General features: G+C 44.9%; 1 protein-coding gene across 1 annotated transcript; it reads left to right on the top strand.

The window, feature by feature from the left end:
- Window positions 1-12,216: 12,216 nt before the first annotated feature.
- Window positions 12,217-56,705, top strand: LOC309552803 (uncharacterized protein; the record flags this gene model as incomplete). The annotated part of the gene is made up of 5 exons (XM_082253716.1): window positions 12,217-12,258; window positions 14,057-14,092; window positions 23,640-23,819; window positions 46,067-46,159; window positions 56,485-56,705. The coding sequence occupies exons 1-5, from the start codon at window positions 12,228-12,230 to the stop codon at window positions 56,703-56,705; spliced, it is 561 nt and encodes a 186-aa protein (XP_082109842.1). The 5' UTR covers window positions 12,217-12,227.
- Between the last annotated feature and the right edge of the window lie 14,729 nt (window positions 56,706-71,434).

The following is a 71,434-nucleotide window of genomic DNA, read 5'->3' as shown; positions in this document are numbered from 1 at the left end:
ACTGAATGTGTTGCCACACATTGGACGATAGCTTTCCACTGAAAGGAGACCATTGTACCATTTACACAGATCTTAGCAAGAATTAAAGAGATCAAAATAATCGAAAATATCCATTACTCAATAAATAACACAAAGAGACGTTTTGATCTTAAATGGGAACCATGGTTTAGCTTTAAAAATATGCACAAACTCTTAATTAGGCCATTCTCCTATTTTCTTTACCTTACTTCCTGACTCTCTTCTCTGCCTGTACCCCTAAAACTTGTCTCCCCCTCCCTCTGCTTAGAAAGACGTCATTACCCCCCCCCCCCTTCCTTCCCTCTGACCCCCATCTCTTCTAATTACTACACCCATCATTTACCACCCCCCTTACACCCCCCCCCCTATAATCCCAAACCATAAAACCAAATCACATCAAGCGAGAGCTTTTCCACTGATGGCTTAATGATTGAATGCGAAATTCAAAACCTTGCTTACACGCGCTCCACTTTTACTATTAGAAAAGCTGGACGCTAATGCAGTTAATGTACTACTATCAGATGCTATCCAACCCTTGGATAACAACAGTCACTTACTAACATAAGAATCGTCTGCCCTAATTTAGTGCTATATACATGGTCGATCAAATATTTGTTTATTAGCTTTGCAATAAACAACTGTAGCACCGCCCCCTTGAGGACTGCTGGATTATTCACCTTGGGATCCCTCTGGGTTACCGTTAGCAACTGCAGCATGCACACTTAACTCTTTACTCCTTGGCTCAGTCAATAAACCGTCTAGGGCTTGTAGTTGTTTTTGTGGTTTTTATTTAATTTAGGGATGGGAGAAGGGAAGAGTGGGATACTCCAAATTGAACTATTCACAATGGATGAGGGCTCCCTTTTCACTCGATATAGACTGACACCCGTCCTCTAACTATCCTACACCGGGGTGGCCCTCTCTCGGGTCAGGCCCTTAGACACGATCCCCTTTACTCACGATTCTGTTTTTCGAGGGTCTCCAGTGTCTCAACCCCTTCCAGTCAGCTCTTCTGGAAACCTCCTTTCCTACTGGCCCCAGGCCGACTGCCTGTGACCACCATCCACCAATGCTGAGGAGGAGACAGTCATCACCCTCCCTCTGGGACTCTGCTCACCAGCCAAAGACCCCGTGCTTCTGACTTTTGTAACAAATCCCAGAATGCACCGAGACCACGAGTCTGTGCCAATCACTGAAGCTGTATCAAAGCCTGTGTACCCATTGGTCAGGTTTCCGCCACTATTCAATGTGCCTCCCCATTGGACCAGCACAGAACACTCCTCAGACCAAATAAATCTCACACTGAGCACTATGAGCAGACCTAACTCGCAGATCCTGCTCTCTGTTGTGCAGAAAGCAATATAGAATTTGCCTGCTGCTAATCTGGTAGGGAGGCAGAGCCAAAACTATACTCCCCCTCTAGCACCTATCTAGGAGGGTGCTACACTCACCCCTCACCAAACGAGCCATGTCCTCACTAGCTCAGGGCAGCAGCCCCTGCAAAAAATATTTTTTCCGAAAATTTCCTACGGAGTATCCCACCTGTAGAGGGGGAAAAGGGAAATAACAAATGTACAAGGCCAAGGGGCATACCCCATATGTGGCACATAGATTTAATAAATTACGTGAAAAAAAAATATCTGCTTTACAGATATTCACAAGGCTATATACACAGCAGGTGCATTTGAATCAATGCAACCCCCGCCTAACAAAAATCTGCTTGAACAGGTAAAGAACATCATCCTATCTAACTAACTAAATACAGTATGTACATTACATAAATTGATGGAGGGCATAGCCAGATCCGGAAATCCAAAGCAAGCCTGCAAAGGAATTTTGGTTAAACATATTAGTGCGTGGCTATCTACACAAGTGAGACTGTCCTCTCCTCAGAGGCGACTTTCTCACCACATCAACTTCAACTGCACATTCACGTAGAGATCCGCTACCCCTTTGGCATACTTCACTCACTCTCACTGTTACTCCTGGAACAGGTAACAATTAAACCCTGCCAAGATAACTATCTACCTAATCTCTGTGAACCATTTCTTTGATGACTAGATTATAGGCACAATCCCTTCTCAGCACTGGGCACTGACTCTCCTCCTATGACAGTCAGACTCACAAGTTCAGAGTGAAGACATGAGGAGTCCACCCAACTGGTGCTCACAGTGTCCTCTACTGCAGCACCGAGGAAACCGTCTTCTTCTGTGACAGGCTATTTGCTGAAGCCTGAGCAAACCTGTGAGTGTGAGTGTTCTAATTCTCTTCAAAGGGGACCCTCTCTCTGGTCAACCCCTTCTCTGAAGAGACACCAAGTCAATATCTGCTCTTCTGAGGTAGCAACTTGCAGAAAGCTTCTCCAACTTGCCCACTGGCCCAACAGGATCTTCGCAAAGTGTCCTTTGAACAAAGTATCTTTGTGAAGAAATCCTCTTCTTCTGTTACTCTTCTCCATTGGCCTGATGGCCCAAGTTTCCTTGTAGAATCTCCCCTTTAACTTTGAGGTAATGAATGACCCTGGCCCGTTGGCTTGAAGGATCTCAAAAGAGAGTTCAATAAGAACAACTTCTGATAGCCACTGAAGCATAGAACTGAGCAACTATTAAAGTCTTTGAGCAAAGAGTTTCTTTTGTAGTTAGAGGGTCGGCTCTCCTTGATGATACTACCCAGTGGTAGCAGTTTTTCTGATTTCCCGATCCCTATTGCAAGAACAGAAGGGAAAGGGGTATTGGGAATAGGGCTTTGGCCCTAACAACAACAACTTGAGCTTGTACTTGAACTTGTGCTTGAACTTCGGGGCTCTTCAGCCCCCTCTTCTTCTTCAAAAGATACTCAGGCTAGCCAGCCTTAACACTGTAATTGTACTCCTGTAGGGGTGGGATCCCTCATCCTTAGTAGTAGTGGTCAGGGTGAGGGATCCGAATGGACTTCCCCTCGGGATTTCGAACACGGACAGACCAGGACTGGCCAGATCCGTTTGAGCGGCGGACCTCCACTCGGTCCAGTTAGATGGACCGTGCCAAGTTCCAATTTGCCTTCACCGAACAATAGGTGTCCCATAACTCAGGCCTTTCTTTGTTCCGATACGGCTTGGGGATGTAGAGGAACTCCCAAATCGCATCACAGCACCACTCCTCTCTTCTGGCCTCAATTTCCAGCATAATCTCCTGGGGAGCATAGGGGTAGTCATATCCATACTCCAAGGCCACATTCCTCTGGATAAGGCATTGACATCTTGAGAATCTGCGCAGGGTCTGTCTGTTTCCTCTCCCAGGTGGGGAATATAGGGTCTCTTCTCTCCTGATGAGTTTAGTGTAGGCCTCCTTTTGATCTCGAGGCTGGGTGTAGCATAGGCCTCCCAGAACCCCAAATTCTTAGCACAATGCATACCACCAAATCCCTGGTCTTTTCATAAGACAACCTAGGACTGGCTGAGCTACTCCTCTAATCCGTTCCCCAGTCCCACTCTGTCTCTTCCTCAGACCTCCAGACCTCCCTTCCTCCAAGGATACGAAACGATGCTGAAAGCTGGGGGACCCTATGTGAATGGCTCCGGCCTCCCCTTTACTCGACACACTTGGGGTCTTCCTCTCAGGAGCCCATTGACTCCCCTCTGCCTTAATAGAAATCAGTTCTGCCTGTGCAGGTGCAACTGGCCCTCTTCCTGGCCGCGACTAGGCCGAAATCACCTGGGTGCACTTCACCTCCGAGGTGTGAGTCTCCCTGGTCTGGTCTGGCGTAGAGCAGTGTAGGTCTGCACTACCGGCCCCGGCTCTAGCAACACTCGCAGCCCCCCCCCTCTGCCTACAGGGATCCTAATGGGCACCAGCACTTCCTGAGTAAAGCCATCTCCCATATCACACACAGCTTCCTGGGCTGACTTTCACTCGGCACTACCTGCACAAGTAGATCAACGCAGTGTCCACATGGACTCCAGGCCTGCAGCCGCAAGGATACATTCAGACATCGGGAACATACCAGGCCGAAATGCTACTTGACCTTCCTGCTGCACAACTTGAGTCCTCCCTTGGGCACCATCCGCACTCCGGTGTCCCAAAGGATTATACTGATTTCTTAGTTACTCTGCCAACACCTGGGATAGCCCCTGCACTCCAGCTCACTCTGGCACCCGCTATCTTGCTCCTTCACACACGTCTCCATCTCAGCTACACCTGAAGGCAGAAGTAGTGTCTCGGCTCCCTTCCCACTTTCGGATTGGCAGTCTGTGGGCGACGACTCCGCCCACAACTCCAGATTAGCTGATTCTCCGGCGGTGGCTCCTACTGTTAGGCAGTTCTCTTCAGTGTGCGCTTTCCTGCGTGGTACAGTAACCTCTTCACTGCTGTTTCAACTCTGCTCAGCCAGCATGAAGATCTCTGTACAGCAGATCGTGTTCTCCAATCCACATGCTTCCACCATTACGGTCTGTACCTGGGCCTCAGTTGCACTTCCATCCTGCCAAGCCAACTGACCTCCCTTGCTGTTTGTGAAAATTGTCCCGCTGTCAGACAAATTGCACGGTCGACATTTTGCTCCACAGCACATGTACAGACATGACTTCCCATACTGTTTTGGAAAATTGTCCCGCTGTCAAACATTGCACGGCCAACATTTTTCTTTGCAGTATATGCACAGATATCACTCTCCATTCTATTTAGGAAAATTGTCCCGCTGTCAGACATTGCACGGCCAACATTTTTCTTCATAGTGCATGTACAAACATTACCCCCGACATACTGCTTCCTGTGTCCCGGGTCACTACTTTCTTCCTCCACACTTGCACCGATTACTGTAAAGCAAACACAGTCTTTTTGTACAATGCAGTACACTTCCTCTTCATCAACTCTCCTGCACTTCACTTGTAAGGACACGCTGTTTTTCTGACAAAAGTCCATCCGTTGCCACTGGCAACCATCATTGCAAACTTGACTCTTCATCCCACTCTCCCTAGTCCCTGTAGAGCAGACATCACTCTCTTTGCTGACACTCCAGTACATTTATTGAAAAAGCATGACGTTACTTTGCAAGATTTTCCGGCCATTGCTGTTAGCAGCCATTGCGGTAACCCAGATGTGAATCCCAGATGAGCCCCCAAATGTAGCACTGCCACCTTGAGAACTGCTGGATTATTCACCTTGGCATCCCCCTGGGTTACCATTACGCAACTGCAGCATGCACATGTAGCACTACTCCCATGGGAGCGGCTGAGCGTGGGTTCCCCTGGGTTACCGGTAGCAACAACAGTACCTTCAGAAATGTTTCAAAGTGTGAGGGGCTCAGACAAGAACCAGTCCAGTCTCTTTGGTTTTTAGGGTTTATTTGAGAACTTGGATGGGAGAAGGGAAAAGTGGGATACTCCAATAACTGAACTATGCACAATTAGGCAGGGACACTGGAAGATCCTGCTTGGCGCTATCTAGCGCTTCTCTGAAGCTGGTTAATGCTGACTGATGCTGGCCTCAGCAAGGCCAGTTACTGGAACTTCACCTCTGACTGTACGAAAGTTCCTTTATGCCCCCAAAGATATCCTTCCTGAGGTAGCTGACTTGAAAGCAAACTATAATGCTGAACACTTCAGGGCCCTTCCTGGTGCCCCCTTTTACTCCCCAAGCTTCAGGGTTTAACAACATGGCACCTCCTTTACTGTGCACTCCTTGTTAGCTGGCTCCTGGATCCCCTTTGACCTCTCTGGAGTGGTCCCCTTTTCTAGGCAGACCCCTGGGCAGATCTCGAGTACTTACGACACTGTTTTTCACTTTTTACACTGCTCCCCTGCAGCCCAGCTCAACCTCCAGTCCCTAGGCCGACTGCCTGGACCACCTTCACACTTTACAGAAGGAGAGACAGCATTTAACTCCTCCTGGGACTGATGCTCCCGCCAAAAGACACTCTGTTACATGCTCCTTACAGATTTATTCCCAATCCCAGGGTGCATTGCAGGCAAACCCCGCCCACTGGGACAGTCATAAACCCTGGTGTGCTATTGGCTTGGTTTCCTCCACTGTCCAACAAGATCCCTCATTGGATACAATGGGGAGACTCCCCAGACTCAAAAGACCACACCTGGAAGCACGTGACAGATTAGCTAACCGATCATGCCCTCCTGATAAGCAGACAGGGCCACATATATGCTTTGTCCTAGCACCTACCTAGGAGGGTGCTACACACATTTAACTCTTTACTCCTTGGCTCAGTTAAAAAACAGTCTAAGGGTTGTAGTTGTTTTTGTGGTTTTTTATTTAATTTAGGGATGGGAGAAGGGAAGAGTGGGATACTCCAAATTGAACTCTTCACAATGGATGAGGACTCCTGTCTTAAGATGCAGCCAGGCTGCAGATCCACCTTGCCACTAGATGAATCAGGATTACGTTTCTGTAAGATCACTTGTAAGGAAGACTATCTTAAAAATACCTGCCTAGTATCCCCTTTTCATTCGACACAGACTGACACCCGTCCTCTGACTATCCTACACCGGGGTGGCTCCCTATCAGGTCAGGCCCCTAGACACAATCCCCTTTACTCATGATACTGTTTTTCAAGGGTTTCCAGTGTCTTAACCCCTTCCAGTCAGCTCTTCTGGACCTCTGGGTTCAGCTTCTTTCCTACTGGTCCCCAGGCTGACTGCCTGTGACCACGTGCCACCAATGCAGAGGAGTAGACAGCAGTCACCCTCCCTCCGGGACTCTGCTCACCAGCCAAAGACCCCGCAGCACTCATGTTCCTGGCTTTTATACAACACCCCAGATTGCACCAAGACCGCTGGTCTGTGCCAATCACTGAAGCTGTATCAAAGCCTGTATATACCCATCGGTCAGGTTTCTTCCATTGTCCAATGTGCCTCCCGATTGGACCAGTGCGGAACACTCCCCAGACCAGACCAAACAAACACTGAGCACCATGAGCAGACCTAACTCACAGGGTGCTACACAACATAGAGGTGCCACTGTATATCATAGTACTGTTTGTGGTTATAATATTCCATTGTGTTCCTTATTTCTATTGCTGCTGCACCCACGTAAAACAGGTATGTTCAACGTTCTTTGCTTTTTCAAAAGTCAATAAATTTTTTAAATGAAAAAAAAAAAAAACATGCACAATGCATAGTTTACATATATATATGTCTAAAACTAAAGTACCCTAGTTTTGTTCTTTTTTTTTACTTTTCATTTTTCTGTTTTTTTCTGTTTTTTTTTAATTCTTATTTTTGTTCTTTTATTAACAGTTAAATTCCAAAACAAACAATGTTAGACGTGGACTATGAGGTAACAGTTTTTGTATACATGATGACTTTATATGGTTTTTGTATTGATATTGAATTTCATTCTCTATATTCTTCAAAGTCATGCATATCAATATTTCTTATGGCAATTGCTTCATATGTTTCATGTAAAACAACAATTTTTTTTTTTTTTTAATAAAAAGTTTGCAAAAAAAAAAGAAGAAGAAAAATTGTCAGTGTGACCTACATGTCTGAATTCCTATCCTTCAGTATAACAGGTTGCCAAATTCAGACAGCATTATGTCTGGGGGAAAAAAGAGCAACTTCCTCTTTAAAGCTGAAACTCCGGAAAAATGTCAAAACTACTCCCACGCACTGCTAGGGCTAAATGCTTGATTTTGTCTAAGGTACCATTAAAATCCACTTTTTTTTATCTTATCTTTCGCTTCCCCCGGCAGCTGACGCTCTCCTCTTTCCTCCAAGGTTGTGGGCAAGCCTTCAATGTCCCCATTTAACCACTTTACCACTAGAGCATTTTGCTGTCTTACGTCTGGGCCACTTTTTGCGATTCGGCGCTGTGCAACTTTAACTGCCAACGAAATTTACGTCCTTTTTTTCCCACAAACAGAGCTTTCTTTTGGTGGTATTTGATCACCTATGCGATTTTTACTTTTTGCGCTATAAACAAAAAAAGAGCGTTTATTTTGAAAAAATAACAATATTTTTAACATTTTTTTATATGAAATTCCCCCCAAAAAATATGTAAAAATCAAATTTTTTTAAAATTTTTGGCCAATTTGTTTTCTGCTACCTATGTTTGGTAAAAAAAAATCACAATAAGCGTATTTTGATTGGTTTGCGCAAAAGTTATTGCGTTTACTAACAAAGGGAAAGATTTCTGTCATTTTTGGTGTTTTTTTTTTTAACGCGTAATGACGGCGATCTGCGATTTTTTTTGCAGGACTGCGACATTGCGGCGGACAGATCGGACCCTTGACTGACATTTTTGACACTTTTGGGGGTACCAGTGACATTACTGCAGTAATCAGTGCTATATATATGCACTGTTACTGTAAAAATGACACTGGCAGGGAAGGGGTTAATTTTATTGGAGAGGGAGGGGTTAATGTATGCCTGGTGCTTACTGACGTGTGTGGGGGGAGGTGACTGAGTGACACAAGGACAGATCCAGGGTTCAGCTATGCTGAACCCTGCAATCTGACCCTGCCTGTCACTTAGGAGATCCGCCTGCTTGTGTTTACACAGGCGGGCGGATCTCCACACTAGATCCCCGACGATCGGGGAAGAGCAGCGGCGATCGCCGCTGCTCCTCCCCTGGCCCGACTCCCGCTGTGACTGAAAACAGCGGGAGCGAGCCTCCGGCGGCGCGCGCGCGCCGCTGAGAAGGGGGAGTGTCTGATGACGTAGGTCTACGTTGTCAGACCTACAAGAGCCACTTTGCCGCAGTAGTACTACGGTAAAGTGGTTAAACTGCAGGACTGTTGGTCCTGCATGGTACATGATGGCTTTGACTGGATTACATTGGTGTGCTACACAAGGGTGTACCCGCAATTTTCATGCAATTTACCCTGTATTAGCCACGGTCCCATAGACTTCTATCAGGTAGTGCATTTTTGTTTGCGTTTAAGTCTATGGGACCGCGGCTAGAATTGTGGGTAAATTGCATGAAAATCACGAGTACATTTGTGCTGCAGGCAAAATGCAGCGCGCCAGTGTGAAACCGACCTTCAGAGTGCGACTGACAGACAGAGCCAAAGAGAAGTGGCTTTGGGGGACCAGTCCCATGGACAGGAGAAATTTATGAAACAAGAGGGATAAGGTAAGTAAAATGCTATTTGATGGTACTCTCGGCAAAAATTAGCTTTTAACCCTTGCAGTGGTTCTGAAGTGTAGTTCTGAAATTTCCCTTGAGCCCAGCCCAGTTTTAAGCATATCTAAACCCCAAAGCAAAAAAGTAATATAGTGTTGCGGTTTATTAATCTTGCTGGTCAATGTACCCAAACAATGGCTTCATCTGATTGCATGCAATTGCTTTTCAGGTGAATTTTTCATATGGCCCCTTTGATCTTTCAGTTGAAGGATGTCGGGTGGAAAGCGGCTGACATAACCACCTACGTAGTGAATTTCACATAGTGTAAGGCCAGATCTAGAATTTGTATAAGGTTTTTATTGCTGTTTGTGTCCCCACTGTGGATGTTTACCCTCTCTTACTGTCCTAATGATCATGGTACAAAAGAGGATTGGAAACCCAACTTATGGCACTTTTCCACTGCAAGTACCGGCTCGGCTCCACTCGGCCCTGCTTGGTTCTGCTTGGTTTTCCACTGCATGGTACCGCATGGTACGGTGTTGGAACGGTTCGGTACGGTTTGCTTTTCCACTAAAGTAAAGTGGGTGGGATAACAACGATTCTCTGACCAATCAGTGGCTAGTAGTGACAAACAGTCAAGGCTGCATGCAAAGGATTGTGGGATATGGTACCTCTTGGAACCACAACTGAGGTGGTACTGTTTAGGCGAGCCCTACCGTTCGGTTCCATGCAGTGGAAAAATGCCGCCGTACCGTACCGAACCGTTCCAACACCGTACCATGCAGTACCATGCAGTGGAAAAGCGCAAAAGCGAGCCGAGCCGTTCGGTTCCATGCAGTGTAAAAGCGCCAATAGTTGTTACTGAAACAGGAGGTGAGGGGAAATCTGTTTTGGTGAAAACTGTCTAAAATAGGATATCCCCTTGCTTTGCAGTGATCTTCTATTGCTGCATTTCTGGGACAGGAAGTAAAGGTAAATCTCCCTGATGGGAGACACACAGCAAAGAAATGCAAAGAAACCTAACAACAGAGGTCCTAATGATTCTGTACTATAGCCCAGGCCTATTCAACTCAACGACCATGCCCCCAAGCCGGCTCAAGCAAACGAACGCTGTGGTGTTTGCTTCTCTATTGCTATCTGGAGAGACTGTTTTTATGCCTGACGTTCTCATGTTACATGTAAGTGCACTACCTTTTAAATAAATTATTTTTTTTAAACAATATTACGCTATGTGCTATTATTACTTCCTCATGTATATGGACCCCATGTGCCCTATATTCCCTCCTGTGAGTTGACCTGAGCAGCCGAGTCAGATGATCTTTATCCGGTGGTCTACAACTGTTTACAAGCGCTTTTTGGCTTTTTCATTCATTTGGATAGCCAACAGCCTCTGGTAAGCGGCCATTCCCCGTTTTTGTGTTATCCCACTGGTGGCTTCCTCTCGTCTGTCGTGGAGGGACTAAAACTCTCACAAGTTATGCACAATTTTTTCTACATTTTTTCATATATGAACTTTTTTTGGACTTGGTACTTATTTAGAATTATGGTTTCACTGATTTAGATTTCAATTTGACACATTATTGTAAGCGCTACACTTTTTTTTTTTTTTTTTATACTATCCAACTCATGGCCAGGGGGACCTTCTTTTGTGACCCTTGAGTTGCAGTGTATAATATACAGTGGTGGCAGGGTGCTGAGTATACAGTGCTCACCTTCCCTGCACTTTGCTTACAGCAACCACAAGGCAGGTCTCACATGTTGCACGCTCCTGGAGGACTATTTCAGAGCAGATGCTGCACAAAGCAGAAGACAGGGATGGGCAGGGGTCACTGTATATTGTAGGCCAGGCAGCCACAGGTTTTTGTTGCCATGGCTTCTGCATATAAGCTGGGTGCTCTGGAGTGTGGCTACCTGTTGCCCTTTCTCATCAGGTTGACCAGCAGCAATTTGATGGCCCTTGGGTAAGTACGTTCTGTGGCAACACATGTCTGTGAGAAGGTTGAGGTACAGGGTGGAATTGAAGGGTACTTAACAAGGGAAATGGGTCACTTACCTGGTGGCACCCCGGTACACTGCCAGTGCTGCTAAAATGGTAGAGGTTAGGTGGCCACCAGGTACAACATCAATGCAAAAAGTGTGGTGGAGGATAGGTAGGTTAGAGCCTGGTTCACTTCTATCACCAGAATGGTGGAGGCTAGGTGACAGTCAGGTACAATGTCAGTGCAACCAGAGTGGTGGAGGATAGGTAGGTGACAGCCTGGTTAAATTCTATCACCAGAATGGTGGAGGCTAGGTGGCAGTCAGGTACAATGTCAGTGCAACCACAGTGGTGGAGGATAGGTAGGTGACAGCCTGGTTAACTTCTATCACCTGAGTGGTGGAGGCTAAGTGGCAGTCAGGTACAATGTCAGTGCAACCAGAGTGGTGGAGGATAGGTAGGTGGCAGCAGAACGGCCGAGTGCAAATAGGTGGCAGTCACTGGCAGTACCAGTGACTGAAATGGTGGGTATGTGGCAGACGGGTGGAGGAGGTTATTATTGCTGCCACTGTCAGTGATACCTATAAAGGAAGTGGGTAAATATTATTATTATTGCCACTGAAACCAGCACTAAGGGTTATTTTACTGACAAGAAAGAAGGATTTCCTAATTATAAATGCCTGGTTTTATTATGATTCGTAAAGTTGTTGCTTAATGTTTTTGAGTTGGAGAATGTAAAAAAAAAAAAAAAAAAAGGTTGATTTAGATGCAGCCCTCCTTGACATGTGGATATGTATCTGACCCTTATACTCTTTATAAATTGGAAACCACTGCTCTACCCAAAAGCTAAAGAAAAAACAATTGTTGGCTTTACATATAGTTTTATTTTCCTCTTGAATAATTGTATTACTTTAAACCCATTACCAATGTATTCATCTAAAAATACAAGGTATTTTTTATCCTTGTGTTTTTTAGAACCTAAGCCTATTTACAATCGTATGGCTTTTTTTTTATAAAGGAAATATAAAATTATCACCATGCAATATTTTTTATTTCCTTCTTTGAAAATGTGAGTGAGGAACTGTGATGTAATTAGTGTGTGGTCATCATTTTGGGTGCAGAGATAACTTCTCTATTTAATATCTTCAGTTCAGTGCTTATCTATATATCATAACACAATGACTATCTCAAGAGGACAACTGCTCTGGGGTGAGTGTCTGGACAAGGGCCTGTGTGTACAATGCTATGGTGGACAGGGGGCTGAGTGTGCATTGCTATGATGGATCGGGGGCTAAGTGTACATTTGTATGGTTGACTGGAGACTGAATGTGCATTTCTATGGTGGACCGGGGACTGGGTGTGCATTGCTATGGTGGACTAGGGACTGAGTGTGCCTTGCTATGGAGGGCTAGGGACTGAGTGTGTATTGCTATGGTGGAGTGGGGACTGAGTGTGCATTGCTATGGTGGACTAGGGACTGAGTGTGCCTTGCTATGGAGGGCTAGGGACTGAGTGTGTATTGCTATGGTGGAGTGGGGACTGAGTGTGCCTTGCTATGGTGGACTAGGGACTGAGTGTGCCTTGCTATGGAAGGCTAGGGACTGAGTGTGTATTGCTATGGTAGAGTGGGGACTGAGTGTGTATTGCTATGGTGGACTGGAGACTGAATGTACATTGCTATGGTGGACTGGAGACTGAGTGTACATTGCTATGTTGGGCTAGGGACTGAGTGTGCATTGATATGGTGGACTAGGGACTGAGTGTGCATTGCTATGGTGGACTTGGGGACTGAATGAACATTGCTATGGTGGACTAGGGACTGAGTGTGCATTGCTATGGTGGACTGAGAACTGAGTGTGCATTGCTATGGTGGACTGGGGGCTGAGTGTGCATTGCTATGGTGGAGTGGGGACTGAGTGTGCATTACTATGGTGGACTCAGGGCTGAGTGTGCTTTACTATAGGGGACGGGGTCTGAGTGTGCATTACTATCGTGGACTAAGGACTAAGTGTGCATTGCTTTGATGGACTGAGGGGTTGAGAGTGCATTGCTTTGGTGGAACAAGGACTGGGTGTGCATTGCTATCATTGACATGGGTTGCATGTGCATTGCTATGGTGGACAAAGGACTGAGTGTGCATTTCTAAAGTGGTTTGGGGGCTGTGTGTACATTATTATGGTGGACAGGTAGTGTGTGTGCATTGCTATGGTGGACAGCGGGCGCATGTGCATTGCTAAAGTGGACAGGGGGCTGAGTGTGCATTGTTATGCTGACAGGGTGTTGAGTGTATATTGGTCTGGTGGACAGGGATTTTATATGCATGGTTATGGTGGACAGGGGTTGCATATGCATTTTTAAGGAGGACAGAGGGCTGTGTGTGCCATGCTATAATGGTGAGGAGGATGAGTATGCGTTGCTTTGATGGACAGAGAGTTGTGTGTGCATTGCCATAATAGACAGGAACTTTGATTAAAGTTGTTCTTTAATTGTCCCCACCCCCAAGTTGCAGCCATCTACCCAAACAAATTACCTTTAGCTCTTCTCCTGAAATTCTTGCTCAAAGCAATGCAACCTTTGCAGAAAAAAAGTGACATAGATCCATATTCATGGTGGTCCCCAGCCACACAAAGGAGTACAGCTTCAGCTATTGGAATTGGTGGGCTTAGTGGCATATGTGCACAGTAAAAGCTGGTCAAGGCTGGACACAATGACTGAGTAGTCACACACTAAAAAAACAGGAAGTATTTTGGTAGGTGGCTGCCACTCAGGTGGGGGACATTAAAAAGACAACTTCTCTTGATTCTTTAGGAATTATAACCTAATTCCTTCTGCAGTCATACTAATTACTAAGTAAGGGGCATGCTTAGTGACCAATAAACATTTTTAAGTAGAAAGATTTTTAAGCAGAAAGATTTTCATGAAACCAATAGGGCAATGTACATGGGATGGTATAACCCTGGATACAAAATGCACAAGAAAATTAAGTTATACTTATTTTTTTTCTCAGGTGTCTGTATTGCAATACAATGGTTTGGTGTAATTGGTAAGTTCCTGGTAAAATTAATCTTTATTATGTGTTATTGATATTGTATTGATAAGGGTTCACACCTGAGTGTAGTGTAACATGAAGCTTGAAGCTTGTAGCTTGAAAAGGTACATGAGTTTCTTTTGAGCTACAAGCTGCAAGCTTCAAGCATTTTTGGCCCCAATAGACTTCATTAGGAGCATCTAAAAATTCCCAGAACATGCAAAGAAAATAAAATGTGTAAAAACAAACATAACAAGCATTTTTTCCCTAGTATTCATCCTTCCATTGGCTACAAATAATTGAAAAGAAATGCTCAAGCCTCAGACGCCCGCAAAAAAAAAAAAAAAAAAGCTGTGCAAACACTCATAAAAAAAAAAAAAAAACATGCAAAGCAACCAAAGACACACAACTCAAGTGCCTTAAACCACCCCTTTTTTGTTTTCTTGGTAGCTCCAGTGACCTCTTGGATAAAGGGTTTCTGTAATTAGTCCTTTTACAAATGGGCTTCAGCTCATATCAGAGCATTACTGTATTTACAAGAAGTTTTAACAACACTCCTGCAAAGAGAGCTTTGAGGACCTTTAATAAAACATTTAAAGTACAAGCTTAATAGAGATCTAGCTTTTATTCTACATGGTCTAAAATAGTGGTGGTCCTACAGAGACCCTGTCGCCAGACTATTCATTTCAACAAAAATCTTTTCATAAGATTATATATATATGTGAATTCACCATGTTTTATTTACCTGTAAAAGCCTTCCTTACGTAGACATCTAAAAGCTCTGAGACTGCTATTTGGTGCCGCCATCTTGAATCCTATGTCAATGTCCACAGTAGACTGAAGGGGCAGTTCAGTATTCACCTTCATTCCTACACAGTAAATAGAAACTTCCAGAAAAGGAGAGAACTATGACACCACAGGAGAGCGGGGAAACTGTGGCTAGGAAATTTAATCTTTCTGACATACAGTAGTCAACTTTTCTAGCAGGTTTAAAGGGACGTTGCAAGTGATTAAAATAATATGAAAATGAAAAACACTACAAGTAAGAATTAAAAATACCTGATGTGTTGGTTCCTTCCATATGTATTTTCTAAGTTGGTGACAGTCATTTTAAACTCTCAGAATGGATGCTATTGTATCAAAAATTGCACCAGAAAATTTTATATTGGAACTAAGATGCATACGACATCATGTCTGATAAAGGCTAAGGTATTCTGAATGCTTGCCTATTGAGATTGAATCAAATCAGTATAACTCCAAATGTTCTTTTTTCATTGGTGGCTAGCACAGTACAATGCTCAGCTGGTAAAAGTAGAACTTGAATTTGTGTTCTTGTCTGCTCTTCTACACATCATTTATAGCAGTTTTGGTAGGTGCTGATGGGCGGTGGGAGCCAATAGCAAAAAGTTTTAATGTTAAAAAGCTGAATTTCAGGTATGGGTATTTTTGTGTATAGTTACATTGGTCTAGCTTGGGCCAATGTAAGTATGCATGTGCCATATACGGGGGATTGGCCAGTTATGACATATGCATGCTTACACTGGTCCAAAATTGATCATTGTAACTATAAAAAATATCCATACCTGGAATTCAGCTTTAAAGAGGATCACCAACCCCTCTGCCTCCCGCTTACCAGGTGGTCAGGGTGGCACATTTCTGATACTCACCCACCTAGAGGATCCAGCGTTGTTCACTTAGATCCTCTGGGTCCTGTTCTGCCATGGTCTTGTGTGACGTCATCAGGAGGTCCTCTTCCTGGTTCAGCTGGCTTGCCTCTTTAAGATGTGGTGCTAGAACCCCCCTCCCCCTTTCTGAATAAAGCGATATGCCTCCTGGGATGTGCAATGTGCATATCACAGGAGGCAAATGGAGCACCTTGAACACCATTTACCTAGGCGTATGACATGCAAGGGGAGAGTGGGGCGGCACTTTATTAATGAAAACAAAAGAAACCACCAACGAAAAAAAGACATCCCTATTCCGGCAGCAGAGGAAGGCGTGAGGGGTTGTATGGAGAGGAGGGAAGTCTCCCCTGAGCGTTAAGATCTGCTTTAAAAAGACTGACAGTTTTCTCAAAAGCCATTCAATATTATTTTTTTATTACTTTTGTTCACTCTATTATCTTTAGATCTACATAAGGCTATTGACTCAATGTTTTAGCACCATCATTTCCATTGTTTATAGAAATTGAATTTTGGCCCTAAGTTTTGTACCCTTTTACACATCCTGCATTTGATGTGGCAATAGCAGAGATGTTGGCAATAGCAATTAGAATGAATCCTGATACCCGCAGCATTCAGAGCGCCTATACGATTCACAAGAGTGCTCTTTTCGCAGATGATCTGCTGATGTTTATTACATTGCCTATCAAAACTCCGCCCAACTTATTTAAGGTTCTAACCGACTGTGGGGATATCTCAGGTGTTCGAGCAATTCAGGACAAATCAGAAATGTTTAACACAAATCTCCCTGACACGGTTTTGGCATCCATCAAGACTTCCTTTCCCTTTTACATGGTGTACACATGCTTTCCCATATTTATGTAGCTAGTTTACCTCAAAAACTTTGTCATTCTCCCAAGCTAACTATGCCCTTCTCTAAGCTGCTTTATAGATGGATTTAAAGACATGGTCTACATATTCTATTTCTTGGTTGGGTAGAATAGGGTAGAATATTATATTACTTCTGTTCCTTGCCTTTTCCTGTTCCCTCCTCACACTTAAAAAAAATGTAGGTCTTTTATCTTTAGGTACATATGGGGTTCTAGGGGACGTAGAGTGGCCTGTAAGACTCTATATGATACTAACTCGTCTGGGGGGCTTCGGAGTCCCGCAACTCCAGAGATATTATAAAGCAGCTACATTTAAAGCTCAAGTGGGCAATAAACCTACTAATGCAGATTCCCCCTGGGATTATAGGGCAATATTGTGTCCTATCCACCACACTCCTCTCATCTCTTGGATACTGTTTGCAAAACTCATTCAACATACACCAGTGGCCACTATTTTCAACAATCCGTCATTTTGCCCAGGCCTTTCTCTGCGCCATTTTCATGCTGGACTAACAAGGGTTTATGTAGGATAGGACACTTTCTGGATCACAGAGGGGTTAGACCTTTAGAGTATTACCTGAAAACTCTTGTAATGCCTGTATCGAAAATGTTTTGCCTCCACCAAAAATGTCTCTCTCTGAGTTCTCTTAGGCAAACCACAAATGATATCAATACGAGAACACTTTTTAAAGACAGATGTATGCAGCAGACTGACTCGAGAGACGGTAGTTCAGAAATGCATCTCTTCTTCTCCGCAACTATGACTAAGCTTCCTAATCAGCTGGCATGGGAAGCGGACCTGGGAATGGAGATAGACGAGGAGGATTGGACCCGATGGTTTGCCGTGGTGCACAGGAAGATCCTTAACACCACAATTATAGAGGCAAATTAAAACATTTTGTCCATGTAGCAGGATTTCCAGGCATTGGGCCTGATGTGGGTCTGCCATGGTTACCATTGACACCAACAGCCCTTTTAAGCTGATTGCCCAAGTGTGAGATCTGAGACAATGAACAGTCCGGCATCTGGTTTGTTTTGTTTATTTTATATTGGGATGGGAGAAGGGAATGAGTGGGATACTCCTCAGGCTCAACTAGGTACAATTTGGGACACTCTGTGAAAAATGCCTACGAGCGCTGTCTTGACGTTGGCGGAATGCCGGTCAACGCCCGTTGGCGCTTGAAAACTTGACTTGCTGTCTGTAAACTTGAACTTGACTTCTGACACTTCCTCACAGCTCAAAAGTCCTTTAAAGTGCTCCCTGTAGTCTTCACTAACTAAGGTAGCCTCCTGTGCTGCTGCTGCAACACTTAACTCTGTGTACCATGCAATGAACACACTGTACTGTACACACTGCACTTCAGGGCCCAATCGCTGGCACCCCTTTTACTCTTCAGGGTTAAACTCTGGCACCCCCTTTACTGTTTACACTGCCCTGGCTAGCAAGCTCCTGGATCCCCTAGACCTTCTTCGGAGTGGTCCCCTCAGCTAGACAGACACCAGGGACAGTTCACAGTACTCACTACTCAGAATTCTTTCCTGGAACTCGACCCCCACAGCTCCACTGGTCTTCAGCACACTGGATCCTTCCTGCTGCTCAGCTCAGCCCTGTATCCCCTCAGGCAAGCTGTCTGGGATACCCGATTCTTCCTGACAGGAGGAGAGACAGACCCTTTCTTCTGGGACTCTGCTTGAAATCTTTGCAAATTTATGCAAAATGAAAAATGAAAAAATTGCATGTACAAAAGTATTCACAGCCTTTGCCATGGCACTCAAAATTGAGCTCAGGTGCATCCTGTTTCCACTGATCATCCTTGAGATGTTTTTACAACTTGATTGGAGTTCACCTGTAGACCTCTGTGACAGAATTGTATAGAGGTACAGATCTGGGGAAGAATACAGAAAAATGTCTGCAGCATTGAAGGTCCCAATGAGCACAGTGGTCTCCATCATCCATAAATGGAAGCAGTTTTGAACCACCAGGACTCTTCCTAGAGCGGGCTGCCCAGCAAAACGGAGTGATTGGAGGAGAAGGGCCTTAGTCAGGGAGGTGACCAAGAACCTGATGGTCTGACAGAGCGCCAGAATTTCTCTGTGGAGAGAGAAGAACCTTACAGAAGAACAACCATCTCTGTAGCACTCCACTAATCTGGCCTGTATGGTAGAGTGGTCAGACGGAAGCCACTCCTCAGTAAAACGCAAATGACACCTGGAGTTTACCAAAAAGGAACCTGAAGGACTCTTAGACCATGAGAAACAAAATTCTCTGGGCTGATGAAACTAATGAACTCTTTAACCTGATTGGCAAACATCATGTCTGGAGGAAGCCAGGCACCGCTCTTCACCTGGCCAATATCATCCCTACAGTGAAGCATGGTGGTGGCAGCATCATGCTGTGGGGATGTTTTTCAGGGGCAGGAACTGGGAGACTAGTCTGGATTGGAGGAAAAATAAATGCAGCAATGTACAGAGACATCCTTGATGAAAACCTGCTCCAGAACACTCTGGACCTCAGACTGGGGTGGAGGTTCATCTTCCAAACCCGAATGAACATCTCTGGAGAGATCTGAAAATGGCTGTGCACTGACGCTCCCCATCCAACCTGATGGAGCTTGAGAGGTCTTGCATCGACGAATGGGAGAAACTGCCCAAAAATAGGTGTGCCAAGCTTGTAGCATCATACTCAAAAGACTTGAGGCTGTAATTGGTACCAAGCGAGCTTCAAGAAATTTTTGAGCAAAGGCTGTGAACACTTATGTACATGTGATTTTTTTCATTTTTTATTTTTAATAAATTTGCAAAGATTTGAAACAAACAAACTTTTTTCACGTTGTCATTATGGGGTATTGTTTGTAGAATTTTGAGGAAAATAAGGAATTTAATCCATTTTGGAATAAGGCTGTAACATAAACTGTGGAAGCACTGTAAATACTTTCTGGATTTACTGTAAGAATTCTATAATACCCTATCTGATCCTAAGGTTGAGATGCTGAATTGGAAGGAACAACCTTCTATAACCTACTACACTGCCTGGCTAAAAAAAAAGTCGCCACCTGGAATTAACCACTTGCCGACTGTGTACTTTATATATAGGTCGGCAGAGTGGCTCTCCCAGGCAGAGTCACGTATCGGTACGTCACTTGCCTGGAAGGAGCTAGGGGGCGCGCGCGCGTTTGCCGGCGGTGCACTCCCGCCCCCGCTCTTCAGTGGGGAAGCTAGCGCATGTGTTAGGCGGCTCCAATTGCCGCCTGACACTCACGATCTCTCCCTGCTGAGAGAAAAGGACGGACGGCTGATGTAAACACAGCCATCCGTCCTTCTGCCTGCAATGAAGATAGAGCCCATGCGATCTTGCTATTTAGGATCGCATGTCTCTGTGATCATTTCACAAGCCCAACCTCCCCACAGTTAGAATCACTCCCCTAGGCTTACATTTAACCCCTTGATCACAAACAGGGTTAACCCCTTCCCTGCCAGTGTCATTATTACAGTAACAGTGCATATTTTTAGCACTGATTACTGTAGTAATGTCACTGGTTCCCCCAAAAGTGTCAAAAATGTCAGTTAGGGGTCCGATCTGTCCGCCGCAATGTAGCAGTCCCACAAAAAATCACAGATCGCCGCCATTACTAGTAAAAAAAAAAAAAAAAAAAAACAATAAAAATGACATAAATCTTTCCCGTAGTTAGTAAACGCGATAACTCTTGCGCAAACCAATCAAAATACGCTTATTGCAATTTTTTTTTACCAAAAATATGTAGCAGAAAACAAATTGGCCTAAAATGTTAAAAAAATTTTGATTTTTTTTTTGGGGGGGAATGTTATATAGCAGAATGTGAAAAATATTGTTTTTTTTTTTTCCAAAATTGTCGCTCCTTTTTTGTTTATAGCGCAAAAAATAAAAAATCGCACAGGTGATCAATTACCACCAAAAGAAAGCCTTATTTGTGGGAAAAAAAGGACATCAATTTTATTTGGGTACAGCGTCACACGACCGCGAAATTGTCTGTTAAAGTTACGCAGTGCCGAATCGCAGAATAGGGCCTGGTCATTAAGCAGAAAAATCCTCCAGTCTGAAAGTGGTTAACTAAGCAACTAACTAAACTAAGCATGCAGTGACTATCCAATTGGATAGTTACTGCATGTGCCCAAAGAATTAGGTCAGCTGACTACCTGAATAACCAGGTTATTCCATCAATGGATTTTTTTTCTTCCCTGGTGGCACGGGGATATTCCAAGATGGCAATGCCAGGATTCATCGGGCTCAAATTGTGAAAGAGTGGTTCAGGGAGCATGAGACATCATTTTCACACATGGATTGGCCACCACAGAATCCAGAACTTAATCCCATTGAGAATCTTTGGGATGTGCTGGAAGAAGGCTTTGCGCAGTGGTCCAACTCTCCCATCATTAATACAAGATCTTGGTGAAATGAATGCAACGCTGGGGATATATAAATCTTGTGGCAAAGCCAACTAAATATTAGAGTGTGTGACCTTTTTTTTTGGTGGCGACTTTTTCTTTTGGCCAGGCAGTGTATTTTCTTTATTTTCTTGGGCTTCTGTTTTTAAGCCCCTCTCTTTTTTACCCCACTCTCTTCTTCTTTTTCCCTCTCTGCATTATTTACATGCTGCTTTACTTTATTCAAGGATCAAGATCGAATCTTTACGGATTTTGGTTCACTATTCATTGCTGTAGGAAGTTCATAAGTTGTTGGTGCTACCTGCCCAATGCCTTAAATGAGGATAGCCTGACAAAAAGCACATACGTCTTTTGCAAATGTAAGCTGGACAGCGTTTACATCTCTATATGGCTGTTATCCAGTTGTTTTCTTGGTTAGTGCACTGTCTTCTCTTTGACAATCATTGCTTGATGGGGTGGATATAGCAGTGTTAATTTTGGCAGCAAATTTTGATTTAGTTTTAGTTATAGTCTTTTGACTGAAATTCGATTTTAGTTTTAGTCGTATTTTAGTCTTTTGACCGAAATGCGATTTTAGTTTTAGTCGTATTTTAGTCATCTGAATTGTTTTAGTTTTAGTCATATTTTAGTCGACTAAAATCTCCAGTACATTTTAGTCGAATAAAATCTCATACATTTTAGTCAACTACAAATCGAATAGGTTTTGGTTATTTGTAATGCATTTTTGAAACATTTCTCTAGCATTTCCAAACAAATTGTATACTCCTGGAGTAAAAATCGAATAATATATTATTATAAGGTTTGAACACGCACTACAGACACAGATTTAGCCATTGTGATATATAACATCTTTTCAAATAAAACCAAGTTTTTGACAAACCAAAGTGCAACTTTAAAATAAAAAAACCCCAAAAAACTGTAAACTACATTGGCTGTAATGTCATTGCACATATTACCTGAATATATTACCAACATTAAATATTAGGGAAAAATATAAGAAAAGCCTTTTTCTTAATTGTTTGGTTTTCAGCAGCTTAGTAGATGCTCCTTACTTATGCATATGCGGTGGTGCAATACATGTTTAAACTTTAATGTGATATTATTACAGGCTCTGGATGGAATTGTGTTGCCGATATAGAAATGGCCAGCAGAGGAGTGTTAATTTTGATGATGTAAATTTATTTAGTTTTAGTTATAGACTTATGACTAAAATGCCATTTTAGTTTTAGTCGTATTTTAGTTTTAAGACTAAAATGCCATTTTAGTTTTAGTCGTGTTTTAGTCATCTGAATTGTTTTAGTTTTAGTCGTATTTTAGTCTACTAAAATTGTGTTAATTTAGTCGACGAAAACGTTTTAGTCGGTTTTAGTCGACGAAATTAACACTGGGATATAGTCCAATCCCGAATGTTGATCCTTTGTTACTTTATTTTATTTTAAAACTTCAATACAAAGACTTCAAGACACAGAAAAATAAAACGGGGGTTCCTAAAATTGCATTTTTACAAGCAGACCAAATCTCAGCTTTGAACGATCAGACTGTCCATGTACAATATTTTAGTTTTTGGTGGATTGTAGACAGCTAAATCAACCAACATTTTCTTGTGTCACAGGGTAGATTTTCTGATTGAGTACTAGGGAAGGTTTGTATATGTCTGAATGGAACAATGGGGTGCATAGTAATGTGAGTAATTGGAGGGTGGCATGCATTTAAGTGACCCTGTTGCTTTGCTTGATTAAAGTTAACACATCTTCTCATTGCTAAGTGCAGGGCCACTGATAAGGGGGTACAGCCGGGGCTCCTGTATGGGGAGCAATTCTGAATGTGGACCGGAGGAGATTGGTGCAGCACAGTGGACAGTTATTGGAACCAATCCCTTGTATGGCATTTCCTGCTGCAGCTGAAAGTCAACTTCTCCTCTTCTCCCTCCTGCCTGCTTTCAGCTGCTGATAGAGCCTGTAGCCCTTTATCAGCGGTCCTCCCCTTATATACCTCTCCCTTCCTGGGGGCAGGTGACTTCACTTCTGGGATGCAGATGCAAAATACGCCACCGTGTATGTTCACACCGCTCCAGCCCACCCCAACCACCCCCCGCATGGAAAGCCAGCCCCACCAACTCATTCCTGAGACGATAGGAGAGGCACCCCACATGGACACCACCACAACACCACCTAGTAGGGGAAGGAGTAATGCACACCCACAAGGAGAAATTTAGCCAGCTTGGCTCAAAACAGTGGCCACCCATCCCCATAATATATTTTTTAATAAAATAATTAAATTGATATTCCAAAGGGTGGGGGGGGGGTGGGTGGTTGGGTTGGAAAGCTGTCAGGTAGGCTATAGGGGGCCCTGTGATTTCTAGCAGCAGCCCTGGCTAAGTGAACATTCTCTATTATTTTAATAAATCCAGTCCATCTCTGGAGTGATGATTTATATGCCTGACTTCTCTGGTCTTCTCCCTCACTATGAGATTTTCAAGTGGGTCACTTTTCCATGTGTTAACTAACCCTTAATAGAAGGACAATGGAAATATTCAATATGAAACAATACTGTAAGTAATGTACTGCTTACTTCTCTTTTGTGTTGTAGGAAAACGGTACCTACCTCCAGAAGCCATTCATTTTCAACGATGCTCAACTTCAGCTGACTGTCCTAGGGATTCTACCTGTGTAGAAACGAATGGTGGAGCCTTCTACTGCGCATGTAATAATGGATACATCAATGACATAGACCGGCTGACAATCACTTACCCCGGAGGCCAGTGTACTGGTAATGTACTGCCCTCTAGTCACTGTGTAGTTAATTGATTAAATAGACAAGGTAGGCATGTGCCTAAGGAACTTGAGGGATAGCGGTGTAAAATGTGTTACTCTTTAGTTACTTTTGTTCTTTAATAACCACAATAATATCTTACTATATACTACAATGAATAATGATAACAATTAGAGAAAATAAAACATAAACATTGACCACTTATCCACTTGAGGTAAAGCCACCTAAATTGACTTTTTAAGGGGAAACTATCAGTTTTGGGTATGGTTTATTTAGTTTAGCTCCTCCTTCTGCTCATTTCCCTCTATCCTCCAGTCAGCATGTTTCTTGTCAGCACATGTTTCTTGCACACCTGATTGGCCCCTCGTGCCGTAGTATAGAGCAATAATCACATCTAATGCTGTAGTATACAATGATAACAATAATTAGTTCAAATTCTGAACAGATTATAAAGCTATAGTAAAAATGTGGTGACACCCCATGCAGGCTCTTATCCGAGGTGAGCTCACCCGCAGGAGATTGGGGGGCACACGTCTGTCCCGGCAAATGCGGAAATCCCACCCGACAGGTGGCATTCGCCGGGACAGACTTGTATTTGCTATAATTGACAGTAGTTATGTTCCCAAGGTCGTTTCATCTGTTATTTGCTTTTATAGAGCCAATTGTGGAAGACACAGTGTCCTTTGTCTATGTTTTAGATGTGTATAAGTATGTTTTAACATGTTTTTGAATAAAATTTTATTTTATTTTATGAATTTATCAAGCCTTTGTACCATGAAAGTCCACATACCCCTCAATACACTTTTTCCTCCAATGTGCATTTTTTTTTTTTTACTAGAAGCCTGGAAAGCATTGCACCCGCAATTAGCAGATCATAGGTGCCATGCAGGATTCCTGCAGACTTGTCAGTGTATGTTTCTGCTCGTACCCCTTATGGGCAGGCAGATACACATTGACAGGAATAGAAAATAAACTACCTAGAGCGCTCAACAAGGCCCTGGTAGTTCATTGAGAACTACAAGCCGACAGCCGCAAAGGCTGACGGTACTTGTAGTTTCCCATTTGCAGAACTCTTTGAATGAATGAATGTTTTTTTTAAACCGTGACAGTGAGCAGGGGGAGAAGATCCCCCGCTTGCTCTCAGTAAATGCAGCAGATTGGGGAGATACTGCAGGAGTGGGAACATGTTCAACCCAAAGGTGAACTTATCCTTTAAGTACTGCTAAAAAGGGGATTGCAAAAGGCTGATTTTTACACTAAGTGCATTTAAAGCGTACATGTGGCCAAAATGTAAAATCATATATTAACCACTTGCCGACTGCCGCACGACTATATACTGCGGCAGTCAGCCTCCTACAGGCAAAGTGACGTACCGGTACGTCGCTCGCCCACGAGCCTGTAGGGGGCGCGCTCCCGCCCCCGCTCGTTCCCTGCCATCCCTGCGCGTTTGACCGGCGGCTCCGATGTATATCTATATATATATATATATATATTTATAGATAAATATATTTTAGATTCATTACACACAACTGAAGTAGTGCAAGCCTTTTATTGTTTTAATATTGATGATTTTGGCATACAGCTCATGAAAAACCAAAATTCCTATATCAAAAAAGTAGCATATCATGAAAAGGTTCTCTAAACGAGCTATTAACCTAATCATCTGAATCAACTAATTAACTCTAAACACCTGCAAAAGATTCCTGAGGCTTTTAAAAACTCCCAGCCTGGTTCATTACTAAAAACCGCAATCATGGGTAAGACTGCCGACCTGACTGCTGTCCAGAAGGCCATCATTGACACCCTCAAGCAAGAGGGTAAGACACAGAAAGACATTTCTGAACGAATAGGGTGTTCCCAGAGTGCTGTATCAAGGCACCTCAGTGGGAAGTCTGTGGGAAGGAAAAAGTGTGGCAGAAAACGCTGCACAGCGAGAAGAGGCGACCGGACCCTGAGGAAGATTGTGGAGAAGGACCGATTCCAGACCTTGGGGGAGCTGCGGAAGCAGTGGACTGAGTCTGGAGTAGAAACATCTAGAGCCACCGTGTACAGGCGTGTGCAGGAAATGGGCTACAGGTGCCGCATTCCCCAGGTCAAGCCACTTTTGAACCAGAAACAGCGGCAGAAGCGTCTGACCTGGGCTACAGAGAAGCAGCACTGGACTGTTGCTCAGTGGTCCAAAGTACTTTTTTCGGATGAAAGCAAATTTTGCATGTCATTCGGAAATCAAGGTGCCAGAGTCTGGAGGAAGACTGGGGAGAGGGAAATGCCAAAATGCCTGAAGTCCAGTGTCAAGTACCAACAGTCAGTGATGGTCTGGGGTGCCATGTCAGCTGCTGGTGTTGGTCCACTGTGTTTTATCAAGGGCAGGGTCAGTGCAGCTAGCTATCAGGAGATTTTGGAGCACTTCATGCTTCCATCTGCTGAAAAGCTTTATGGAGATGAAGATTTCATTTTTCAGCACGACCTGGCACCTGCTCACAGTGCCATAACCACTGGTAAATGGTTTACTGACCATGGTATTACTGTGCTCAATTGGCCTGCCAACTCTCCTGACCTGAACCCCATAGAGAATTTGTGGGATGTTGTGAAGAGAAAGTTGAGAGACGCAAGACCCAACACTCTGGATGAGCTCAAGGCCGCTATCGAAGCATCCTGGACCTCCATAACACCTCAGCAATGCCACAGGCTGATTGCCTCCATGCCACGCCGCATTGAAGCAGTCATTTCTGTAAAAGGATTCCCGACCAAGTATTGAGTGCATAACTGAACATAATTATTTGAAGGTTGACTTTTTTTGGATTAAAAACACTTTTTTTTTATTGGTCTTTTGTTGGTCGGATGAAATATGCTAATTTTTTGAGATAGGAATTTTGGTTTTTCATGAGCTGTATGCCAAAATCATCAATATTAAAACAATAAAAGGTTTGCACTACTTCAGTTGTGTGTAATGAATCTAAAATATATGAAAGTCTAATGTTTATCAGTACATTACAGAAAATAATGAACTTTATCACAATATGCTAATTTTTTGAGAGGGACCTGTATATATATAAACACATCCGTCTGTCATTCCCCCTTAGATCATCACAGAGGCTATGTGATCCTGCTTTGTTGGATCGTATGTCTCTGTGATGATCTAACAAGCCACGCCCCTGACAGTTAGAATCAAGCCCCAAGGGACACACTTAACCCCTTGATCACCAATAAAGTTAACCCCTTCCCTGCCTGTATAATTTTGACAGTAACAGTGCTTATTTATAGCACTGATTACTGTAGTAATGTCACTGGTACTCCCAAAAGTGTCAAAAATGTCAGTCAGGGGTCCGATCTGTCCACCACAATGTCGCAGTCCCGCAAAAAAAAATTTGCAGATCGCCGCCATTAGTAGTTAAAAAAAAAACAATAAAAATTACATAAATCTTTCCCGTAGATAGTAAACGCAATACATTTTTCACAAACCAATCTAAATACGCTTATTGTGATTTTTTTCACCAAAAATATGTAGCAGAGAACAAATTGGCCTAAAATGTTAAAAAATTTAGATTTTTACATTTTTTTTGAGAATTTTATATAAAAAAATGTGAAAAATATTGTTATTTTTTCAAAATTGTCGCCTTTTTTTGTTTATAACGCAAAAAATAAAATTTGCACAGGTGATCAAATACCACCAAAAGAAAGCTCTGTTTGTGGGGAAAAAAAAGGATGTCAATTTTATTTTGGTACAGCATCGCACGATCGCGCAATTGTCCGTTAAAATCACGCAGTGCCGAATCGCAAAATAGGGCCTGGTCTTTGAGCAGCCAAATCCTCCGGGGCTTAAGTGGTTAATTTCCACATTACATAGTTACATAGTTACATAGTAGGTGAGGTTGAATAAAGACAATAGTCCATCCAGTTCAACCTGTGTAGGTGTGTGTGGCTGTAATCATCTCATATAGCCCTTAATGTCCTGATCCTTGAGATGTAAGTCTAATAGTCTTTTGAAAGCCACCATACTACCCGCAGAAACCACCTCTTGTGGTAGACAATTCCACAATCTTGTAGCCCTAACAGTAAAGAACCCTCCTTGTTGCCTGAGGTTAAAACGCTTCTCCTCTAATCGCATTGAATGTCCTCGAGTCCTCATGCAATTCCTTCGAATGAACAGTTTTTTTTCTAAGCTGAGATCCCCATTAAGATATTTATAAATTGCTATCATGTCCCCCTCAGACGTCTCTTCTCCAGGCAGAATAAATCAAGCAATTGCAGCCGCTCTTCATAGTTAAGGTCCTCCAACCCCCTAATCAGTTTAGTTGCCCTTCTCTGGACTCTCTCCAGCTCCAACACATCCCTCCTGAGACCAGAACTGGACAGAATACTCCAGATGCGGTCGGACCAGAGTTTTATAAAGTGGAAGATATATAGTCTTATCTCTGGAATACATCCCTTTCTTTATGCATGCCAATAATCTGCTGGCTTTGGCAGCTGCTGCTTGACATTGCATGCTGTTGCTTAATCTATCATCAACCAAGACTCCCAGATCTTTCTCCATTTTTGATTCCCCCAAGGGTTCCCCTCCTAACGTGTATTGTGTTTTTATGTTTTTAGTCCCCAAGTGCAAAACCTTACACTTCTCCACATTAAACCTCATTTGCCCTGTCGTTGCCCACTCCGTTATTTTGTCCAGGTCATTCTGTAGGATATCTGCTTCATGCTGTGTAGTTATTGCCCTGCCCAATTTTGTGTCATCTGCAAAAACTGATAACATTGTATTTCAATTATTTCTAGCCTAGTCCTATTACTCTGAATGATCTTGAAGTTTGTAAATGTACTTTGTGAAGATCCCCACACATTTTTTTTTTTTTAAATTCTGTGACACGTAGTCACTATGCTCTGTGGTTAGGCACTGCTGTGTCACACATTTCACAGAGCCTGCCTTCTGAACTACAGAGGAGCTGAGAGGAGGACTTTGGTGGAGGTGGAGTCAGTACAGGAATCTTTGCTTGCAGGAAGCAAGGTACCTTAGAAATGGATAGTAAACAGCAGAGGAGAAGCTGCAAAGCATGCAGGGAATACAGGAAGTTTTGGAAAGAAACATCCAGAAAAAAGGCAGCACTCACAACATGATAGGGGATTTTTCAAGTAACTTTATATTGAATTGTCAAATACAACCATTGTTTGTACAGTTGTTACAATGCTGATGGTATAAAATGAAAGAGTATGCTATGCCCATACACATACCTCCCAACTTTTTGAGATGGGAACGAGGGACACTTATTAGCAATATTATGTAGGCATAGGGCACACACCCAGGGCCGGCCTTTGGGGTGTGCGAGCTGTGCGGCCACACAGGGCGCCATGCGCAACAGGGGCACTGTGCGGCCATCACAGTTTGCAGATCAGGCCACACAGCTGGAGGTAAGCGGCGACCGCGGCCTGGACAGTGCTCACACAGGCCGCGGCCGCCGCTTACCCCTCGCTGTGCGGTAGTGCCTGTGTCTCCTACTGCTGCAGTCTGAGCTGTGTATCACACAGCTCAGCCTCCGATCCACGCTGACAGATCCCTCCTCCCTGCAGGGACGCCAGAGGAGAGATCGTCAGCTCCTCCTCCTCCCGCCCCTTCTCCTCCTCCTCCCGCCCCTTCTCCTCCCGCCCCTTCTCCTCCCCCTACCACCCCGCCCACACTCCCCGGGGATGTGTGGGCGGGAAGTTTAAAGAAAAAAAAAAATCTGCAGAGAGCGTGAGGTAAGTGATGTCTCTCTCCTTCAAAAAATGTAAGGGGGGTCTCTGATGTGAGGGGGGCTTTGTGTGGGGGGTTTGTGTTGTAAGGGGGGCTCTCTGATGTGGGGGGCTCTGTGGGGGGGCTCTGATGTAAGGGGGCTTTGTGTGGGGGGTCTGTGTTGTAAGGGGGGCTCTCTGATGTAAGGGGGTCTCTGTGTGGGGGGGTCTCTGATGTGGGGGGTCTCTGATGTAAGGGGGGCTTTGTGTGTGGGGGGGTCTCTGATGTAAGGAGGGGCTTTGTGTGGGGGGTTTGTGATGTAAGGGGGGCTCTCTGATGTGGGGGGCTCTGTGGGGGGGGCTCTGATGTAAGGGGGTCTCTGTGTGAGGGGGGTCTCTGATGTGGGGGGTCTCTGATGTAAGGGGGGCTTTGTGTGGGGGGTCTCTGATGTAAGGAGGGGCTTTGTGTGGGGGGTTTGTGATGTAAGGGGGCTCTCTGATGTTGGGGGCTCTGTGGGGGGGCTCTGAGGTAAGGGGGCTTTGTGTGGGTGGTCTGTGTTGTAAGGGGGGCTCTCTGATGTAAGGGGGTCTCTGTGTGTGGGGGGTCTCTGATGTGGGGGGTCTCTGATGTAAGGGGGGCTTTGTGTGGGGGGGGTCTCTGATGTAAGGAGGTGCTTTGTGTTGGGGGCTTTCTGATGTAAGGGGGGCTCTGTGTGGGGGGGCTCTGATGTAAGGGGGCTTTGTGCGGGGGGTCTGTGATGTAAAGGGGGCTCTCTGAAAAAAGGGGGTCTCTGATGTGGGGGTTCTCTGATGTAAGGAGGGCTTTGTGTGGGGGGGTCTCTGATGTAAGGATGGGCTTTGTGTTGGGGGGTCTCTGATGTAAGGGGGCTTTGTGTGTGTGTAGGGGGTCTCTGATGTTAGGGGGGCTTTGTGTGGGGGGTCTCTGATGTGAGGGGGGCTCTGTGGGGGGGTCTCTGATGTAAGGGGGGCTTTGTGTGGGGGGTCTCTGATGTAAGGGGGCTCTGCGTGTGGGGTCTTGGATGTGAGGGGGGCTTTGTGTGTGGGGTCTCTGATGTGAGGGGGCTCTGTGTGGGGGGTCTCTGATGTGAGGGGGGCTTTGTGTGGGGGGGCTCTGTGTGGGGGTCTCTGATGTGAGGGGGGCTCTGTGTGGGGGCTCTGATGTGAGGGGGCTTTGTGTGGGGGGTCTCTGATGTGAGGGGGGGCTCTGTGTGGGGAGTCTCTGATGTGAGGGGGGCTCTGTGTGTGTGGGGTCTCTGATGTAAGGGGGGCTTTGTGTGAGGGGTCACTGATGTGAGGGGAGATCTGTGTGGGGGTCTCTGATGTAAGGGGGGGCTCTGTGTGGGGGTCTTTGATGTAAGGGGGGCTTTGTGTGGAGGGTCTCTGATGTGGGGGGTCTCTGATGTAAAGGGGGCTTTGTGTGGGGGGGTCTCTGATGGAAGGGGGGCTCTGTGTGGGGGGTCTCTGATGTGAGGGGGGCTCTGTTTGGGGGGTCTCTGATGTGAGGGGGGCCTTGTGTGGGGGGTCTCTGATGTGGGGGGGGGGTCTCTGATGTGAGGGGGGCTCTGTGTGGGGAGTCTCTGATGTGAGGGGGGCTCTGTGTGGGGGTCTCTGATGTGAGGGGTCTTTTTATGGGGGGTCTCTGATGTGAGGGGGGCTCTGTGTGGGGGGTCTCTGATGTAAGGGGGGCCCTGTGTGGGGGGTCTCTGATGTAAGGGGAGCTTTGTGTGTGGGGTCTCTGATGTAAAGGGGCTCTGTGTGGGGGGTCTCTGATGTAAGGGGGGCTTTGTGTGGGAGGTCTCTGATGTGGGGGGTCTCTGATGTGAGGGGGGCTCTGTGTGGGGGACTCTGATGTGAGTGGAGCTTTGTGTGGGGGGCTCTGTGTGGGGGGGCTCTGATGTGAGGGGGGCCCTGTGTGTGGGAGGGTCTCTGATGTGAGGGGGGGCTTTGTGTGGGGGGTCTCTGATGTGGGGGGGTCTCTGATGTGAGGGGGGCTCTGTGTGGGGGGTCTCTGATGTGGGGGGGTCTCTGATGTGAGGGGGGCTCTGTGTGGGGGGGCTCTGATGTGAGGGGGGCTCTGTATGGGGGGGCTCTGTGTGGGGGGCTCTGATGTGAGGGTGGGCTTTGTGTGGGGGGTCTCTGATGTCAGGAGGGCTGTGTGGGGGGGGCTCTCTGATGTAGGGGGGCTCTCAATTAAGGGGGGCTTTGTCTGGGGATCTCTGATGTAAGGGGGGCTCTGTGTGGGGGGTCTCTGATGTAAGGGGGGCTAAGTTATTAGTGATCATAAAAAAGAAAAGTCAAATAAAGTGCAAAAAAGGTGCAAGAAAATGCGCGCGCGGGGGGGCGCCACAGGGTTAGCTCGCACAGGGCGCCTGAACATCAAAGGCCGGCCCTGCACACACCCTACCCCCTTAAAGGAGAATTAAACAAAATAAATAGTTAAACCCACAAGTGTTTTTTTTTTTACAACTACTATTCCTTTACACTGGCTTTTACAATTTACAAATGCATGCAGCAATTTAACATTTGGATGAAAGGTTTAGCACTGGGAAACACTTTTTGAAAGATAAAAAGGGCTCTGTGATGGGACTGACCCACAGTGTGCTTGTGCGCTTCCATCAGATATTAGCCTCAATATACAAGACTAGCCGAGAATAGCTCGTGAAAGATCTGGAACTCTTTATTGAACAAACTCACACAGAATGTATACCCCACCAGGAGGACATCCCCCTCCTGATCAGATTACCCTAACAATACAAACTGTAACCAGAAACCTAATTAACCTGAGCTAATTAACTAGCCATCTGGACAGAAACAATAGGTGAATGGGAATCCACACCTAGACAATGTTATAATTACCATTATGATTAACTCAGCACTTAAACCAGCCTGGATGACTAGACTATTCAGGCCCCTACAACAGTGAATACAAAGGACACATTATTAGTATAAACACATCCCACAAGGGTTTGCTAGCAGAGACAATAGGTGTTCCAATTAACAGTTAAACATGGAATCCACATCTAAGCAATGCTTTGATTATTCAGGAGTCACAGACTTCATGGCAACGGTCTATACCAGGCTATATGGCAAAGCTCATACACTGTCCCATCATTCTGATACAGTGGAATTAATGTATCAAAGATTTCTTGAGGCATATTGTGGATAAATATTACTGTCCCATTTGAAATAATCCAAACCACATTCTCAGAGTTCATTAAGTAGTTGTCCATCATTCGACCCTGTACCCCTAATAGACACAGGGTGACTTACACATAAGAGGGACCTGGGGAGCTGAGACAGGGATTTTCCAACCTCTCTAAGGTAAGCCGGGTTCCATGGGCCCCCCAACCAAAGTGACTCCCATCACATCTCTCCCCTTTCAGAAGGAGACTAATACAGGAGGAGAGAAGAAATGTTGGGTGGAGGGAGATTCCTGTATAAAACTACTGGCACCGTCCCCAAAAGGAGTAAAAGGTACAAAGTGTGTTCCAGGTCTCAAGAGAAGAAAGACATTGGAAATGGGGGATTTAAGTGTGCCCAAAGATGATACATTCTTACAAAGGATAAAAACCATACATTTTTAATTGGTAGGATACAGAAAATACACAAAAATATAGTACATTAACATTCCTGTACATATACATGTATAAATACAATCCTCATGTAAAGATGTTAGATGAGCTCTGAAAGAGGTACAGATCAACTATGTCCCCCAGAGCAGTGCCCAGACCCCCATACCACTTTTATGACCAATTATTTACATACAGGCCCTCGTAATGGGCACCTATGATTTTTCCTGTTCGCCTCCCAGAGACTTCACTGGGGTTCGGGTTAGAACATTTCCCCTGTTCAGGAGTTCTGCTGTGAACAGAACAGGGGGTTGTTCGGCCCATCCCTATTCTTTATGAATCACACTGTGTTACAATTTAACTAAACCCATTCGATTTTAGTCGACTACAATGCAACTAAAACTAAAATAATTCAGATGACTAAAATACGACTAAAACTAAAGTCGCATTTTAGTCAAAAGACTATGACTAAAACTGAATCGAAATTTGATGTCAAAATTAACATTGGTCTATATTCACACAGGTGACAAAACCTGATGGAGGTTTTAACTATTACCTACTCAATCCAAAATGGAGAAAAAACTCTTGCCCTAGATATATTTTAAGTTCCTGAGCCCCACATAAGAGGTATAAGGGTCAATTTCCAAAAATATTTTCACAAAGTTGATTGAACCTGAAATCCATATTCTTGGATTTGGCTACGTTCATTCTCCATGGTCCCACTGTATGTAGGAAAACAACCACCCTCTGCAGCTTGCTCTTGAGATGGACTATGAACTATGCAATTTGTAGTTTTCATAGAGCAGTGCACATGACAGCAACTAATGTGCACTCCTCATTGCAGACAAATGGAAGTGATGCAGGAAAGGGAGAGGTTTTGAAGCTCACAGGGTACGTTACAGAGGGGCAGAAAAACACAGTAAGAACCGATTTAATGAAAAATAGATTAAAGGGCCATTAGGTAGTGGAAATGTATGAATTATTTTTGAATAATAAAGCTGATCAAAAATTGGCCAGTTCAGCAGGGACTGGCTGAATTTCTCAGTAGGCATGATGAAATGGGATTGTATAGGTTTGCTGGCTTTTCAGTGAAATTTTTGACATTTGACTGAAATATCACCTAATTAGCTAAATACCTTGGAGTCAGGGAGGGAGGCAAAATGTCACTTACTCAGTGACTGGCTGCTAGACCAATGAGCTGTCATATGGGAGTAGGTCACATGCTAACCTAAAAACCTGAAGGTATTTGTGCAACAAAGAAAGCATCTGAGGAGGGCTGACAAGGTCAGTATCTGGGGTTCTTGAGGGCCATTTACAAAAACACTGTCACTTCAGTGGGCAAGGCCACAGTGTCTCTTTTAGGGTACAGTTGGCTTCTAAGCTCTTTAGCTACAGGTGGTGTGGTGGTTGAGTGAGGCCCAAAATTGTGTGCTGTCAAAGGAGCTGGTTAGCAATCTCTAGTATAGCTTAGAGTGTCCAAGGGAAATAAAAGGGGAGGGAGATGGAAGAGGCCTTATAGTGTAGTAAATTTCTTCATATGAGGTATGAAGTTTCACTCAAAAAACAAAACAAAAAACTTACATCTGTTAAGGCTTTGGATACCCAAAGGACTGGGAAAACACACAACTTTCTGAGTGCATAGGTGGAGAAAGCCTATCTCCAGGTAGGGAAGAAGGGGTACCTCTCTAAGCCTTGGGTCTTCCCATCCTGGGTCCTCTCTGGGATTCTTAGGAGGGTTCAAGGAGTTGGTTGTGTGCAAAATGAGTTTTCAAAAAAGGCCCATCTGTAGTTTGACCGGCAGAGACACCCAGAATAGGATGTGTAAAAGTAGGTAGGAGCTGTAAGCTTTACTGAACAAAAAGTAAAACCTGTTTCATGGCTCAGCTTGCCACTTCTTCAATTCAGGGTGAATATAAACATATTTTTCCTGGAGCAATAATGTCATCAAGACCAGGAGGACCACAGGGAACATGGACACCCTATAGTAGTTTGAACAACCTCCCACCCTGTTCCATGTGCTCCTCCTTGACTTGATGATATCATTTTTCCAAGGAAAATATGTTTGTGTGCACCCAGGGCCGATCCTGGGGTCACAGGTGCCTGGGTGCAGAAATATTTTTGGCGCCCCCCACATTGGCGTGGTCATCTTTACTAACTCCTCCCCTTTAAAATGTTTCTATGGCAACAACTCCACCTCTCCATCTTTAAGCCCCACCACTGTTTGTACTTGAGGCCGAGGCCAAGTGCCACTTTCTCTCTTCAGGCTTTAAACCGCGCGGTGCTGGAGGGGGTGGGGGGGCATACCTAGGGTCTCCAGCGCCCTTGGCGAGAAGCTGTATCGGCGCCCCCCGAGAGAGAAAGGGGGGGGCGGTTGATGTTAGAGGCCTTGGTTGATGTTAGAGGCCTGGTTGATGTTAGAGGCCTTGCGCTCCCCCATCTCCTGTTGAGGATGCCCCACAGATGCTCAATAGGGTTTAGGTCTGGAGACATGCTTGGCCAGTCCATCACCTTTACCCTCAGCTTCTTTAGCAAGGCAGTGGTCGTCTTGGAGGTATGTTTGTGGTCGTTATCATGTTGGAATACTACCCTGCGGCCCAGTCCCTGAAGGGAGGGGATCATGCTCTGCTTCAGTATGTCACAGTACATGTTGGTATTCATGGTTCCCTCAATGAACTGTAGCTCCCCAGTGCCAGCAGAACTCATGCAGCCCCAGACTATGACACTCCCACTACCATGCTTGACTGTAGGCAAGACACACTTGTCTTTGTACTCCTCAGTCCTCACCTGGTTGCCACCAAACACGCTTGACACCATCTGAACCAAATACGTTTATCTTGGTCTCATCAGACCACATGACATGGTTCCAGTAATCCATGTCCTTAGTTTGCTTGTCTTCAGCAAACTGTTTGCAGGCTTTCTTGTGCAACATCTTTAGAAGAGGCTTCCTTCTGGGATGACAGCCATGCAGACCAATTTGATGCAGTGTGCAGCGTATGGTCTGAGCACTGACAGGCTGACCCCCCACCCCTTCAACCTCTGCAGCAATGCTGGCAGCACTCACACATCTATTTCCCAAAGACAACCTCTGGATATGACGCTGAGCACGTGCACTCAAATTATTTGGTCGACCATGGCGAGGCCTGTTCTGAGTGGAACCTGTCCTTTTAAACCACTGTATGGTCTTAGCCACTGTGCTGCAGCTCAATTTCAGGATCTTGGCAATCTTCTTATAGCCTAGGCCATCTTTATGTAGAGCAACAATTCTTTTTTTTAGATCCTCAGAGAGTTCTTTGCCATGAGGTGCCATGTTGAACTTCCAGTGGCCAGTATGAGAGAGTGAGAGCGATAACACCAAATTTAACACACCTGCTCCCCATTCACACATGAGACTTTGTAACACTAATGAGTCACATGACATCAGGGAGGGAAAATGGCTAATTGGGCCCATTTTGGACATTTCCACTTAGAGGTGTACTAACTTTTGTTGCCAGCGATTTAGACATTAATGGCTGTGTGTTGAGTTATTTTGAGGGGACAGCAAATTTACACTGTTGAACAAGCTGTACACTCACTACTTCACATTGTGTAGCACTACCCCCTTGAGGGTTGCTGGTTGATGGGTGTTCCTCAGGACTCATATGACCCTGTGAACCATCCAGCCCACCTGACACTCTAGGTTCTGACATTGTGTATATACCTTTAAGAACACACTGACACCATATAAATGAGTTTTGATCTCTTATTTAGTGAATAAACTGATATAATTATGTCAGTCAGCCGAATCCCGCCTAAACCAGTGGGATTCAGAAAGACTGACGCAAAATAACCAGAAGAATGAATTACAATATCAAAGGACAATGTTAGAACAACTCTCTATGATAATATTCAGATTAAAGAACTCCAAACTATTATTGTACTGTTAATTTCCTAACTAGCAATACTGCACTTAAATAGAATGTGTCCCCTTTAAGAAGTAGTAGATATCAACACCCCTCCCTTAGCAAGGCCTTGCTATATCTTCACCGGTAGTTGAAGCTCTTAAACACTGTCCAAGGTGATTGTAAAATAGTAGGAGAATCAGATGTTAATTTGTAATCCCATAGGAAGTGATGTATATTACGGGGTCTGCAGTCAGTGTGTAGATGAAAAGGTTATGCTTGCGATCAGAACCCGACACAGGCACCTTCTCTCCTGGATGTCCGTCTGTGATGGCCCCATAATATAGGCGATGTGCTCTCCCACGCTCCGGCGTCTGGGAAAGAGCAGTGCCCTGCCTCCTCAGGCTGTCCGGCTGGCCTTCACTCGCTTCCTTTTCAGCTATACTGTGACAGCGTCCACAGTACAGCGATCAGCATCCGCTCCGCTGAGGATGAGTTCTGCAAATAGGTCAGGCCTCGTGCACTAGGCCGCAGCTGCAGCCAGTCCTTCACACACAACAGGCTGCTGTGCACTCATTGAGTCCCGGAAGCAAGAGAGCCTCACACTGTGGAGGAGATAGATTTATAGTCTCTCCCATGGTCCTTTGCTTCCCCATTGCTCCCTGGGAGAACAGTTCCCTCAGCAATCTAGAAAACAGTCTGCTATCAATTCAGAACTATATCACCCACAATCCAGTTCTTTTACTTCCTGTGAGAGGCCAATCTCCTCTGAAAGCAGACTTAAAGGGGCACACAGACGACTCCAGCAATAACGATAAGTAAATATATATATATATATATATATATGTATATGTATTTATCCTAGTAGTCCGATCCCAGCTACGATTGTATCAAAGTGTCATTACTTCAGTGTTGTCACATAAAAAGATATAATAAAATATTTACAAAAATGTGAGGGGTGTACTCACTTTTGTGAGATACTGTATATATATATATATATATATATATATATATATATACTGTATATATATATATATATATATATATATATATATATATATACACACGCACACACACACACAGTATAAATAAATATAAATGGGGGGCGTGGCTTGCAGCTGATGTAGATGGACGTGCTGTGCGCTCTCTCCGCCACTGATCCTGACATTTATCCTGCTCCCTGCAGAATCCATTACCATCCGCCGTTTCTACTAACCTCCCCGATCTCCTGCAACTTCCACCTACATGTTGGCTGTGTTTCCCGGCTTGGAGTGATGACTCGGAGGGGTAAAGACACGCCGGTACTTGCGGACCCCGTGATCCAAGATGGCACCCGACCGCCCCGCTCCTCCAGGGAGGCCGCGATGAAGCTCTTCGGCAAATCGTCCTCTAAGGAGACCCTACAGAAGTCTCCCCCTGGCCCCAAGGATCCCGGTGCTCTGTCGGTGGGGATGGATGACCCTTGGCCTGCGGATGCGGGCTCCAATGCCTCCTCGGACACAGTGAGTACTGCCCCCCCTACTAGGCCCGAACCGGACCGGGGTGTGGTAGTTGAGGACTCCCCGGAACCTACTCTGCGGGATATCTTTGCGGCTGTCACATCCTGTAATAAGGCCATTACTACTCTCACATCGGAGCTTAAGGGGGTGAAAATGGAGGTGAATCTAGTGAGGCAGGACATGCAAAAACTGCGGGACCGCACGGCTGCTATTGAGGAAAGGTTGGGCACTGTAGAAGATGAAATGGCGCCATTACAGCGGGATGTTCATCATATGCAACTCCTCACATCAGGACATTCCTATCGCCTGGAAGATATGGAAAACAGGCTCCGCCGTAATAATATCAGGGCGGTGGGCATACCTGAGAAGGCGGAGGGGAAGGACCCAGTCACTTTTATGGAGAACTGGCTACTCAACTCATTTGGCAGAGATGCATTTACTCATATGTTTGCTATTGAAAGGGCCCATAGAGTGCCTGCTAAACCACCGCGACCTGGAGAGCCTCCACGCCCGTTTCTATTTAAGCTCCTTAATTATAAGGATAGAGATGCCTGTCTATTCCTTGCCCGCACTAAAGGGGACCTTATGAAGATGGATAACCTGGATTTTTCGGCTGAAGTGCAACGCCGCAGGGCCAAATTTACTGATGTCAAGAAACGCTTGCGGAAGTTCACGGTTAACTATGCTATGCTATACCCGGCCCGCCTGCGGGTGGTGGCGAATCATGAAACCCACTTTTTTGATAATCCGCTTGCTGCATCTAATTGGCTGGGCAGAGTGGAACCTACCCTGGACCGGGCTCGTTCTGCCCCGGCCTAATGGACTGCCTTTATGTTATGCCTTCATGGAAGTTTGTGTTTATCACGTTACCTGAACATTTCTGCACCATTGTTCTTTTTTCCTGGCGGAGAGTGAGAAGTAACGGTTCCAGTTGATCTTCTTACCTTGCACGGCACTGTAGGTACAAGTCTTACTGAGACGTTGGGGCCCCCTCATTGCTCTGTCCTATGTGGACCCTTTGCTTTGGGGTTTGACCCCTTTTTCCCCCTTTTTTTCTACTTTTCTGTGATTACGGACTGCACCATGTTTTTGAATGCTATACAACGTGTTTTTTTTGCTGACTACCTCACCTGTTGTGAGTACTTGGCTGTTGATCTATTTATCTTTTTTCTGCTGCTGCCAACCTTTTTACACCTCTATGTGGACACTGTACATGTCAATACTTTTTTTTGTACTATCTGTATGCTGCTCATGTTGCTTTTTGTGCTTTTGTGGTTTTCCAATTGGGTTCTATGGGAGACTCTGTCTTCCCCTATTCCATGTGCCATGGTTTTTCCACTTGCTCTTTCTCAGGCTAGTCCCCATTATGCTGTGAGGTGCTTCCCCTGGTCTTCTATTGTCTATCTCAATCATGGCTAATCACTGTACTGTGATCTCCTTGAATGTTCGCGGCCTGGGTGATAGTGTGAAACGGGTGGCGCTGTTTTCTACTTTAAGACGATACACTCCTGCTGTGGTATGTCTCCAGGAGACTCCCCTGCAGCCTGCCACTCTTCCTCTGATGCGCCGCTGTAATTACGGTACCCAGTTTCACTCCACCCATTCTGCCTACTCTAGGGGGGTCAGTATTTTGATTTCTGACACTGCACCCTTTCAATTGTTGTCTTCTAAAATTGATGACCAGGGTAGATATATCTTTATATTATGTAAGCGGTTTTATTTTCAATGTATACTGGCTTGTATATATGTGCCCCCGCCCTTCTCTCCAGTGGTACTCCAGACCTTGGCTCAATTTATGAGTCCCTACTCTGCTATACCCGTTATAGTTTTGGGGGATTTCAATAATGTGCTGGACAGGGGTTTGGACAGGTTTTGCTCAGGGATCCTACCCCCTTCTCTTGCCTGTTGGCAGAACTGGGCTTGCAGGATGTGTGGAGGAGTATGAATCCAACTGCACGTTGCTACTCCTGTTACTCATCCTCCTATAATGGACTGTCTCCAATTGACTTCTGTCTGGGTAATGCTGCTGCTTGCTCGGTGATTCAATCTGTACTTTATGCCCCTAGAAATATATCGGATCACTCCCCGCTCGTAGTTTCGGCTGGGGGGTTTCCGGCCTGCCGACCCACGACTATGGAAGGTCAGCCCCTTTTGGTTCACGCTCCTCCCTATTAGTGACCCCATTTCGCCGGCCTTGCGAGATTTCCTCTTACATAATGAGGCCTCCACATCGCCCCTGGTGGTGTGGGATGCCTTGAAGGCTCATCTTAGGGGGATCCTTATTACTCAAATTTCAATGATTAAATCTAAGACTAGGGACTAGGAGAATAAATAAATATAAATATATATTGATTAATCCTTTTTTTTTTATAGCCCTGATGAAGCCCCTCAAACGCGTTGGCTACTTTTTTGACTGGTCCTCTGACATTCATTGGAATAAAGTTGTATTTGGACCTCCTAGCAGTGGTGCTTCAATTTACATTTTTGTCTAGATCATGTCAAGTCAGCAAACTGCCATACTGTGCATATACTGTAGGCTAGGTCTTGGGAGACATACATTTTGCATATAGCAACATTTCAAACGGAGCACCTTATTATAAAAACAACTGTTAATTTTCATGCAGAAAAGTTAAAATTTTCTACTTACAGATACAGATTAAGTAAGTCAGAGGAAAGTCAGAATTTATCTGCATACTTGCTCTGCATTAGTGCTTCAAGTATTGAAGCCAGAGAGCCAGAATACCAACAAGGCCACCATGATTTTTCATGACACATTCTTTTTAAACACCAGTGAATAATTAAAGTGGTAATAAAGTCTGTTATATTTTTTTCTTTTTAGGAACCCCTTGCAGGTATATGCCATAATGTGCTAGTATGTACAGCATATTATTACAATATTAGTAGGGCAAACATAGGGGAATAGATCTGCCACAAACAAATCGTTAGAAAAATGTCCAGCTGTCTCCATCCCTAATAATATATAGCAACAAAGGGGGGAAAAGTGGGACTTTAAATGAGTGCAGCTGGACATATATATTTTTATTGAGTGTATACTATATATAGCCTGAAAGATCTCAAATATTGGGAATCAATCGGCAATTGGATGTTGAGTGTATAATTGATTGTATAAGATATGACAGATGTAAGTCTCAAAAAAAAAAAAAAATATATATGTCCAGCTGCACTCATTTAAAGTCCCACTTTTCCCCCCTTTGTTGCTATATATTATTAGGGATGGAGACAGCTGGACATTTTTCTAACGATTTGTTTGTGGCAGATCTATTCCCCTATGTTTGCCCTACTAGTTTTTTTGGGTGGAAGACACCCGCTGTATAGGTCTGCCACCGATGTTCCTTACATATAATAATCTTTCTGCCAATCGATATATATTTTACCAAAATCATTTTTTATACTATTATGTCCCATTATTTACATATTTTGCCCCCTTATTCCACATTATTTCTATATTTTTATAACTTCTGACTAGATTTTTATTCCCACTCTAATTTGGAGGTCATGGTTGCAGCCCGGATTTCCTGTTTCCGGGGCTGCGATGGTACTTTCAGCCGCCACTTCCTCTGGTCTGTCTCTGTATCCACATCCAGGCTGGGGGCGGGGCTGTGCTCTTACCATCGGCGCCATGCACAGCGGGCGAGCCGCGCGGCATCTATTTGATGCCGCGTTGCTATGCCCGCTGTTTATCCAACTGCGATCGGTAGGCGGTTCTCCCTGACCAACATCCGGTCTTCTGACCGGATGTGGGAGGTCTGTTTTCTGCCCTCCTATATCCGACGCCAACATGGCGTTGGCGTGGATCACATCCATGCTCTGGGACTTGCAGGCTGGTCATGAGTTTATTTTCTATCATCACACTGGACTTCGGTGATTGGTTTATAGATCCTATTTGCGGTAATCGAGCCTATTATCTGCTAATACAACTGTCATCTCTACTGCATGGAATTTCTTCTGATGTCTGTGTATGACTCACTACATTTTTAGGACACTTATTGGGTTTTACTATAGTCTCCATACTCACTATGGATTTCAATCTCTATCCTCCTTCACACTGGATTTCGGTGATTCTTTATATATATGACCCATTTTATTCGGGTTTATCTATTAATATCTATATCATCTTTTTTTTCTCACGGTTTTGGGACGACCTATTTTTACTTTCAGCACACATATATTCATAACTGCGCCTTTTCACTCACCTGGGGCTTTACTTTTTCTCTATACTGTATTCTGGTGACTCTTACTTTATAACATATGTGGGCTAATTTGTTTCACCAATTACATACACAACTGCATTTATCTGCGTTTTCTCACTCACCTTGGGCTTCACTTTATCTTTCTCTTCATAATGCAGTTTAGTGACTCTTATTTTATATAATTTATGGCTTCACCTGGTTCACCAATTGTATATATAACTCATATATTCACGGCATAAATTACCTCCATAACATTTGCCTCACTGTGGCTTTCCAATCAACCCCTTTTCTCACTTATGTTTCTCTATGCCTTATACTGGTAGTATATCACATGTCCTCACTTTATACTTACTTTTCTTTGCCTTTGATTTCCCTTGGTTAAGACAATTATTTAGTTTTACCACTCTTCTGGCACCCTTTCTGACTGACTAATATTTCCTGACATACGTCTATCTCTGGCATCTATTTTTGGTGTTTCACTCAGGTTTTCTCATCTTATAACAGAGATTTCTCTTGATGGTTTTGCTCCTTTTCTCCTATCTTTGAACAGAGTTTCCTCTATATCTGGTAAATATTCTTCTCTGTATGAACATCAGTTTCTTTTTGGATAAGAAAGATTACAACTAAATGTAGTGTAATATAATATATATAATATATATGATTTCAGATTTCACTGACTTTGGAGTATCTCTACTATGTCAATCCCTGATGAGAAAAACTACAGGTCAACTTAATGTCCTCCTATTTTCATCTTTGGCTCACACCTCCCTGCTGCTCTTTCCCATTCCATTGAATGTTGTCCACGCCTCAGCCCCGGGTCAGGCTTTTCCTGGCTCGGCTCCTAAACCTCCTCTCTAGAAGTGGAGTGTTTGGAGGTATAACACCACCTAAGGTAGTGTTTACTCCATACTTTCCTATATATAATCATTCTATCTCCCTTCCCTTCCTTTTTTCTTATACTAATATTTTGGTGTAATATATATTCATTTTTTCAGATACACAATCAATATATATAATTTTTTTTATGCTCCTGATGAGTGGACATAGAGCCACGAAACGCGTCGAGCCTACAAGCATTTCAATCACAACATTTATTCAACTCTCCGTCATTCCAAGATTATGTATTTAAGAAAAATCCAGTCCTATAATGAATCTCTTCTGTTTTTATTATTTTCATGGATTTATTATAAATGTATCTACCCTTAGTTATATATTTTGTGTACATGATTTGTTAGGTGTATTTGCATATGTCATATTCTAGACTATGAATGTTATTATTGGATTATTACATGTGTCAACGTCCTATGGGTCCCCATTTTCTGGGTCACTGTAAAGTTTGTATATCAATTTTATATGTTTTAAGACTGAGTACCCATGGAAAATCTGTTGTCACAATAAATCTGTTATTTATGAATTTTAATTTTAGATATGTCATTATTATATATATCCGTTCATACATTTATTTTTTGGTTATCCTTATTGAGACTTACATCTGTCATATCTTATACAATCAATTATACACTCAACATCCAATTGCCGATTGATTCCCAATATTTGAGATCTTTCAGGCTATATATAGTATACACTCAATAAAAATATATATGTCCAGCTGCACTCATTTAAAGTCCCACTTTTCCCCCCTTTGTTGCTAATTATTACAATATTACAGTCTTACTGTAAGTGTCAAAGAAGCCCTCCAGTGCTGAGGTGTGATTGATCCGGCTGGTCCTTGTGATTTATCTGGTGGTGCATCCATCTTTCTTGGTCTTTCTTACTGGTTCTATGATGTCAGCCGCTTAAATAGCTGGGCTGCGTTGATGTCACTCCCGTCACATCACCTCAGCACATACAGTATCAGGGACCGTAAAATGTACACTGAGCTGGTTTTCAAAGCTGAAATTCAGGAAGATATGATGAAAACATTAATATATATGTAGGTATGCATTTATTAACCACTTCAATACAGGGCACTTTCACCCCCTTCCTGCCCAGGCCAATTTTCAGCTTTCAGCGCTGTCACACTTTGAATGACAATTGCGCGGTCATGCTACACTGTACCCATATAACAATTTTTATAATTTTTTTTCACACAAATAGAGCTTTCTTTTGGTGGTATTTAATCACCGCTGGGTTTTTTATTTCTTACAAAAAGTTTTTCTTATTTTCTGTGAGTAAATTATTCTGTGAGTAAATTATGAAAATAAATAATTTTTCTCCTTCACTGATGTGAGCTGATGAGGCGGCACTGGTGGGCACTGATAGGCTGCACTGATGGGCTCTGATGAGGTGGCACTTATGGGCACTGATGAGGAGGCACCAAAATGCCGCACTGATGGGCACTGATAGGTGGCACTGATAGGTGGCACTGATGGACACTGAGTGGCGGCACTGATGGGTGGCACTGATGGGCAGCACAGATGAGTAAGCATTGATGGGCACTGACTGGCAGCACTATGGGCACTGATTGTGGGCACTGATAGTGGGCACTGTGTGCACTGATGGTGGGCACTGTGGGCACTGATGGTGGACACTGATTGGCACCGTTTTTCACGTTTCTCTAATCAATTACCTGTCCTAGTTTCCCCTGTGAGGAGGAGCCGCTGATTGGCTGTCTTAGTGTGTGGCGAGGAGAGCCAATAAACGGCACTTGCTCATTTACATGTGACCGGCTATGATTGGACACAGCCGATCACATGGGTTAAGAGCCATGTCATTGGCTCTTTACCGAGATCGGGGTTGCGCCGTGTCCTAGCAACATGGCTTGGCCACGATCGCCGCACTGTGTGACCCCACGCATGAGAGAGGCAGTTCTGGAGCGCCGTCATATGACGGCGTCCCAGAACAATAGCTGCACCGCTCTGCCGTCATTTGACAGTAGGCGGGCGGTATGTGGTTGAAGAAAAAATCAAATGCATTTTAAATGTAGCTAGGGTAAATGCCCGAAAATTCTTAAATTCTGCCTCTCATAATTCCCTGCACAGCAGCATTAAAACCAGAGAGGGAGGGACTGTATTAAGGTCCAATCAGGTATTCTACATGCACATGTGTTGACAAGGAGCATACTGAAAGGAAGAGAGAGCAAAAGGATGACCTAAATAGTGTGCTGTTGCTCGATTACCATCCAGTAATAGGTTGGGGACAGATAACGTGGCTGTGTTGTTTAACTGCAGAAGACATCAGCTGATAAGGCTGGTTATAGTGTGTAAGGGGGCTGTATAAATCTCAGGACTGAACATACAGAAATACAAATCTATTGCTAGGAAAAACAGCTCCCATATTTGTATTTTAAACGTTTTTTTTAGCTGTTTAGCTGTTCGCATTCTGCTACTATATGGATTACACTAACTTATTTTTTTCAACCACCAGTCATCTGTCCTAAAGCAGCAAGCAGCTCTCCTTGTGCCTGTGGCTTTGGATTCATAAAAGAAGAAAATGACCAAGGACTTTACATTTGTAAAGGTAGGCTATTGCTACTTTGACCTAACAGAGCTGTCTGGCTTGATATGGCTTCAGTATTTGACATAGTTCACAGAATGAATAGCATATGACTCTTGGGTTTGATAGGGCTACATGGGAAAACTGGGTTTACCAAGGACCTAAACACACTTCTGCATTTTTTCCCAGCTTTAATGTCCCCCACCCCCAATGTGAACTGGCAAATTATTAATTTTAGCTTCTTACCAACATGGCAAGTCCAGATATATTGAGGGAAATAAAATAAATAAATAAATAAGGACTTTTGGCACTATGGCCCTTTTACAAAGCGGCACTATTAATGCACCAGATTCAAAAATTATTACCTCCAATTCATAGATAAGGAAACTGGAGGTATTTAACAACAAACAAAATGGCCCCTGCCCCCACCCATAACTGGCCTTCATAACAAAGAGCATATGGAAGGACAACACATGCGAAACAAAAACAGAAAAAATTCCCAGCTAAATTCACCAACCAGTTTGCTTACCAACCAAATTAACCTGTCTAACAGTATGCGTTAAAACAGAGGTTTAGTTAGCACACATTTGCAAACGCATGTGTAAGCTGCAGAGCCACGTCACGGCCCCTTGTATTACCTGCAGTCCTTACTCTTAATTGGTGTACAGAGACAGGCAGAGCTCCTATCTCTCTCCTCAGTGTAGCAGAGGAGCATATTCAACTGGTTGTTAAGGAAGTTTTTGGCTTCAAAGCTGACAGCCTCCTTACAACCAATGATGCTGCAGTGGGCGGAGCCTGATAAGGAAGCTGAGACACTAGTTCCCATCAGGTCCACACTCACGTTGTGATTGACTGCAGTTAGCGGGTGTATTCTTTAGGGCTACAACTAATGATTATTGTCATAACTGATTAGTTGGCAAATTATTGTTTCAATTAATTGGATAACATCCTCAAAAAGGTTTGTTCTATAATATAGTTAATATTAGGGATGGGCGAACAGTTGGCCCAAGCATGAGTTCGGGCGGAACATTGGCTGTTCGACCGTTTGACAAACACCCGAATTATCGGGGCGTTCGATTGTTTGTTCGGCCCGCTGAATGACCACAATGCACTGCGCTGCCGCACAGTGCATTGGAAGCTCCAATTGGCTGAAGCAATGAAAGCTTTGCCCAATCAGGGCAAAGAGCACTGTCAGAGCCATGATTGGAGAAAGTAATGATGACTCTATCCAATCATGGCTCATTGCTCTTAGTCCCACCCCACACTATAAAAGTAATCTTTCAATAGCGGCCATTTGTAGTGTGATATCGGCGTGAAGAGAGATAGAACAGGACTCTGTTCATTTCTACTAGAGAGTTAGTGTGCTATAGTGTGCTATTCTTATTCTATTGTCAGTGTAAAATATCAGTTTAGTGTGAATCTAGTGATAGTTCAGTCAATGTGAGTGTAGTAAACATTCATTTTTACTTTAGTGTCAATTTAGTGTAAATTTAGTGACAGTTCAGTCAATGTGAGTGTAGTAACCATTCATTTTTACATTAGTGTCAGTTTATTTTGTCTGGGCAGGTTTACTGCAGTATAGTTCAGTTCGTTAGTGCACGTTTAACAAAGTATATTTCTGTGCATTAGTGCATGTTTAATGCAGTATATTTCAGCGCGTTAGTGCATGCTTAATGCAGTATATATCAGTGTGTTACTGCGTGTTTAATGCAGTATATCTCAGTGTGTTAGTGCACATTTAACGTAGTATATTACTGTGCGTTACTGCACGTTTAACGCAGTATATTTCTGTGCGATAGTGCACATTTAATGCAGTGTATTTCTGTGCTTCACTGCACATTTAACTAAGTATATTGCAGTGCGCCAGTGCAGTTTTACTGTAGTATATTGTAGTGTGTCAGTGGAGTGTGTCTGTGTAGTGAGTACTCAGGTTAAAGTGCACCAAACACCACTTTCCATTGATTAAAATGCATAAACATACCTGTTTCCACATCTTTTTTACATTTTGTTAATAAGCACCCCCCCCCCCCATCATGTCTGAGAGGCCAACAAGGAGAGGCAGATGTTCCCATGGCACTGTGAGGGGGCAGTAGCGTATGAGTCCACAGGCAAAGGTGGAGGTGGTCAGTCCTTAGGCAGGGCATAGCTTCCTGTGTTCAGTTATGTTGCCCGTGTTATCCAGCCACAGCAAGCAGAGAAGGTGGTGGACTGGCCTACTAAACCATTTATATCCTCCTCATCCACCGTCAACCAAGCAGAGACTACTGCGCAGTCCACTGCAGCTGCCAGAGTGGCTAAATCTGCCTCCTTATCCACAGTTTTTCCTGCCATAGTCCCAGCATCAGGCATGGAGGAGTCAGCTGATTTTTTTTAAAACAGCATCAGCCACTTGCTCCTTGACGATGCACAGCCAATACTTGATTCAGATGTTGGTTCTGAGGTTGAGGAAGGTAGGAACATGAGCCTACAGCGAGGGGAGAACACTGGTGCACAAATTGGCAGTCATGTTCCCCCCCAGCCGTAGCGTATTGCCAAGTTGTCTCCAGTGGTAATGAGGATGGAGGAGATGATGATGAGGTCACCGACGCGACTTGAGTGCAGGATAGAGCAGAGGAGGAAAGTGAGGGTGAGGCACAATCCCAGTGAGGCAGCCATCATGGAAGAGTAGAGAGCAGCCACCCTATTCCATCACATTGTGGAGCTGTTATCTCCCAGCACCCTTCCCACAGCTCAGCTCTCTGGGCCTTTTTTAGCAGCGGATTGCACTGTTGCAATTTGCAAACTTTGTCTCAAGCACATCAAGCGTGGCAAAAACAACAGCCATTTTTGTACCTCATGCTTGACAAGGCATTTAACCTCCCTCCACTCAGCCCATTGGCAAGAGCACCTGAAAGCCACACAAAAGGAATGCAATTCTGTTCCTCCTTCTTAATTGTCTACCCTCGCTATACCGCATGACCTCTCAGCAGCCTCTACTGTCAGGGATGATGGTATAGCGCAGGGTGTCCCAGGTCCTTGCAGCACATCTGCCAGTAGCACACAACCAGCTGTGGACTATAGCCAGCAAATTTCTCTGCCCCATTTGCTGCAGCACAAAAAAATACAGTCACTGCCACCCACATGCCCAGCGGCTAAATGCAAGCTTGTCAAAGCTGCTGGCTTTACAACTTCTGTCTTTTCGTTTAATGGATTCTGCCCCCTTCTGTGAATTTGCAGAATGTGCTATACCACAACAGCAAGTTCCCAGTCACTATTTCTTTTGACGTAAGGCAATTTTAGCTCAGTACCATCACATGGAAGGCAATTTTGTGGTATTGTTGGGCAAGGCAGTCAGCCGTAAAGTCCACATTACTGCTGACACGTTGTCAAGCAAAAATGGTCAGGGACTCTATATTTCATTCACAGCACACTGGGTAACTCTGCTTGCAATTCAGAAGGATGCAAAATACCAAGTTTGGCTGTTTTAAATGCTGTAGCGTTTTTTAATATCTGGCGCCTTTAAGGGCTTCAGTACCTGGAATAAATGTCATGACATGGTTTCCAGGTTTCTACATCGTAGACCCGATCAAATCTGAATCGCTCGGGCCTCCCAGTGGGATGGGAGACCCGGGCGAGCAGCGAAAGGCGGTGGGAGGGGGGCTTGTAATGACAACTGAGAGGCTGCTCAGCTGCATCAGTTGTTATTACAAGTAAGGCGATCGCCAGCTCTAAACAACGATACCAGGCTGATGCTTCTAGCTGCAGGCATCACCCCGCTTCTTACATACCCCTGAAGCCGAGGTCGCTATTTGTGTTCCGTCGGCATGAAGGGGTTAAATAGGTACCCACGGTTAGAAGATCTGCTAAAACAGGCAAGAATAGTCTGTAGCCATTTCAGGCGGTCATACACAGCCAGTGCTTGGTTGGCTGAAATTCAGCGGGAATTCTACCTGCCTGTAAACCGCCTGATTTGTGACATGCCCACCAGGTGGAACTCAACCTTGGCAATGCTGCAGCCGCTGCACATGCAGCAGAGGGCTGTCAATGAGTACCTACTGTATGTGAGTATGGCACAACAACAGGCTCAAGCAAGCTTAGCTAGCTTTTTCCCTACGTCAATTGCTGCTGATAATGGATGCATTCAGTGTGCTGTCACCATTTGAGGAGATCACAAGGATGGTGAGCCGTGACAATGCATGCATCAGTGACACAATCCCTTTTGTGTTCCTGCTGGAGCAGACTCTGCGAGGCATTATGGACAGGGCACTCGAGGCTGAGCAAGGGGAGGAAGAGGAGTACTTCCTTTCCTCTCAAGGCCTGCTTTTTTGCAGACACCATTCTTCCTACTCCACAGAACATGCAAGAGGAGAGGGAGGAGAAGGAATCTGGCAGTTTTGGAGGCACTGAAGCAGAGGAAGACATACGTCAAACATTGAGAGATGGTTTTTCATCCCCAGTAGTACAGGGCTGGGAAGAGGCAGTTCCAGATACTGTAATCCTCAGTGACCCAGAGGAGTCTGCCTCTCATGCCTCCACAAACTTGTGGTGCATGGGCTCCCTTATGCTTCAAAGTCTGCGAAAGTACCCAAGAATAAATGGCATCAAGGAGAAGAATCGGTTGGCAACCCTCCTTGACCACTGTTACAAGGGGAAAGTGTCAGAACTCATCCTGTCCCCACAGAGAGTGCAGAAGATAAAAACTCTTGAGGATACCTTAAGGAGGAGTTTATCTAACGCTTTTCCCAACTCTGGTACTGATAATAGAACGTGTCTGTCCACAGACTCTATGGACCGGCTGACATTTATCAAAATTAATTAGTCCTGGATTACCAGCAGCTATGAAGTCCCTGATGTCGATGTTGCTGATTAAGTGTTTTTGGGATGTGGAATCTCTGCAAGACTTCTAGGCTGTCTAGCGTTGTGGGTGTTTATTTTATCTGGAAGAATTTTTTTGGTTTAGGTTTCATGGGCACCATTAACACCCAAAGACCAATTTTTCTGCACCTGTTTGACAGGTACATAATTTTTCAATTTTTAACAGCAAGGCAATTCTCGTTTTCATCAAAAGAACCACTATAGGGTTACGGTGTGAAGGCACCTCCGACACCCAAAGACCAATTTTTCTGCACCTATTACTTCTCTCCAAAGTCTGCGAAAGAGACACCAGAATGTTTCCGAAAAAACTCAAATTTTTTTCTGAGTGCACTACATTGTGGCCTCATCATACAGACTGGCTCCCCAAGCTGTTGTTTACAAAATAAAGAAAGCCTGCAGGGAAAATGGCCTTTTTTTTTGGGCTTTATAAATGCAATTATTGATGCAGCAGCTTCTATACACAGTACAGATGCGCTTCTTTACAGGTAGACTAAGAGGACCCCCCAGGCACTTTATTGAAATTAACTTTTAATTTTTTTGTTATTTTTCATTTTTATGCTTTCACTTTAAGCATCAGTAAATCACTGCTCATTTAAAAATGAGGTTTTTTTTTACAAACTTTGTTTTCATTGATACATGTGCCCCAGGGCAGTACCTGTACTCCCATAACCATTCTATGCCCAATTACTTGTATATAAGCCTTCAAATGAGCACTTTTGATGTTTCTAGTTCGGGTCCCACAGACTTCAATGGGGTTCATTATTCAGTTCCGAACTTTTGCGATGTTCAAAAGTTCTGGTGCGAACCGAACAGGGTGTCATTCGGCCCATCCCTAGTTAATATGTAAAGTTTGAAAAAGACAATTTATTCTTGAATATCTATATGCAGTGGGAAATACAAATAACCAGCTATATGGTTAGGGAAAAAATGTAATCCACTCTGAGAATAACAAACTGAAGAGATATACAGTATATACTATTGGAGGTCGAATCTGGTACATATCATCAGACTCAGAGATCAAATTTGTTTTTTTTTTTAAATACATTTTTTTTACAAGACCTAAAACTCTGTTTTGCAGATTTTCATCACTGCAATATAATATTCTGCGTAGCTCACTCCCTTGTCATAGACAGGTAGCCCAATACAAGCTACCTGAGCCTGCTATCATTTATATTAGCCATACACTTAAAGTGATTATATATGTTTGATTTATTTTTAACAACAAACCATCATACTTACCTGCTCTGTAATGGTTTTACACAAAGCAGCCCTGATTCTCCTCTTTTGGGGTCCCTCACAAGTTCTGTGTAAAGAATAGCTGATTGTTAATCAGCGGGCCGCGTCCTTAACAACCAACGACTCATCAGCTGTCAGTGGGCTTCCCCACTAACAGCTGAAATCTGAACAAAACAATGCCGGCAATAGAAAATTCCATTAAAAAAAAACTTGCACGGCCCCCCCCCCCAATCTGTACCAGGCCCTTCGGGTTTGGTATGGATTCTAAGGGGAACCCCATGCCAAAATTGAAAAAAAGAAACGGCATGGGATCCCCCCCAAAATCCATACCAGACCCGACCCTTATCGAAGCATGCAGCCTGGCAGGCCATGAAAGGGGGGGAACAAGCCAGCACTCCCCCCCCCCAAACCATACAAGGCTCCTGAATCATACAAGGCCACATGCCCCAAACATGGGGGGGTGCTTAAAGACAGAGGGGGTTCTGCCCCCCCCAAGTTGATGGGGACAAGGGCCTCAAAAACCCTGGGTGGCAGTTGTGCAGGTCTGCGGGCAGGGGGCTTATCGGAATCTGAAAGCCCCCAGCCCCCCCCCCATGTGAATGAGTATTCCCATTCACCAATAAGGTGTAAAAAGCGAATAAAGATAGTACACAAGTTTTTGACAATTCATTTAATAAAAAATAAAAAGCAAAGTCAATCATGCCACCTGCCGCACCCGAAAAAAGAGAAAAACATTTTGCCTCATCTAATGAACAGTGTACTGAGCTGTATGTGTGTTGCACTGTATTTTCTTATATGTAAACAAACACTGCATTCTGTATGCAGGCCAACTAATTCGTTGACCAACTAATTAATTATTAAAATAGTAGACAACTGTTTATATAATTGTTTATAATCGATTATGTCGATTAGTTGTTTCAGCCCTAGATTCTTTAGCCAATATCAGGCTGTCTTTTGGCTAAGGATCCGCCCACTGCCTGCTGTCAATCAATAGGGGAGCAGACCTGATGGGTAATAGTGTCTGTAAATCTCTGTTGCCCCCCCCCCCCCCCCACCCGCAGTACAAAGCTCCATGTTGCTTTACTGTCTGTGTATGACAAAGATAACAATCAGTGCAAATTCTTATATATCCCCGACAGACTTAATCTAATGTGTCCTCCAGAGACAAAGTGTGAGTGCCAAAGCTAATGTTAGCACACACAAAGGTTATACGGTAAGTATAATCAGCAGTTTGTGGAATCCAACAATTCCAAAATAAATAAATAATATATTAAGTGTTTGGTGCAAACCGCAAAATATAGCCAGCTTCCTGGCAATTAAATATAACGTGCAAAAATGAAAAATATTAACTAGCAATCTGTTATACCCTAAAAAAAAGTGCAAGTGCATATATGACCTTATATACAGTATGAAATTATATATTAATATGGGTTGGTAGTAAATAAAAAAAAAAAAAAACTCTCAATAATAAATTCGTCTCCAACCAGCTTCCTAGTGACCATATAAAGTGCCAAAATAGTGTATAAATAAATCGATAAATATATAAAAAAATATAAATGGGTGAATTAATACATATAACATGTGACATTTAGTCTATAAAAATAGTCCATAATAAATGCTCCCAAGTGGGAAAAAAATGCAACAGTGCACAAAAGGTGCCAACTTCCAGTAACTGCGTGCTCTCAGTGTCCACACATGGGGATCCCACCATCCGTGCACCACCGTTTCCCCCAAATGGACTCACCAGAAATCAAGCTGGTTAAAAACAGCACTCACGCTTTGTCAATAAATATCCAGCCTGATGGTCCAGTTCCTCAAAAATGAATACCCAGGTATATAGAAGTTGTGTGGAGGGGGAAGGAGAAAGAAAATAACCACATAGCGTAACTTAGTTTAAATGTAGTTTAGTAAAGCAAAGTAAACGTTACACTCACATGGGAAAGGGTCTGCCCGACACTAGGATAACCGATATTACAATATGCAGCACCGCTCCGGCTGTCTGAAGCTTAGCCGCGGGCATGCAGCACCGCTCCGGGAAGACGTCTATTGACGAAACTAGTAGGGAGGGGTTAGGACGCCGAAGGAGGACACTGCAGTGAGGAGATCCACGCCCGCGGCTAAGCATCAGACAGCTTGAGCGGTGTTGCACATTGTAATACCGGTTATCTTGTAAGAAAGAAAGGGGATTTAAGTGACTTTGAACGTGGCATGATTGTTGGTCCCGGACGGACTGGTCCGATTATTTAAAAAAATGCTGATCTACTGGAATTTTCACACACAACCATCTCTAGGGTTTACAGAGAATGGTCTGAAAAAGAGAAAATATCAAGTGAGCAACAGTTGTGTGAACGAAAATGCCTTTTTGATGTCAGAGGAAAATGAGATGATAGAAAGGCAACAGTATCCTTTAAGTTTGGGAACCATGGCTGTCATATGCCTTTTCTTTTCTCCCCCCAGCCAGCTTGGGCCGGAGGGATAGTACCGTTGCTCCCAAGCCCTTACCGCACCCCCTTCTTTCGGCCTCTAACCCTCTGGTTCTCCTTCTTCTTTTGCTTCCCTTGGCTTTCCTTTCCTCCCTGGCTGTCTGGTGTGCATTCTCTCTTTCTTTAGCGCCACCTTTCTGCTTAACTTTCTCCTGATTCCCAATCTGCCTCTCCTTTCAGATTTGTGTAGGTTGTACTATAGTGTGTGGGTATTGGCAGGGCCAGGGGATGCTCCATTGGTTTGGGGAACCTTCTCAGGAACCCTTGGCCCTGACAGCTTTATGAAACAGGCCTATTTTCTGCTGCTGTGTTAGCTCCCATTTTCTCCTTTATGTTTATATTACCTCTTTTTGGCTGTTTTTGTAAGCTAACCTGTGTGATAACTGTCAATGCTAGTGTAGGCGTAACTATAGCATGTTAGCTACTTGTTAAACTTGAAAAACAATTATTGAAACAGAAAGGCAACAGTAACTTAAATAACCACTGGTTACAACCAAGGTATGCAAAATATCATCTCTGAATGCACAACACATTGAACCTTGAAACAGATGGGCAACAACAGCAGACCACACAGGGTGCCACTAATGTCAGCTACGAACAGGAAACTGAGGCTACAATTTGCACAGGTTTACCAAAATTGCTCAATAGAAGATTGGAAAAACGTTGCCTGGTCTGATGAGTCTTGATTTCAGCTGCAACATTCAGATGGTAGGGTCAGAATTTGATGTAAACAACATGAAAGCATGGATCCATCCTGCTTTGTACCAACGGTTCAGGCTGGCGGTGGTGGTTTAATGGTGTGGGGGATATTTTCTTGGCACACTTTGGGCCCCTTAGTACTGATTGAGCATCATTTAAACACCACGGCCTACCTGAGTATTGTTGCTGACCATGTTCGTCCCTTAATGACTACAGTGTACCCATCTTCTGATGGCTCCTTCCAGCAGGATAATGCACCATATCACAAAGCTCAAATCATCTCAAACTGGTTTCTTGAACATGACAATGAGTTCACTGTACTCCACAGTCACCAGATCTCAATCCAATAGAACACATTTGGGATGTGGTGGCATGGGAGATTCGCATCATGGATGTGCAGCCGACAAATCTGCAGCAACTGCATGATGCTATCGTGTCAATATGGACCAAAATCTCTGAGGAATGTTTCCAACACCTTGTTGAATCTATGTCATGAAGAATTAAGGCAGTTCTGAAGGCAAAAGGGGGTCCAACCTGGTAATAGCAAGATGTACCTAATAAAGTGGCCGGTGAGTAGGGCAATAGGTATAGTAGGGCAACACCAAACCCATCACAAGGTTTGGGGGAATTTGCTCCATAATTTCCCATGCTCTTTGTCAGTCAATAAAAGAATGATTCCTACTGGGTCCTTCTCTGAGCTGACTAGAAGTTAGCCAAGAAGTCCACAAAGTGGGATGAAGAGCGGGTTTCCTGGGAATGTTGGCTAGAAAATGAATTCATAGGGTCGAGTGAACCCTTTTACTATCTTAGTTTACAAACATATAGATTGGGTTGTTTGGTTAGATTGGCAATCAGTGATGAACATTTGCCTGCTGAAGATCAGCCCTAACCAGTGGAAATCCCAATGTAGCTGAACCATTTCTCTGTCTTTACTGCATCCAACTTTCCAAGAGTCATCTCTGACTCTGTGAAGATGTTTGCAAATCTGTCACACTGTCTCCAATTATTACTCTATGTATAGGATCCCCCATGTTCTGTCAAGAACTAACGTCTCTATAACCTCTTGTTTTTATGAAGATAAATGTACAGAGGATGTGGACTGCCCTGCAGGTGCCTTTTGTAGGAACAAAGATTGTTATTGTGCCCCAGGACTATGCAGTTCCAAGCACTCAACACACTGTGAGGCCTTTGTAAAGCTGGATGAAGAATGCACAGGTAAACAGATTACATTGTCATATATTAAAGGCAGCAATATGTTTCTTCAGCAGACCAATGTTATAGTAAGAGATTACAGTTGAAGTGCCAAAAAGGACCAAAAATCTCCCAATAAAATACAGTGAAGATACAGTGCCTTGAAAAAGTATTCATACCCCTTGAAATCTTCCACATGTTGTCATGTTACAACCAAAAATGTAAAAGTATTTTGTTGGGATTTAATTTGATAGACCAACACAAAGTGGCACATAATTGTGAAGTGGAAGGAAAATGATAAATGGTTTTCAAATTTGTTTACAAATAAATATCTGAAAAGTGTGACGTGCATTTGTATTCAGCCCTCTTTGCTCTGATACCTTTCACACGGCTTTCAGATCCGATCTGTCAGTTTTCCAGGCAGACCGGATCGGATGCTCTATGCAGCCCTATGGAGCGGCCGATGTCAGCGAAGACATCTCCGCTGACTTCCGCAGCTATCCGATCCGATCCTGTCTGTGAAATTTGGATGGATGGAAACCCTATTTTCCATCCGTCTGGAGGATCGGATTGGATAGGATCGGATGATTTCTCATCCGATCTCCCCATAGAGGAGAGCGGGGATCTGACAGCTCCGTCTCTGCATACAGAGCGGAGACTGAGCTGTCATCCGCCTGCTCAGCAGGAATTGGCGGAACAATCTCCTGCTGAGCAGAACTGACTACGTCAGGCGCACCGCCCGTGTGAAAGGAGCCTAACTAAAATTTAATTGAACCAATTACCTTCAGAAGTCACCTAATTAGTAAATAGAGTCAGGGGCGGACTCATGGGGCCCCCGGGCAATAGGAGATCATGGGGCCCCCTGTGTCCCCATCCACACTCAAGCCACACCCACACAAAGCCCCACCTACATATTGCACTACTCACAAATGCTTTAAAGCATCAATAAAAGAAAAGCAGTGTGTCACCGTCTAGCAGCAGCTAAACTGTAAGGAGGGCTGTGTCCAGGGCCGGCGCTACCTGAAGGCAAGGTAGGCACCGGCCTAGAGCGCACATCAGTCGGGGGGCCTCCGCGCTACCCCCCCCCCCGGGCAGAAGGGCTGCTGGGCGCGTGCTGTCAGTGCCCTTTCCTGTGACACTCCATCTCCCGGCCCCACAGCCGCCTCTTCAAAACGCTACCAGAGCTGTGTGTTGCTAGGTATTAGAGGCGGAGGTTGGTGGTGTGGCTCACCAGTTGGGGCGCGGCTGTGCGCGTGATGGGGTGGAGAGCTGGCAGAGGTGATCCGAGTTTCGGGCTGCTGCTACCTTGTGTATTGTCCGCTCCGAACAGAGTAAGGAAGCGGCCGGGATGCAGCCTCCTTCATGGAGCAGGCAGACTCTAACGGAGCTCCCCCTGTGTGGAAGGAGCCTAAGAGGGAGAGATGAAGCAGACAGCCAGAAATATTGTACAGATTGGAATAACACTATGTAGGCAGCTTTTATAGGCTGCAATGTTAGAGAGAAAAAGCATGCAGGTTTTATAAATAACTAAAAATTTGAGTGTATAATGTTATAGGCAGTAGTCAGAAATATTGTGTGGTCAATAAACAAAACATTTCTTAGTGCTAGACCATCTGGTTTATATTTGAAAAATCAAATATGAGTGTATTTTTTCATGGAGATAAAAGCCAGAAATGTTGTACTGGCTCCATGCACAGTATTTAAGCTTTTTTAATAGGCCACAGTTTCACACAGAAAAGCCTGTCTTATAATCAAGAAATTGAAATTAGAGAGTACTATTTAACAAATTAGAGAGTATTATTTAAGAGAAAAAATGCAACAGAAAATAAATCATGTGCTGCAGTGGCGTAACTAGAACCTTCAGGGCCCCGATGCAAGAAACCATAAAGGGCCCCCCGGACGGGGCCCTTCCCTCCCAGCCTGGTGGCGGAACGCCAGGGCCGGTCGCAAGTGCAATGTTTGTGTGGTAGTTCTGCCATTGGTGTCAGTAGTTTTTTTTTTTAATTAAATTTTTCTACCATTTGCTTTATTAATTTCTTTTTTTTACAATATTTTTTTAAAATAATTTTTCCAATTTTTTTAGGAGAAATATCAGGAGTCTAAACAGACCCCTGATATTCCACCTTTGAGACACAGCTTTCCATCTCCTTCTCTGAAGCCTCACAGAAGCTGCACAGAATAAATGGATAGGAATAGCTCTGTACAGAGCTTCCCATTCATTCACATACTGAAGCATTGTAAATACAGTTTACTATGTTTCAGTTATGAATAGACAAAGTCAGTGATCGGTATGGATCACTGACTCTCCATTCAGAAAAGGCTTCATCCTGACAGATCCCCCGCAGCAGCCAGTGGGAGAGGGGAAGGGGGAACCTTGCAGAGCTGTAGGGACGAGGGGGGGCAGCAGAAAGAAGCTGCATAGGAGGAGCTGTGGGGGTAGCTGCATATAAAGGAACCAATCTCTTCATTTCCCCCCGCTTCTCCTCCTCTCCCTCCCCCAGGCATTCAGCGGCTGCAGGAGGAAAATGGAGAGATGGGTTCCTCTATGCCGGTGTTTCTCCATCTTTTTCCAGTCAGGGCACATTACTCCATGTCACAGAATATGCGCAAAATTGCACGTGTTCCTAACACGCAGACAAACATGCAGGGGTGTCATTCATTCTTAATGGTACCCCTACACATTGGCAAACATGTTGCATTTTTGCTGCAGCACAATAAAAAAAAAAAAGGGATTTTTTTCCCTGCATTTCTGTGGGGCGGCCCACTGAAATGAATTTGCTGCCCTATACACGGCACACAGCTGCACAGATGTGAACCAAGGGCCTGTTCACATGTGAGGTTGAGGGGTGGTAAAACCCCACGTTTTAACTGTGTTTTTACCAACCCCAGCTGTTCACCCTGTAGCTGCAGAGACAGCAGCTGGGGGTGGACACATGCTGTGGCTGGTATACCCCCTGGTAAATGGGGCTGCACTACAACCAACCCGCAATTGTGTGCATTTTACACAGGTACAGCATAGTGATGATGCATTAGGGCAGGGGTGGGGAACCTTTTTTCTGCCAAGGGCCATTTGGATTTTTTTTACATCATTCGGCAAAAATCGCTGTAAAAAAATTGCGTGACTTTGAGGTCACAAAAGTGTGAAAGTAGCCTTCAGTAATCAAGGTATAGTGTGCCCCCTTTCAATGCAGACTGACCACTGCCACAGCGTGCCCCCTTTCAATGCAGACTGACCACAGCGTGCCCCCTTTCAATGCAGACTGACCACAGCGTGGCCCCCATCAATGCAGACTGAACACAGCATGCCCCCATCAATGCAGACTGACCACAGCGTGCCCCCTTTCAATGCAGACTGACCACAGTGTGCCCCCATCAATGCAGACTGACCACAGCATGCCCCCTTTCAATGCAGACTGACCACAGCGTGCCCCCATCAATGCAGACTGACCACAGCGTGCCCCCTTTCAATGCAGACTGACCACAGCGTGCCCCCATCAATGCAGACTGACCACAGCATGCCCCCTTTCAATGCAGACTGACCTCAGCGTGCCCCCTTTCAATGCAGACTGACCACAGCGTGGCCCCCATCAATGCAGACTGAACACAGCATGCCCCCATCAATGCAGAGTGACCACAGCGTGCCCCCTTTCAATGCAGACGGACCACAGTGTGCCCCCATCAATGCAGACTGAACACAGCATGCCCCCTTTCAATGCAGACTGACCACAGCGTGCCCCCTTTCAATGCAGACTGACCACAGCGTGCCCCCTTTCAATGCAGACTGACCACAGCGTGCCCCCTTTCAATGCAGACTGACCTCAGCGTGCCCCCTTTCAATGCAGACTGACCACAGCGTGCCCCCATCAATGCAGACTGACCACAGCGTGCCCCATCAATGCAGAGTGATCACAGCGTGTCCCCTTTCAATGCAGAGTGATCACAGCATGTCCCCTTTTAATGCAGAGTGACCACAGCGTGCCCCCATCAATGCAGAGTGACCACAGCGTGCCCCCTTTCAATGCAGACTGACCACAGCGTGCCCCCATCAATGCAGACTGACCACAGCATGCCCCCCTTTCAATGCAGACTGACTACAGCGTGCCCCCTTTCAATGCAGACTGACCACAGCGTGCCCCCCATCAATGCAGAGTGACCACAGTGTGCCCCCTATCAATGCAGATTGACCACAGTGTGCCCCCTTTCAATGCAGACTGACCGCAGCGTGCCCCCTTTCAATTCAGACTGACCACAGCGTGCCCCCTTTCAATGCAGAGAGACCACAGCGTGCCCCCTTTCAATGCAGACTGACCACCGCGTGCCCCCTTTCAATGCAGAAAGCCAGTGCACTTACCTGCAGTGGCGGCTTCTCCTCGAGTCCTCCCGCCTCCTCCTCGACGACCAATGGCATGTGTTCGCCTTTCGGCCAATCAGGAAGCGGGTCTTGGATCCATTTCCTGATTGGCTAGGAGGAGGATCCGTGTGACAATAGCAAATTTTCATTCGCTATTGTCACAGAAATGTGTGGGCTCAGGGCGCACTGCTCTGCGCCCCGGGTCCACCCTTTTCTGAAGCTTTCCTGTGACTTACACTGTCAGGACGGAGCCATCGGCTCCTTCTGACAGCTCCGCTAGGATACACAGGCTAAGTGGCACGGGGGGGGGGGGGGGGCGGAAGCAATGATTGTGCGGCCTGCAGGTTCCCCACCCCTGCATTAGGGGGTTAAAACAGGTGGTGAGGAGGCAACATATTGCCTTTTTACCGCCTGTCAAATGCCTCTGAAAAGCGTTATGGGTATGGATTGCTTTTCAGAGGAATAGCATTTTCTTGCTGGTACTATGAACAAGCTGTAAAAAAAAAAAAATGACTTCTGATTGTACACATATATGGGGTCAGGATTAAAAGTAATGTGCACGCACACACATAAACGCACATGTTCACACATACACACACATATACATACTCATATATAAGCACATATACACACACACACACATATATATATATATATATATATCTATATATAAATAAGCATACACATATATAAGCACACACACGTACATATATCCACACACATATAAACATACAAACATACATACATGCACACACATACATACTTTATAGATGCACATATGCACACACATATAAAAACACACACACATACATACACATACATAAATGCACATACATACAGAAAGCCTTTTTAAAAATGGCAGAGGACTGTACCTTCCTGTAACTTCCTGCCGGGTATTGCACTGTAGGGGGAGGCAGAGAGCACAGCACACACTGTGCTTTCACTTTCCATCGTTTCCAATATGAGATCAGCTCTCTCGGGAGGATCAGGGGAGCTCGGTCTCAGCTGCGCTTGCCGCTCCTCCTCTCTATATATACAGGGGGCCCTCTCAGGCCCCCTGTAGCATGGGGCCCGGTCGCCATGGCGACCCCTGCGACCCCTGTATGTCCGCCCCTGATGTGCTGACTCCATGCATAGTATTTAGGAAACTTATTTTACTGAGCTGCAGATGGATAGAGAGATACACACCGCTTTTAAATAATGCCTCGTACACACGTGCAGATTGTTGGCCGAAAAGCTTCGCCCGACGACCGATCTGCCGATTGTAGGCTTGTTAGTATGATGCTTCCGACAGCCGACAGCGCACTTTCGGCCGAACAGAATCTGTCGTGCAAGCATTAAAATTTTTGTAGGCCTACACCAGAACGGCCGATTGTTCGTCAGTCAGTACAGAATTCGGCCGACAGACAACAGATTTGCAAGACTGGGCATGCTCAGAAAAGAAAAAACACACGGAAAGTTAACCATCACATGACATCACTTCTGCAGTCGGCTGTTGTTGGCCGACAAAATTTGTGTGCAGTCTTTTGCAGTTTTCAACAGACACGACAGCCCTGGACAAAAGACGGCCGATCGTTCGGCCGACCATCGGTACGTGTGTACGGGGCATAATAATCAAAACATGAGCATATTATTTTACAGAAAAAGCCAGAAATATTGTACTGGCTTCATGCACAGTATTTTAACAATTAAAAAATTAAAACAGGCCACAGTTTCACAAAGAATGGGCAGTCAGGTTATTAATCAGGAAACCAAAACTAGAGTGTACCATTTAAATGAAAAAAGGAAAAAATATTGTACTGACTCAATACACATTATTTAATAAGCTGCAGGGTGATACCATGCAGCTTTTAATCAAGAAGTGTAATTTCAAACACAAGGCCAGAAACTTTGTACTGGCTTCATGCATACATTTATAGTACTGGGCTTCTGTTTCAGAGGGAGACACCAGAAAGCCTTTAATCACAAAATCAAACTTGGAGTGTTATTATTTTACAAAAAAAAAAATTTGTACTGACCCTATGTCGAGTATTTTAGCAATTTTAATAGGCCACAGTATTACACAGGGAAAACCTGCAGGTTTATAATTGAGAAATCAACCAAAACATATATTATTTCACAGAAAAAGGGCATGGTATGCATAGAATGTAGACAGTTTTAGCGGGCCAGAATTTTATGGGAAGATACCAGGAAGCATTTAGTCAAGAAATTAAAATTAGGGTCCTTTCACACGGGCGATCCAATCCGATCCGCCTGGCAGACTGGATCGATGCTCCATGCATCCCTATGGGGCCGCAGATGTCAGCGAAGACATCTCCGCTGACACCCGCTGCTATCCGATTCCGATCCTGTCTGTGAAATCCGGACGGATAGAAACCCTATTTTACATCCGTCTGGCGGATCAGATCGGATGAGAACGGACAGGCGGTCCGTTCTCATCCGATCTCCCCATAGAGGACAGCAGGGATCTGACAGCTTTGTCTCGGCACACAGAGTGGAGACAGAGCTGTCATCCGCTGTTCAGCGGGGATCGGTGGATCGATCCCCCGCTGAGCAGAGAACGGACCTCGTCGGACGGCGCATCATGTGAAAGGACCCTTAGAGTGTATTATTTCACTGTAAAAAGCCACAAATATTGTACAAACTATACATACTAGGCAAGCAGCTTTTACTAGGTTGAAGTTTCACAGGTAGACACCAGGCATGTTTAAAAACAAGAAATCAACATTGGAGTGTATTACTTCACAGAAAAATGGTAGAAATATTGTACTGATTCTAGGCACACTATGGGGTCTATATTTATTTTAAAAACGTCCCTGTTCAAATTTTTCAAATATTCGCTCAGCTGTCATAAGCAACCCTGTATTTTGCCCAATATGTTTATTTCAGCTCCATCTGGTGGTCATGTTGTGGTATTTTTCTGATTGAGGTATTTCAGAAAAATAGCACATTATGGCTGCTAGATAGAGTTGATGATCATGGGAAGTAAATGTATTAGGCAAAATACAGGATTATTATTGATAGCTGAGGAATGCTTGACACATTGAGCGCGTGCCACTCCCTCCTGAACTATACCAGGCCACATACCCTCAACATAGAGGGTGCTTTTAGGCAGGGTGGCTCTGCCCCCCCCCAATGCACCTTGTCCCCAAGTTGATGTGGACAAGGCCTCTTCTCCACAACCCTGGCCCAGTGGTTGTGATGGTTGTGAGGGTGCAAGGATGACTTATCAGAATCTGGAAGCCCCCTTTAACAAGATGGGTCCCCAGATCCCACCTACCCTATGTGAAAGAGTATGAGGTACATAGTACCCCTACTCATTCATCAAAACAGTTTTTGGCAAGTCCTTTATTAAAAACAAACCAAAAAAGCCCCCCAAAGTGGATCCAATATCAATTACGATGCCCGCAGCTACTTCCAACCCAAAAAAAAAAGAGCTCTGCACCCATCAAAGGCTTCCAGCGTCTGACAATTCTTAAATACCTAAGGGGTGGGCCACCCAATGATATTATCGGGTGACACCACCCCCTTGTGACGCCATCGACCGGGGAGCATACTGGGTCAATGACGCTATAAGGGGACAGGGTCATCTGATAATTAGTGATGTCGTGAACCTAAAATTTGCCGTTCGCGAACGGCGAACGCGAACCGCGCGAATCGCCATAGACTTCAATAGGCAGGCGAATTTTAAAACCCACAGGGACTCTTTCTGGCCACAATAGTGATGGAAAAGTTGTTTCAAGGGGACTAACACCTGGACTGTGGCATGCCGGAGGGGGATCCATGGCAAAACTCCCATGGAAAATTACGTAGTTGACGCACAGTCGGGTTTTAATCCATAAAGGGCATAAATCACCTAACATTCCTAAATTGTTTGGAATAACGTGCTTTAAAACATCCAGTGTGTGTATACGATCAGGTATGATGTTGTATCAATCAGGTAGTGTAAGGGTTACGCCCGCTTCACAGTGACAGACCAAACTCTGACAGACCAAACTCCCTGTTTAACAGTCAGTCAGTCCATTTGCACAACCGCAAACTCCCCATTTGCACAAGGTTGGATACCAAGCTAGCCATGTCCCGTTCCTTGTCCTCACTGACGTAATTGAAGGTCTCTTCCTCCACCCAGCCATGTACAACACCAAGGGTCCCCGAAAGGTGACAACAAGCCCCCTGGGACGCCTGCTGTGGTTGGTCTTCCACCTCCTCAAAGCCACCTTCCTCCTCTGACTTCTCTTCTTCAGACTCCTCTCTCTGCGTTGCCACAGGTCCAGCAATCGACAACGACAAGGCTGCTTCTGGTGGTGATGGGGATCACAACTCTTCCTCTTCATGCTCATCTACGGCCTGATCCAGCACTCTTCGCAGGGCACGCTCCAGAAAAAATGCATATGGGATGAGGTCGATGATGTTGCCTTGGGTTCGACTGACCAGGTTTGTCACCTCCGCAAAAGGACGCATGAGCCTACAGCCATTGTGCATGAGCATTCAGTAACGCGGCCAAAAAATACCCAGCTCCGCAGAGGCTGTCCTCTTTTTTTTAAATTAAAGAAAATTAATGTTTTTTCTATGAAAAATTATCCCGCGGATCGCTTTTGGTCTGTTCACAATGAAGCAACGACCTTATCATCTGGGGTGTGCCAACACACTCCTAGAGGTGATCGCTTCATTGTGATACGCAAGCCCCTTCACCACAACAAGGTAACGATCACGAAGGGGAATTGACACATGTATGTGCCTTTTTTTTGGTTTTTTGCAGCCACAGTGTAGCACCAGAGGCCAGAAAAATTAGGCATGTACACATGCATGAAAAAGCAGGTATTGTTGCAGCCGCTGCTGTAGCAGCGGCCGGAAAAATTGGGGTTTTCAAGGCAGAAAGTGCACTGAAACATTGCGGCTTGAACCGTAGTTGGTGGCGGAGAAACACGTAAGTCATCCGGCATGCAGAGATTAAATACAGCAGCGTGTGGACCATTTTTAGCCCAAGGCATCTCATCAGGCCTTTTTTAGTCAAATGCATCCCCCACTGTCAGTCCCTTCGGGATCCATGCCTCATTCATCTTAATAAAGGTGAGGTAATCTAGACTTTTTTGACCTAGGCGACTTCTCTTCTCAGTGACAATACCTCCTGCTGCGCTGAAGGTCCTTTCTGACAGGACACTTGAAGTGGGGCAGGCCAGAAGTTCAATGGCAAATTGGGATAGCTCAGGCCACAGGTCAAGCCTGCACACCCAGTAGTCACGGGGTTCATCGCTCCTCAGAGTGTCGATATCTGCAGTTAAGGCAAGGTAGTCTGCTACCTGTCGGTCGAGTCGTTCTCTGAGGGTGGACCCCGAAGGGCTGTGGCGATGCGTAGAACTAAAAAAGCTCTGCATGTCCTCCATCAACAAGACGTCTGTAAAGCATCCTGTCCTTGCCGGCGTGGTTGTGGTAGGAGGAGGATTACTTTCACCTCTTCCCCTGTTGGATTCCCGTTGTGCTGCGACATCACCCACGCTGTGTAAAGCATACTTTTTAACTTATTTTGTAGCTGCTGCATCCTTTGCGACTGCCGGTAATTCGGTAACATATCCAACACTTTCTGCTTATACCGGGGGTCTAGTATCGTGGCCACCCAGTACAGGTCGTTCCCCTTCAGCCTTTTTATACGAGGGTCTCTCAACAGGCATGACAGCATGAAAGACCCCATTTGCACAAGGTTGGATGCCGAGCTACTCATGTCCAATTCCTCGTCCTCACTGATGTCATTGAAGGTGTGTTCTTCCCCCCAGCCACGTACAACACCACGGGTACCAGATAGGTGACAACGAGCACCCTGGGATGCCTGCTGTGGTTGGTGTTCCTCCTCCTCAAAGCCACATTCCTCCTCTGACTCCTCTTCCTCAGACTCCTCTTCCAGCGTTGCCGCAGGTCCAGCAAGCGATGGTAAGGCTGTTTCTGGTGGTGATGGTGACCACAACTCTTGCTCTTCACGCTCATCTACAGCCTGATCCAGCACTCTTCACAGGGCACGCTCCAGGAAGAAAACATATGGGATGATGTCGCTGATGGTGCCTTCGGTGCGACTGACTAGGTTTGTCACCTCCTCAAAAGGACGCATGAGCCTACAGACATTGTGCATGAGCGTCCAGTAACGTGGCAAAAAAATACCCAGCTCCGCAGAGGCTGTCCTAGCACCCCGGTCATACAAATACTCGTTGACCGCTTTTTCTTGTTGGAGCAGGCGGTTGAACATTAGCAGTGTTGAATTCCAACGTGTCAGGCTGTCGCAAATCAAGCGCCTCACTGGCATGTTGTTTCGCCGCTGAATATCTGAAAAGTGCGCCATGGCCGTGTAGGAACGCCTGAAATGGCCACACACCTTCCTGGCCTGCTTGAGGACGTCCTGTAAGCCTGGGTACTTCTGCACAAAGCGTTGTACAATCAGATTCAACACATGTGCCATGCACAGCACATGTGTCAACTTGCCCAAATTCAATGCCGCCAACAAATTGCTTCCGTTGTTACACACCACTTTGCCGATCTCCAGTTGGTGCGGGGTCAGCCACTGATCCACCTGTGCGTTCAGGGCAGACAGTAGTGCTTGTCCGGTGTGACTCTCTGCTTTCAGGCAAGTCAACCCCAAGACAGCGTGACACTGTCGTATCCGGCATGTGGAATAGCCCCTGGAGAGCTGGGGGGGGGGGTGCAGTTGGTGTGGAGCAAGACGCAACAGCAGAAGAGGACTCAGCCGAGGAGGTTAGCAAAGAGTAGGAGGAGTAGAGGAGGTGGCAGCAGGCCTGCCTGCAAGCAGTGGCGTAGCGTGGGGGGTGCAGGGGGGGCCGGCCGCACCGGGCGCAACATCTGGGGGGGCGCATCCGCAATGTCACTCTGTCTGACTCTGACATACACAGTTCACACACTGTCTGCGGCTGCCTCCATCTTTAGGCTGGGAGATGTCCAGCGCGGCCGCCCTATGGCTGAAAATGGCAGATCGGGGCGGGGCGGGGCTGGACTGTGCCTCACCTGACCATTCAGTGGCGGCTGGTGCGTTGGGGGTGCAGGGGCACCGCCCTCCTATCCATGTGTCCGGCCCCCTAATCTACATGCTGGGCGCCGGACGCATGGAGTTCAATGTTTTTTTTTTTTTAATCACCTGATTAGAGCCAGAGTCTCTAATAGGCTTCAGAAAAGGGTGGACCCGGGGTGCAGAGCAGTGCGCCCCCAGCCTATCCATTGTGTGACAATAGGGAATGAAAATCCTCCTCCTGGCCAATCAGGAAGCGGGTCCGAGATCCGCTTCCTGATTGGCCGAAAGGCGACCGCATGCTACTGGCCGAGGAGGAGGAGGTGGGAGGATTCGAGGAGACACGGGGAACTGAGGAGAAGCCGCTGCTGCAGGTAAGCCTCTCTGCATTGGAGGGGGCACGCTGGGGGGGCACGCTGGTCACTCTGCATTGAAAGGGGGCACGCTGGTCTGTCTGCATTGAATGGGGGCACGCTGGTCTGTCTGCATTGAAAGGGGGCACGCTGGTCTGTCTGCATTGAAATTATTTATTTTTTCACTTACAATGTATTCATAGACCTGCTGAAAATGTGGAGAACTAATCTAGTGGAAGAGACTCGAGTGCTAAAATCCCGCGGGTTAGGGGGGGCAAATTACTTCCCTTGCCCCGGGTGCTGACAACCCACGCTACGCCACTGCCTGCAAGTCGTGGTGGTGTCACCAACTCCTCTGCAGCAGAGCCACGCATTCCATGCTTGGCAGCCGCCAGCAGGTTTACCCAATGCGCAATGTAAGTGATATACCTGCCCTGACCGTGCTTTGCAGACCAGCTATCAGTGGTCAGAAGCTGCTGTGCCACCGTATATATATCAGTGGTGGGCACTGCAGTGGGCACAGTACACTCTGTGGACCTGACACTCACTGCAATTATGACAGAGGAAAACTGCAAGGCGCTGTGCCTGTGCCACCCGAAATGAGTGTGGTGTGCACACAGTACAGCCTGTGGTGGGTCTGTGGCCTCTCACACACAGCGGGCAGGCAACTGCGCAATATATATATATATATATATATATATATATATATATATATATATATATATATATATATATAAAATTACTCAAATACCAGCCCTAAAAAGGGCTTTTTGGGGACAATAGATATATATATATATATATATATATATATATATATATAAATTACTCAAATACCAGCCCTAAGAAGGGCTTTTGGGGACAATAGATATATATATATATATGTATATATATATATATATATATATATATATAAAAAAAAATACTCAAATACCAGCCCTAAGAAGGGCTTTTTGGGGTGCTGTCAGGATGCTGTCCTTACAGCAGGAGTGGACCGAGAACACTGACTAACAAGACCGAGAACACTGACTAACAACTGTCCCTAGCTATTAACAGCAGCAGCACTTTCCCTGCTCTCAGTAACACACTGCTTCAAAATGATCTAAGATGGATGCTGCCTTTGCTTTTTTATAGGAGGTGGGAGGGTGTGGGAGGGAGGTATGCTGATTGGCTGGAATGTGTCTGCTGACTGTGAGGTACAGGGTCAAAGTTTGCCTCAATGATGAATTATAGGGGGCGGACCGAACATCGCATATGTTCGCCCGCAGCGGCGGACGCGAACAAGCGATGTTCGCCGGGAACTGTCCGCCGGCGAACAGTTCGGTACATCTCTACTGATAATGTGATTGGGTGGCCCCGCTCTTTAGTTATTTAAGAACTATCAGACAGCAGATCTGTCACACGGCAGGAGCCTTCCTTGGGATCGGAGCTCTTTTTTGGGTGGTCGGCAGTAGTGGCGGGCATCATGATTGACGCTGGATCTACTTCAGGGGATATTTATTTTATGTTTTTTAATTAAGGACTTATCAAAATCTGTTGTATTTTTATTAACTTTTTGGTGAATGAGTAGGGGTACTTTGCACCGGAAGGGCCTAGTATGGATTACGGGGGCGACCCCATGCTGTTTTTTTTTTCCCGGGGAAGCCAGGAACGTGGTGGCCAGCCCTCTCCTTGACAAACAGCTATTCTTTACACAGAATTCTAATAGGTCGATCATTTTTTGACTGATCAAAATTCAAATCATTCAGAAAATTTGGAATTCGTTAGCAAATTAATAGACAAAACAAAACTAAATGAATTTCGAAATTAATCAACAAAACAAATTTAGTAACATAACGAATCTAGTCATGTCTAGAGTTAATGAAGGAATCAAAATGAGAGTGTATTTACTCACAGGCAAATGCCAAGAAAATGGTCGTGACTTCTGACACACTATGTAAGCAACATTTATTAGGCTGCAGTTTTACAAGTAGACAACGGGCAGGTTTGTAATCAGAAAATCAAAAGCCAGAAGTATTGTACTAACATAATGCACACTGTGTATGTAAGCAGATTTTGCTAGGCTGCAGTTTGACAAGGAGACACCAGGCATCTTTTAATGAAGAAATCAACATTAGAGTGCAATTATTTCACAGGGAAAAAGCCAAAAATGTTCTACCTACTCAATGTACAGTATTTCAGCACTTTTATTAAGCTGATTTTAATCAAGAAATCATTTCAGCGTATTTATTTAAAGAAAAAGCCAAATATATTGTACTGACTCCAGACACACTATTATATAAGCAGCTTTCACTAGGTCACCATTTCACGGGGAAACAACAGACAGATTGTAAATTGTAATCTAGAAGTGTAATACACAGAAAAATGCCAGAAATATTGTAGCGACTCCAGGCACAATATTGTATGTAAGCAGCTTTTACTAGGCAACATTTTCAATTGGAGACACCCAGGGCTGCTGACAGAAATTGTGGGGCACCGTACAGACTACCTGACAGGGCCTCCCCCAAGAAAATATTAAGGCTTCATTCACATATAGGCGTCTTGGATCGCAGGCAGAATTGCAGTGATTCTGCCTGCGATCCCGAACCATTGCAAGTTGCTGGACGCCGGTGCGACTCGGAGGTCCAACTGGCCAGCCTGCATATATTTTTTTCATCTCAGTTTTTTTCTTTTAGATTTAGCAGGAATTATGTGAGTTATGTTGTATTTGTGTCTGCTAGTAATGATTTTACTGTAATTTTAGCTAAATATGTCTTTAGGCTTTATTCACATATAGGCATCTCGGAACCCAAACCATTGCAAGACGCGGGACGCCCGAGTGATTCCTGTGACTTGCAATGGCACCCCAAACGTGACCCGATTTTGCTGTGATTGTCGCCCAACGAATCGCAGGAAATTGCTCAAACAGAATTGCGGGATGCCTGTCACCCAAAAAAGTACAAGAGCTTCTTTTGGGTGACAAGCGTCCCGTGATTCTGTTTGTGTGATTTCACTGCGATTCGTTGGGCAACAATTGCGGCAAAATCACGCTACGTTTGCGCTGCCATAATTCCTGCTAAATCTAAAAGAAGAGTTAATAAATAAAAATGAAGATGAGATGAAAAAAATATACAGGCTGGCCAGTTGGAG

This window comes from Pelophylax lessonae (assembly GCF_965119305.1).
Source record: "Pelophylax lessonae genome assembly, chromosome: 4".
NCBI lineage: Eukaryota > Metazoa > Chordata > Amphibia > Anura > Ranidae > Pelophylax > Pelophylax lessonae.
This window is presented reverse-complemented; position numbering and strand designations above follow the sequence as displayed.